The 67,520-nt window shown below is 63.7% G+C and overlaps 2 protein-coding genes across 7 annotated transcripts in view; one reads left to right on the plus strand and one right to left on the minus strand.

Moving 5' to 3' along the window:
- Positions 1-13,306: 13,306 nt before the first annotated feature.
- RTN4R (reticulon 4 receptor) lies at positions 13,307-32,179 on the minus strand. Of its 2 annotated transcripts, none has more exons than XM_024977892.2 (2): positions 31,937-32,179; positions 13,307-14,984 (listed from the first exon to the last, which is right to left on the minus strand). In XM_024977892.2, the coding sequence occupies exons 1-2, from the start codon at positions 31,956-31,958 to the stop codon at positions 13,585-13,587; spliced, it is 1,422 nt and encodes a 473-aa protein (XP_024833660.1). In that variant the 5' UTR covers positions 31,959-32,179; the 3' UTR covers positions 13,307-13,584. The 2 variants fall into 2 exon arrangements, with proteins under 2 accessions (XP_024833660.1, XP_059732453.1); XM_059876470.1 differs by lacking the exon at positions 31,937-32,179 and adding an exon at positions 16,979-17,216.
- Positions 32,180-52,627: 20,448 nt separating this feature from the next.
- The window catches only part of PRODH (proline dehydrogenase 1), a 17,655-nt gene continuing 2,762 nt past the window's right edge, over positions 52,628-67,520 (plus strand). For 2 of the 5 annotated variants that reach the window (XM_024977055.2, XM_024977057.2), the window contains exons 1-12: positions 52,628-52,908; positions 56,515-56,723; positions 61,017-61,051; positions 61,337-61,486; positions 62,774-62,838; positions 63,086-63,202; positions 63,574-63,653; positions 64,085-64,166; positions 64,540-64,632; positions 65,059-65,205; positions 65,667-65,842; positions 66,049-66,147. In XM_024977055.2, the coding sequence (XP_024832823.1) occupies positions 52,636-52,908; positions 56,515-56,723; positions 61,017-61,051; positions 61,337-61,486; positions 62,774-62,838; positions 63,086-63,202; positions 63,574-63,653; positions 64,085-64,166; positions 64,540-64,632; positions 65,059-65,205; positions 65,667-65,842; positions 66,049-66,147 (1,526 nt within the window). In that variant the 5' untranslated portion in view covers positions 52,628-52,635. 5 annotated transcript variants of the gene reach the window in all.

Here is a 67,520-nt window from a genome sequence, read left to right on the forward strand (position 1 = left end):
TGGCCCCAGGACTGAGTGCCCGGGCCCCTGGTGCCATGCCCCTTCTTGGTGAACCTTCCTGACCGGCGGGTCCCCATGCCAGACCCCAGGCCACAGTACTGTAGGGCTTGTACCCCCTGACTTGGTGGATCCAACTGTGCTTCAGGGTGAGAAACCCCACGGAAGCGTCCGATGCGGGGGTGTGTTCTGCTCCTCGGCCCAGTCTGTATCCCCACTCCAGCCCGGTGGGGGTCAGGTGGCCCCCTGCACCCTGACACTGTGGAGTGACCAGGCACGCCCCCTCCCCCGCCGCTGACCGCCGTGGGCTCTCTGGGGCCCATGTCTCCTCGGGGCCACAGGCGTTAGTCCTGCTTCTTCGTCTGCCGCCTGCTCACGTGTGCAGGGCCTGCAGGGGTGGCCCCGCCTCCCGTTTGCCCGTCAGGGACCGGACCGGGTGCCTGGACTCTCACTGAGCCCTTGGCCGGCAGCGCGGGGCTGGCCTGCACCTCCTACAGCCAGCTCGGCAAGTGTTCTGTAGATGGCGAGCTTTTGCGAGTGTTTGGGGAGCCCTGGTGTGACTTTAGCGTGTGCTGGTGATGACCGTGGGGCGTGGGAAACGACAGGCTTTACAAATGGGAATCTGCTGAAATGCCCCATTATGGAGATTTATGCCGGTCCTTAAATATTGGAGATTAATTTTTTGAAAACATGTATAAAGTTAAGAGATTTATACCTAAAACAATACTATACACTGTGACAGGGAGGGATTAGAGTCAATTTATTTGTGTATTAGTCAAAAACTCAATTTCATATATTGTGCAGAAAAATTAAATCCTTTCTGCGTTTTATTACAAATTATGTATTCTCCATATATGGAGATAAATAATTGATAGGGTTACAGATACTTAATCTAGAAAATATTTATTAGGAGCAGACGACTCATTTTTCACGTGTTTTCTTGTGGACAATATCGCACGCTCTAAAAAATTAATGACCACGTTTTGCAAGAAGAAAAATGTCTACACCCCAATTCTTTTGTTCAGCATTGCGCTCTAGCCACAGGCGGCGGGATGGAGGTGTGGGGGTCGTGACGTCCACCCCTGACCCCTCTGTGGGCACACGGGGCATCGTGCCCTGGGCCAGTGGAGCCTCAGGTTGGGGGGGCACTTTCGGAGGCCGTTCTATTGATTGCACGCGCCCTGGCTTGTAGTTGAAGAAATCATTGTCTCATAACAGCGTTTGAAGACGGACTCCCAGAGCCCAGAAATCATCGCCCGCTGACTCTCCGCTCACTGAGCTGATGGTCCAGGCCGCCAGCTCTGTCGCGAGCTCAGCGTGTGAGGAGGGCAGCTTCACAGCGGCGGAGGGAGGGGGGGGCGCACATTCTCAAGGCTTGCTGGGCCCACCCTCCACGCACTATTCTGCCAGGGGCACCCTGCTTGCACCTGGAACTCTGCAAGGCCACCTGGCCCTGGGCTCCACCCGCCCATCGCCCCAGCCCAGGCCTGCGGGGGCGACAAGAGAGGACCCGGGGTGGGGGGCGCACTCCGGGAAGAGTGCACCCTTTCCCATGCCCTCTGCACGCCGCCCTACTGTGTGCTCAGGAGGCTGGGCAGCTGGTGGGGGCTGACCGGCTTCTGTCAGGCCACCCCAGGGAGCCTAGGGTGGAATAAGTAACTATTAAATAGTGCTTATGAAAGAATAAATTTGGTATCTAACGGAAGTGTTGTTTCTATACATAGAAGAAAAAAGATTTAAAATAAAAACTGAAACAGTTTCAAAGGCGCCGTGGTATTAATTATTCATTTCTTGCTAATGAAAACATGCGTTTGCAGGAGACATGCCCTCCATGGGGTCTTGGGGCTCCCTGATAAGCTTGGCCCGAGGGCTGGGGCAGGGAGCCTGAGCCTCGGTGTCCCCTTATGTAAAATGGGGGACCAGGTACCCCCTCAAGCCTGCTAGGGGAGCACCTGCTGTGTGCCAGGCAGGCTGCTCGAACGCTCAGGACCCTGCAGGGGATAAGAGGGACGGCCTGGCCTGGAGGAGTGACCAGCGGGTGCTGGTCACCAGGACCCCCACCCCTCCACAGCCTGCCCAGGGGAGTGGGGTGGGGCCTGACCTGGGGCGGGAGGGAAGGGGGATGGAGGCCGGATGACTCAGGCCCCAGGACAGCTGGGTGCACGGCCCACTGCGCCAGCCAGGCCGGACCACGGGGCCTTGGCTCTTGAGGGAGAGGCCGACCTCACTGACGGGCCCAAGGCCCGTCCCTGCCCGGCAAGGCCCAGAGGCTGCAGCTACACGCCCATGCTGCTGGCCGGCCCGTCAGATTCCGCCTTGTGGGCTTCAAGCCTGCAGACTTTCGCTCAGGAGGGGGCGTTATGTCTGCGCCTCCCAGGGCAGCCTCAGACCCTGCTCGTCTCCCATTTCTGTGTCCAGGGCTTGACCCTGTATCAGTCAGGTGGACACCAGCTGCTGGCGTAACAAACAGCCCCAACTGTAAAGCAGCAGCAGAGGGCTCCTGCTCACGTGAACCCGCTGCTACTTGGGGACCCAGGTCAGCATCATCTGCCCACCCAGGCCAATGGGAAGCCGCCAGCGGGACCTCGCTGGACCCTGGCCGAGGGTGAGAGGGAGTCCCTGGCCTGGCGCCCAGCCCCACGTGCCCAGCCACTCTGTCCGCAGGCCACTGGCCAGAACTGCCCACTGCCACTGTGTCAGAAGGGCTGGACTCTTGGGCAGGAAAGGTACTGATGGGAATGCTTGGCTAGCATGATTTTGCCCTGCAGAGGCCGCACCACACATCCTGCCCCCCAGGGCAGTGGGTGGACCCAGGAGGCCCCCGGACACCCTGCAGCGGGCAGCAGGCACCACGGGAGCCCCAAACAGAGCTGAACCCAGAGCCCTCCACGGGGCCCCCAGGCATGGGGCCTGGAGCGCAAGTTCTGGCCACCACCTGGGGCTGGAGGACCCCCAGGAATTTGTCCTTTTATCCTGTTCACTCATTCACTCACTCACTCATGCATTCATTCACTCATTCATTCATTCACTCACTCATGCATTCATTCACTCATGCATTCATTCACTCATGCATTCATTCACTCATGCATTCATTCACTCACTCATGCATTCATTCACTCATGCATTCATTCACTCACTCATTCATTCATTCATTCACTCACTCATTCGTTCGTTCATTCACTCACTCATGCATTCATTCACTCATTCATTCGTTCGTTCATTCACTCAATCATGCATTCATTCACTCACTCATGCATTCATTCACTCACTCGCACATTCATTCATTCACTCGTTCATTCATTCACTCACTCATTCATTCATTCACTCATGCATTCATTCACTCACTCATTCGTTCATTCATTCATTCACTAATGCATTCATTCACTCATTCATTCGTTTGTTCATTCACTCACTCATGCCTTCATTCACTCACTCATTCGTTCATTCATTCATTCACTAATGCATTCATTCACTCATTCATTCGTTTGTTCATTCACTCACTCATGCATTCATTCACTCACTCACACATTCATTCATTCACTCATTCATTCATTCACTCACTCATTCATTCATTCACTCATTCACTCACTCATTCAATTTATTCACAAACACCACTGAGCCCCAACAGTATGCAGCCTGACCTCACACCTGGCAGGTGGGTCCCCTGGGGGGCACAGGATGCCAATCCTGCTGGCCACCCCTCCAGGCCAAAGGGTGCGGGGGCCAGAGAAGCACTTTGAGTGGCACTGACAGCCTCGGGTGGTACAGGTGGTATCCACAGTGACAGCTGGCTCTGGGGATGAGCTGTGCCCTCGGGCAGGCAGCAGTGGGGGACACCCAGCAGTGGCCTTTGAAGCTCTGCCATGCTGGAGTGGGCTGGGGCAGGGCGGGGGAAAGGAGGCTGCCAGACCCCATCCCAGTGCCCCTGTCCTGGAGCGGCATGGCATGGTGCCTGTGACCTGCTTCCACTTGCGAGAGCCTGACCTCAGGATTCCCCAAGGGCCAGTGAAGCCTGGTGGGGTCTGGCCCTGGGACGGCCCAGGTCAGCCTCAGGAGGCATGAAGGTGCGGGCCCAGCCTGTGAGCAGTGAGGGTGGGCAGCCTGGCCTGCCCTCCTTCCGCCTCCCTGTCCCCACAGCAGGTCTGACCTCGCTGGAAGCATCACTCAGCCCAGTATGGATTTCCTGTCTTCACTGAGGCCGCTGCGCTGCGAGCAGGCACTCAGTGCATGGCCGGCCCCACGATGTTTTTCGGTCGCAGAGGGCAGGCGGGTGGGCTGAGTTGCTGTTCTGTCCGTGGCTCTGAGATGGCCTCACCCTGCACAGACCCATCCCCAGCCAGCACCCTCTGCCCAGCCCAGGGCACCACCCCAGGGCCCTTTCCTGAGTGGGGTGACGAGGGCACAAGCCTCCCGTGGGGGACTGTGTGTTGGCGGCCGGCCTGGAGAGGGGTCACTGGCTGGCCGGCATTTCACAGCCGGGCCCTGGAGGAGCGCTCCGAGTGCCTGAAGGCCAGGGTGCTGCGCAGGGTCTGGGGGGAAGGGGAGCTCCGCTCAAGACCGAGGCCGGGTTCCCTCCTAGGCGGGCCAACCCCGTGACCTCACGGGCACACAGGCGTGCCTCTCATGCGGCGTGTTCACTGACACACACACTGAACTGGCTGTGAACCTTGATCGGGGACCGCAGGAGCCACGGGCGGGTGTCAAGGCTGTAGCAGTGATCACTAGCCCCCGGCAGCTGCTCGCCTGCCCAGAGCCCCGGGGCAGTCACGGCCCGGCGCGACCCCAGCCCACAGTGTTCTGGCGCGTGGGCCTCGTGGTGTGGTCCCCACGGCAGGGCCTGCTCAGAGGCCCCAGCACCGCGGTGGTGGGTGGGGTGCAGGTGTGGGGTGCAGGTGGAGGGGAGGAGGGGGCGCTCCCGGCAGTGACCGTGTCCCTACAGCAGGTGGGGAATCGGGCTCCAGGCCGGGCTCGGGCCCTGGAGGGTCTCAGGAAGCAGCCCAGGCCGGACGGGCTCACTCAGAATCCGGGCTGGCTGAGCTGCCTTGCTGTCAGGGGTGGGACCAGGGTGCGAGCTGGAGCAGGGTGTGGAATTCCCAGGGCCCTTAGCCCCAGGCTGCACAGAGAAGAATAACGGCTCTGCTGTTAAAACAATTTATTTTGCTCTCCAAGAAACTAACGGCTGTTTACAGTCAGCGTGTCTGAGCGACTCCCTGGGGTGGCCGTTTTGCGGATCCAGCGTCCCTGCGGCTCCTTGTGTGAGGACGGGCCCTGTGGGGCCCGAGGCTCAGGACAGACGGAGGCTGGGCCCGTGACCCTGAGGCGTCTCAGAGCCCCCGGGTCCACTTTCCCGTAGGCCGAGGCCTCTGGACCCTGTCCTCGGGAGGTGGGGAGGCCCCTGGAGGCCATGGGTTGTGAGCACAGGCCAGATGAGGGGGGAGCTTGTGCCCAGAGGACGTGCAGTGGGGATGCAAGGCCTGGAGCCCACGCGGGCCACACAAAAGCTCTCTCAGCTCCACAGACCTGTACCTGCCTCCCTCAGCTGCATGGACACAGGGCAGGCTCACTGGGTGAGTTTGGAGCGTGGCCGTGGCGGACCATGGGGCACTGAGAACAGGACCCTGCGCACACACTCGGGGTCTCCTGCTGCCCTGGGGCTGCTCCCCCCACACCTGCTCTGGGCCCATCTCCAGAGAAGCCCCAAGACCTCGGGAGGCTCCAGCTGTGGACGCTGGAGGCTGGTGGGCTTTCCAGCCCAGGCCCCACGGTCACTGCAGCACCTGCCCTTGGGGGCAGGGATCTCCCTGGGGTTCCACAGCAGCTTGTAGTGTGTTAACGCCAGGCAAACGGGGGTTAGACTACGAGGGGGCCCCCCGACTGTCACCACGGCCCAGGGCTGAGCACAAGTGAAGGTCCAGAGCCCATGGCATCCAGTGGATTGAGGGGCTGTGCCCAGGGTCGCATGGTCAGGCCCGGGCAGCCCATCTGCCAGGGGCGGCCAAGGGCGGCTGGGCGACAGATGGGGCCTTAGGATGGAAGAGAGGAGCCACCGTGCAAGAAGGTGGAGCGCTGGCGGGCGGGGGGCGGGCGGGTGACGTGCAGGTGCCGTGCACGCTGTGCATGCGGGAGAGTCCACGTGCGCGTCGAGGGGCTCCTCGCACACCGGGCCCGCGTCGTGAGGTCCCTGGAGAGCATCCACGGCTGAGCGGAGGAACCCAGGCCGGGGGCCCTTTGGGGACTCCCCGAGGAGGTCTCCCTATCACCCCGTTTCACAGAAGGGAAAAACGAGGCCTGGTCTGGCGGGGCGGCCCCTGGGTCCGCAGCCTGCCGGCCCCTCCCCACCCCAGCCACCTCCCTGCCGCTGTGCTCAGCACTGGACGGAGCACCGGGCTCTCGTGTCCTGCCGCCTTGCGATGATAACCGTCCACTCCAGCTCAGCCCACCGGCCTGAGCAGGGGAGGTCGGGGCAGCTCCCCCAGCCCCAGGCTGCCCCCCGCCCTGGGGCCCGTGCTCCTCCGGTGCCCAGGGACCAGGACCTATTCAGGCTGCACAGGCCTCTCTGCGGTGCCAGGCTCCAGCGAGCAAAGATCGTGCCGACGTCAACAAAGTGGGCACCGAGGCGCCTGTGTGGACGTGTCAGGGAGAAGGCCCAAATAGAGGGGAGAGTGGGGCAGGGTGGGGGTGCCCTCGGGGCTCCAGACAGCGGGTGGACAGCACACGCGTGGTGACTATGCTGGGGGCCGGGGTGTGGGAGCTTTCCCCCGGGAGCCCACATGCAGCCCTGCCTGCCCAGCCGGAGCGCCGTCTCGGGGCCCAGCCTCCAGCCGGGGTCACAGGGGGTGGGTGCTGGGCACAGTGCCCCCGACCGGGACACAGGAGCACCAGGGCCTTCTGGGCCCAGGGACCCCCGCTGCCCATGTAGTGTCACCGGGAAAGCACTGGTGGGCTCAAGGCTCTCCTGGGTGTGGTGTCCTTGCTCAGCTCCCTCTGGGTGGCGCACTTGACAGCCAGCCACAAACAGCCATCACTGGCGAGTCTCCTGGTTAATGAACAACTGGCCACAGCGTCCCGCCTGGCCCATGCCCTCCCTGGTGCCAGGGGCAGGACCGTGGAGGGCATGGCTGTGCTGTGATGGGGACACTCTGGGGAGGCAGTGGCCTCAGCAGGGTCCTGCCCCGGCCCTTCCTCCCGCCATTGCCATCTGGTGGGAGGGCTCCAGGAGGTTTGTGGGCACAGCTCTGGCAAGGCCTGTCCTCAGCCCGCCCCCAACCGCATGCCTGCAGCCTGTTCCGAGGAGACATCTGACTCCAAAGCCCCCCACGCTGCCCGCAGGCCACCCCATGTGTGCCTAGCTCAGGCTGTGACGAGGTGCCAGCTCTCTGACCACTTGGACCCACCCTGCCAGCTCCCCTCCCCACTCTGCGGGGACCTGAAAGGGGGGACGAGCTGCTGTTCTCAGGACTGAGGGCCCACACGCAGAGCACAGCTGCTGGGTCCTGGCTGGGGTTGGGAGGTCTTGGCTGGGGTGGGGGCTCCTGGATGGGGTCAGGGGGGTCCCGGCTGGGACAGGGGAGTCTGTGAGGCCCCCAGAGTAAGACCCTGACCCAGGCCCCCCACAGGGGCCCAGGGAAGGGCCGGGCCTTCTTTGGGCTCTGGGCCTGCAGCAGGGGGCACTGCCCCTCCCTCCCTGGCTGCCTCCCTGCTCAAGCATTCCGCGGCCTTGGCTCTGAGCGGCAGGGGCTGGGCCGACAGGGTGCCCCCACTTCCTGCGCTCTCAGCCACAGCTGAGGCAGATCTGGCGCCCTGTACTCAGGTCCCCGCACCCCCACTTGAGCCGTCCTCTCATCAGGGCCATTTGGCCGACTTCGCGAGTAGGGTGCTTCATCGCAGTGTCTTTAGCTTGTGGGCCTAGCTCGGGAAAGGGGATGGCTCGGGAAAGACAGCCGCCCGTCGTGGGGCCTGGAGACCCCAGAGGCTGTGGGATGGGCAGACCCTCCAGACGCATCCTTCCAGGGGCGCCCAGTCACCTCCCTCTGCCCAGCACCCCTCACCGGGCTCCCCAGGGAGACCCTGCCCCACCCTCACGGGCTACAGGTGACAGGTGAGCCCGGGCCCAAGCCAGGCTGCAGGAGACAGACCCTCCATGACCAGGAGGGCGGCAGGTCACGTGGCCGGCAGAAGCCGAGGCCCCCCATGTGGCACTGTCCATTCTGGGGGCTCTGTTCCACCTCAGGCTGCCCCGTGGTCCCAGGAAGGCGGTGCTGCTCAGGCATCATGGCTGCTCCCACGCCCCCTCTCCAGACCAAGAAAGGCCTTCTAGGGGAGGCTTGAGGCAGCCCAGGCCACATGCTGGCTCAACCCAGGCAGGAGGCTAGGTTCCCCTCCAGCCATGGAGGGTTGGGTTGAGTCCACACCTAACATGGCTAGGGCTCTGTTTGCAGGCAGATGAAGGCTCAGACTCTGGGGCTGGTGGGTACAGTCAGGGCCAGCTTCCAGGAGGAGGTGGCCTCTGATCCGGGACTTGGAGCATCCGTAGGACTCATGGGGTGGAGACCGCTGGGAGCCAGACGCTGCACTGACTGCCTGGGTGCCCAGCACAGGTGGTGAGGACACAGCAGCTCCCGGAGATGCCGCTGCGGGGACGGCAGGTGCCAGGCGCCCCCTCACTTCCCGTAGTTCTCACCCGGGCGCACGTCCTATTTCTGGAGTGCAGCACTGGGTGCTCTGTGTGGTGGTGTTAATTGGGGTTGGTTTTCAGCCTGCGCCTCATGGGCAGGAGACTTGCAAACATCACTGGACCCAGTTCACCTGCGTGGGGAGAGCGGGTGGGGGCCGTCTTGCCCCTTGGGGGTGTCTGTCCCCAGCAGATCAGGTGGGTCCCCAGCCGGGCCCCCCAAACAGCCTGGACCTAGCAGTGGGCATGCGGGTGGGCAAAGCCACACCCCCGTCCCGGCCTGGGTGGTCACTCTGAGTCAGGCTTGTCCCAGGACGTGGCCTCGGGGCTGGTTTGTGCCCCTGCCGGCCTGGGGGTCCAGGGCTGGAGGGTCCAGGGCTGGAAGGCCATGTGTGTCCTGGTGACAGGAGAACCTTGGGCCCCCTCCCTGGCCCTGGCGGCAGGGCCTGTTTAGGGAAGAGTGGAGGGTGTGTGTGGATGGCGAGCAGGTGGACGGGTGTGTGAAGGGGCCCTCGGCCCTGCCCAGGGTGCCGACAGAGGGGAGACAGGACAGAGGCCCTGGGGTGGGAGGGACAGGAGTCAGGAACGGGGGTGGGTGAGAGCCTGGAGATGGCCAGCTGTGGCTGAAGCTGCTCCTGGGGGGCAGAGGGGCCCCTCAGGGGGCTCAGCCATGAAGTCCCCCTTTGTTTTCAGAGGCCCCGACAGTCCCGAGGCAGACCCCCCCCTGCACCAAGCTCCCGAGGCCTGGAGACTCCCCTGACTCGGCACAGTAACTGCGTCCTGGGAGCCCCTGGCACCCCTGCATCCACCCCACTGTTCGTCTCTGTTCCACCATTTTTCACAAATAATTGTGTGCACCATGTGGCCGCTGGCTCTCATCCTCAGACCCTCCCGGGGGGCTGGCCTTGATTCCCCTGCTCAGCCTTCGTCACCCCATGTGGTTCACATCACTGCTCCTCTGTCCCCGGTGAGCGCCCTTGCAGCCTGGGCCACGTCAGAGGGGAGGGTCCGCCTCCCCGTCCTCTCTGCCCGAGATGGATGCTCCGTTATGGCCCACAAATCTCTGCACAGCCCTTCGTGACGACAGATCAGAGCCTCCTGCCCCCTGAGTTGTTAGTGGCGGCTTTAATTAGTGCTCCCCACAGAGCAGGGGCCAGGGCCCCAGGCCTCTCCTGGGGGTGCCACCAGGCTCACCCTGGGGGGCTTCCACAGGCCAGACCACACAGCTGGCCTCCCCTCACCCGTCCCAGGCAGCCGAGGGGGTGGACGCCTCAAGCCCAGTCGCACCCCTGCTGGCCCCCAGCTCTCAGCCTGGGAAACGCCAGCATGAAGGACCCCAGGCCTCCCACGGGGGCCGCAGGCTGGGCGTCTGTCTGCTTCCTGTTGCCCAGCCCCGGATGCCACTGGGACTCTCGGTGGGTGCTCCGGCTGTGGCCCCAGCAGCCCCACTGTGGCCTGCACAGCCCGGGAATCCAAACGCGAGCTCTGAAGGCACAGAAGACAGGCCTGTGGGGTTGGGGGTGTGTCCGCTGGGGGGACAGCTCACGGATGGTGTGGCCGGAATGGGCTGCCCACCCTGTTGGGGGCTGCAGCTGTCTCAGCGGCCCAGGAGTCCTTCTGGTGCTGGCTCGGCCTGGACCCCCCCTCATAGAGGTTCCATGAGTCTCTATAGAGACCCTACTGTGGGGGTTTACTCATTCCTCGTGACAGGAGGGAAACCGAGGGCCAGCAAGGTGTGCTGACCTGCCCTGGCCCAGGCCCCACGTCCGGACCTCCTGGACCCTTGGGCCTGGGCCCTGTGGGTGCCTTCCAGGACCTCCACGACCACCTGGGGAGGGATCAGCCTGGGGGGGATCCCAGAGGGCTTCTTGGAGGAGAGGTTAATGTCAGAATTGAGTGTTGACGTGAACAGAGGGTGCTGGGAGGAGGACCCCATGGCACTGTTGTCTGGGCACTGGGTGGACAGTAGTTGGGCAACTATACCCCCCAGGGTTCCAGCTTGGCCACGTGGGGAGGGCTGCATCTGGAATGCTGCTGTCCCCGACCCCCATGACAAGCACAGGCTGGACCAGGCATGCAGGGCTCCAGGGTAGCCTCAGGGCGGCGCATGGGGGCAGAGAGGCTCTGTGGGGGCCAAGGCAGGATCAGGTTACCATGCCTGTAGAGGGCAGCTGCCCTGAAGCCCCGGGGCCCAGCTTACCCGCCAATAAACGCTTCCTTCCCATAAACGTGCTCCTGACATGTTTTTGGTCTCTGTGGACGTTGGTCCACCATCAGCTGCTGAACGTTCTGCTGCTTCTATTATTTCAGAACTAATTCAAGGATTATCCTAATGTTTCTTCCAATTTCTGTGCGGAGCCCCGGGCACCAGACAGATGGGGGTGGGTGCTTCGCGTGTGGGGACCTGGGCCAGCCCTGCAGGTTGGTGGCAGCGCGGGGCGGTCGCGGGGCCCCTTGGCCCCCAGAGGCCCACAGGCAGGCCACCCTGTCCTTCCCAGGCTCCGGGCTCATGGCCGGCAGAGAAGTGATCCCCGGGAGCAGCCCAGCCTGAACCCAGCACCCGAGAGGGCTGCTCATCTCCCACCGACCCTGCCAGCCCAGGCCCCGGGAGTTGCCCTGCCCTGACCACTCTGGGTGGGGACGGGAAGTGCTGTGAGCCATGAGGAACCCGTGCGCCGTTGCCCTGTGGCTGGCCTGCCATCCTTGGACGAGGGCCAGGAGCGCCCTGGCAAACCAGCAGCCAGGCTGGGGCGGTGGACACTCGGTGCTCTTCTCGTGGCCTGAATCAGCTCCCTACCTGGCTCCCAGTGTCCAATGGGCCTGACCCCCAGGGACCCAGTGATGGGTGGGGGTCCGGGCTGGGTGGGACACGCAGGAGCTGAGCCTGCTGCCCTGGGCCCAGTGCCAGCTGGTGATGTCATTGCTTCCTGGGCTGTAAATATCACCCAAACTCACAACTCCCAAATTGTCCTCCAGCCCGGGCCCCTCTCCTGAGCTCAGCCTGCACAGCCCACGCGACACCCCCGCCCAGATGTCTCCTAGGCCTTGACAACGGGGGCTGCTCCTCCGGGCACCCCCACCTTGGGCATAGGCTGCTCAGCACCAGGACCGGGAGCCCTGCCCACTGCTGCCTTCTGCTGGGTCCGGCTCAAACATGCCCATCCTCTTGGGCCCCATCTGACCTGGGCCTGGCCAGGCCGGTGTGCCCACCCACGAGTCTCCACTGTGCTCGCAGCGGCCAGATGGGCTTTTTCGGGAAATCAGAACGGGAACAAAGTCCGTGAGACCACACCCCCGCCCCCAGTCCACCTGCTTCACCCTCAGAGGCCTGGCTAGCCCTGTCCCGTATCCCTGCTTGCTGTGGCCTGGGTTTCTCTGTCCTGGGGGCTGGGAGGAACCCCCACCTGAGGGCCAGCTGGTGGGAACAGACACAGTCAGCCTTAGGAATGCCCCAAGGGCAGACAGGTGCCTCTCACTGAGAAGCAGTGTCCACCCCATCCCAGGAGGTGTGCAAGGCGAGGAGCTCAGGTGTGCCTCCAGGCTCTGTGCAAATGGGCGTCTGCAGTTTCCTGGCCACCAGGAAGGTGGTGGGAAGACCCAGCCGTGGAGGGGAAGGGGCCGGACCTGAGAGACAGAGAGACCCCCTCCCCACAGCAGTCCGATTCTGCTCTGGGCCGGGGCAGGGGTGGGGGTCTGAGCCCCCACCAGGGGCGCGGAGGGGCTAGGTTGGGGAGCGGGGGCTGAGCACACCAGGTCCGCTGCCCCTCCCCTGCGCTCTGGAGCCCCAGCCGCGCCCACGGCCAGCCAGCTGGCTCCACGGCAACGCTCGCACCCCCCACCCCCCTACCCCAGCGGAATGTGTGTTCCTCCCTCCTCAGCTCCCCAGGCCCTGCCCCCGGGGGAGGGTGGGGGGCCCACATGGCTTCTCTAGTTCGAGTCCTTACGCCCAGGTTTTGGGAAAACGTGTGTGTTGATATTTTTGCCCGTGCTGCATGTGAGCACACGTGCGCGTGCATATGTGTGCACACGTGTGGTCCCTGCCCGGCCTGTGCATGCACGTGTGTGCAGAATGGTGTGGGCGTGTGGAGCGCAGGCCCGGCTCCGGCTCTGCTGTCAGCCACCAGGCCCAGGGTTGAGGGTGGCACACAGTCCCTGCAGGGCCTCTCACTGCCCAGGGCTCCATCAGGGCCACCCGAGCCTACCTGCAGGATCCTCTGGGACCCCTCAACCCACACGGGAGCTAGTGGGGGCAGCCAAAGTGGTGCTGGGAGGCTGGGACCGCTAGGGACTCCATGCAACCGCAGAGCAGATGGCCCCACAAAGGCAGGCTTGTCTTGCTGGGCATGGTCTGCGCTGTAGACACTGCTGTCAGGGCAGTCAGGAGGGAGGGGGCCAAGGCACACGGGGGTCGGCCTTAAGGCCAGCAGGGCTGGGAGGGGCGGCGGCCAGAGTGTTCCAGGTCCCTGCTGGCACAAGTGCTGGGCTGAAAGGGGTCTTGCTGCCCACCCAGGCCGCAGCACCCGCAGCAGGCCCTCCACCTTCCTGGGCCTCCGGGTGCCATGAAGGGGGTGGGGCGGCACTTCCCAGCTCACCCCCCTCCCCTGGCTCACAGCAACCCCCAGCCTGAGAGCCCACAGCTTACGAAAAGAGCTCTTTATTCCACATCGTCCAATGTTTTTACACAAGTAAAATAAAATGCATATCTCTATATACTGCGTTCCGGGCGGGAGGCGGCGTTCTGGAACAAACGCCCCGCCGTGCCCTGTAAACATGACGGGTGGAGATGGGGAGGGCAGGCGGGTGGACGGTGGGCGACGCCGCCAGGGAGGGCGGCCGGCCGGCTGGCTGGTGGCGGGAGGGGACCCCGTATGTACACACACCCAGCTGCTGAGTGAGGCCTTGCGCTCGGGGGCCAGTCAACAGCGCCCGAGCACCGTCCACAGCACCGGCGCCAGAGCCAGGGGGACGAGGCTGCAGGCGAGGCCGGATGGGGTGCCTGAGCCCTCCACTGCGCCGCTCCCGCCGCCCCCACTGCCCGCCTGGCCCAGACGGCACTGGCTGCGTGTGCGGTTCTTGCGGGAACAACCCGGCCGCCTTCGTGGGCCCGTGGTGGGGGAGCCCGGGGGCTGGGAACCCTCAGGCTGCACCGCCGTCAGGGGGGGCTCGGCCGAGCCCGGCAGGGTCCCGAAGGGCGAGTCGTTGATGTGCCGGGGGCCAGAGCGGTTGCCTGGTGCGCTGTCTCCAGGCGGGACTCGTCCCTTGAGAGCGTTGCCGGCCGAGGCGGGCCTCCCGGCCTCCAGCACTGAGGCCTTGTCCACGGCGTCCGGCTGGCAGCACTTGGGCAGCCCCAGAGGCTCCTCGTGGACAGGCCCACCGGTCCAGATGGGAGGGGCCGGCAGTGTGGCCACGGCGCAACCCTCCAGGTCGGTGGCGGCCAAGCGCTTGAGGTCACGGCCGGCCAGGCGCGCGGGCAGGCTGCAGGGCAGCTCTGACGAGGAGCCACGGAACTGCTGCAGCCAGGCCCAGAGTGGGCGCGCCCGGCAGTCGCACACCCAGGGGTTGTCGTTGAGCCGCAGGTACTGCAGGGACCTCAGGGGCGCCAGGGCCTCCGCGGACAACGCGGAGAGGTTGTTGGCAAACAGGTAAAGCGTCATGAGGCGGCCGAGGTCCCGGAAGGCGTGCGGGTGCACGCGTGCCACGCGGTTCTGGTGGAGCAGAAGGCGGTCGAGGCTGTGCAGGCCGCGGAAGGCGCGCTCGGGCACGCTGGGGATGTGGTTGCCGTGCAGGAAGAGGTGCGTGAGGTTGCCCAGGTCGCTGAAGGCGTCGTCAGGAAGCGCCTGCAGCCCGTTGTCCTGCAGGTAGAGGTACTGCAGGGCGGCCAGGCCGCGGAACAGGCCGGGGCCCAGCTCCCGCAGGCCGCAGCGGTCCAGGTGCAGCGTGTGTAGGCGGCCCAGGCCTCGGAACGTGGCGGGGTCCACGGCCCGCAGCTGCGCGTTGTCGCTGAGGTCCAGCTGCTCCAGGAGCGCCAGGCCGGAGAAGGCGGCCGCGTCGATGTGGGCCAGCGCATTCGAGTGCAGCCACAGGATGGTGAGGTTGCGGCAGGCGCGGAAGCTGGCGGCGGGCACGTACGCAATGCGGTTGCCGTGCAGGAAGACTCGCTGGCTGGCGGCCGGGATGTCGGCGGGCACAGCCTGCAGACCCTGCTGCGGGCAGCTGGTGGTCACCTTGGGTTCGCTGTAGCACACGCAGGCGCCTGGGCAGGGCGCCGCCACCCTCCACGCCTGCAGCCACAGCACCCAGGCCAGCAGCTGGCTTCCTGCGGGCAGAGGGGAGGTGGGTGGGTCGGGGCCCGCGTTTGCAGGAGGGATTCCGCCCCTGTGAGTGGGCGGGGCCGGCGAGGGGGGGGCTGTGCGGAAGGGGCTGTTGTCCCTGTGAGTGGGCGGGGCCTTGTTGGGTCGGGGCTTGCAGGAGGGGCTCCGCCCCTGTGGAGGGTGGGGCCATCGGGGGCGGGGCTTGCAGGAGGGGCTCCGCCCCGAGACCTCTAGTGCGGGGATCCTTGCCCCACCCGCCATGAGGAAGCTGCTGCACCCCCAAACCCGCCAGGGGTCTTAAGCTCCGCAAGAAATCTTGACTGCCGCCTGGGACTCAAATACACGAGCTGCCACGCCGCAGCCACCACTCGGGGTCCAAGGGAAGGCCTCCTGGAATGGACACTCACACCTGCAGACGCCAGAGCGCCGGTTGGCCTGTGCGCAGTCCCAGCGCCAGCAGCTCACAGGCCAGGCGGGGAGAGAAGCCCCTGGCAAACACTGGCGCACCAGGTGGGCCCCACTCACCCCGCGAGCCCAGGGCTACTGCTCACGTCCTGGCCTGTCTTCTGACAGCTTCTGCAGCAGCACCACCCACCCCAAGAAGGTCCTCACGGGCTGCAGGAAGGGTGGGGCTGTGACCCAGAGCCCCTGGAGCCAAGGCCTGCCTGGATTCTGAGGGGGCCTCACCACCTAGGGAGCTGGGAGCTGCAGCCCCTCGGCCCTCAGCTGGGGTCTGGTCCCACAGCCGGACTCATCTGCTCCACCAGCCCCTGGATCAGGAGCCCCGAGGGCAGAGGCAGGGGGCAGGCAGGTCCAGGACTGGGGTGCTGCAGCCCCGGCTGAGAGCCCCTCCAGGCAGATGTGCTTCCTGGTGAACCTCCGGCCGCCTCCTCCCCTCCGCCTCATCTTCTGCTCCATCTCCTACCCAGGCGAGGAGCTTACTCCAGTCCAGCTGCCCCCAACCCTCCCGCCCAGACACTCTCCCAGGGGTTCCACCCCAGCCAGGGGGGTGCAGCTCCCCTTTTCCTTCCCCCATCGCGGGGCCTCACCCAAGACCTGGAGAGGGTGGGAGAGCGCTCCTGGGTGCTTTCCCCAGGCTGGGCTCACTGGCAGGGTCACATGCCCAGCACTGGGCTCCCTGCCTGTCACCCCACTGTTGGAGCCTCTTCTTTGAATGCAGAGGTTCTTTCTGCCTCGGGAGTGAGTCTATCAAAATGTGAATCCCCCTGGGAGGGTTACGGCTTATCAGCTAACACTTGAGTTATCAGCTAACACCTTCGTTGACAGCTAACACCTGCATTGACAGCTAACACCTTCCTTGGCAGCTAGCTAAGAGCAGGATTCTGCAGACCCGAGGCCAGCAAAGTGCTGGGGTTGGAGCCGGGAGGGAGAAAGGAGAGGACCACGGGCCAGCTTCCCCAACCCAGGACTGTGACCTTGGGCTTCCGCCCCCTCCTGGGTCCTCTCTGCCTGGGCAGGTGCCGACGCTTGCCCCAAGCCCAGAGGCCCAGCAGGCTGGGTGTATCCACTGGGGCTGGGCCGTTTGTTGGCTGCTGGGGACACGGAAGCCCCAGGCCCACCCCCTGCAAGCCCTGGATACCCCTCCCTGGGCTGGCAGCACACAGGAGGTGACCGGGTAGCATCTCAGCTGGCATCCCTTCCCTACTGTCTCCTTCCAGGCCTCCTTTGGAGGTAGGGCCCGGTGAAGCCAGCTCCGTGGCCTCCTACTGCTGTTAACCGCAGAATGTGCCTGTGCTATAAAAATGGTACTTCCTGTTCCTGAAACCTTGTGGCAGGGGACTCTCTGGGGTGGGGGCCGGGCGGGGGGCAGGTCCTCATCAGGCCAAACTCTGGACCTCACCACCACGGCTGGGCCACGCCATCGTGACCAACCCGCCGCATGCCTGCCGACTGAGCTTTGTTACCCTCGCCCCCTGACCCGGGGCTCCCATGCCAGCAGCCACGGTCTGTGAAGTTGTCTGGGTTGAGGTCGGCTCACCACCAGAACCAGCCGTCCCCGTGCGGGGCCTCCAGAGGACCATAGGCCATGGGCCACGTGTCTGGGCCCTGCCAGGAGGCAGGCATCAGGCACACAGACATGGTTCCCCTCTCGCCCAGCCGGTGGCTTTTTGGAAACCAACTTCTGAGGGTCAGTCCCTCTGCATGGGCCCTGCTGTCAGCACAGCGGCCGGCGGTGGGCCCGCTCCTTGCCTCAGCCTGCGGTAATTGGCTCCGGCCTGGCCCCCTTGGGGCCTGCCCGCTGGTCTCCATGGCAACCCCTCTGCTGAGCAAGCAGAGGGGGCATCTCTTTATGAGATAATCAAGCCCAACTTTGGGTTATGTGTTCATAATCACGGCGGGCGCCCTGGAACGCGGGAGCCCCCACCAGGTAGCGGGAGGCTGCCCCTGGCCACGCCCCAGGGCCTGGACCCCACCACTCACCTAATCCCTCCCACCTTAGAAGGTGTCCCCACCCCCCCGTCCCTCAGCCGTACCCAGACTGTCTCCCAGCCCATCCCCTTGTCCCGCAACCCCCTCCGCCGCCCGCTCCTTGCTGGCTTCCACGGTCCTGGCCTCTCAGGCCTCCGGGTCTGCCCCCATCAGATGCCCTCAGGCTGCGCCCTGCTCACCTGCCTCTCCTTTCTTCCCCCTCAATCCCCCCCAGGCTCCGGCTGGCCGCCCACTGCCCCGGCCCCACTGGGCCCCCATGGGAGCTGACCTCCCGCACACAAGGTGAGAAAACTGCCCAGCGCGTGGACCTCATTCACAGAGACCACAGCACGGCACGCCGGGCCCCCTCAGGGCTCTGTAAGCCTCACGACCCGGGTCCCTGCCAGGCCAGCAGGCCCCTGCAAGCCCCACGACCCGTGTCCCAGCCAGGCCAGCAGGCCCCCTCAGACCCTGCAAGCCTCACGACCCGGGTCCCTGCCAGGCCAAGGTCCCCTCAGGCCCTGCAAGCCTCATGACCTGGGTCCCAGCCACGCCCCCTCAGGGCCCCTGCAAGCCTCACAACCCAGGTCCCAGCCAGGCCAAGGTCCCCTCAGGCCCTGCACCTCACGACCCAGGTCCCAGCCAGGCCAGCAGGCCCCCTCAGGGCCTGCACCTCACGACCCGGGTCCCTGCCAGGCCAGCAGGGCCCCTCGGGGCCTGCACCTCACGACCTGGGTCCCAGCCAGGCCAGCAGGCCCCCTCAGGGCCTGCACCTCACGACCCGGGTCCCTGCCAGGCCAGCAGGGCCCCTCAGGGCCTGCACCTCATGACCCGCGTCCCAGCCAGGTGACCTCAGGTACCCTGCAAGCTTCACGACCCGGGTCTCTGCCAGGCCAAGGTCCCCTCAGGCCCTGCAAGCCTCACGACCCGGGTCCCTACCAGGCCAGCAGGCCCCCTCAGGCCCTGCACCTCACGACCTGGGTCCCATGCCAGGTCAGCAGGCCCCCTCAGCTTCCCCCAGAGCCAAGCCCTCCTGTCCCGGGGCCTCTGCACAGAATGGCCAGGGTCTCCTCCGGTACTCTCCCCGTAGAGGGGCACCTCCAGCTTAGGCCAGGTCTGCTCTGGAGCCGTGGTTCAGGGCTGCACTCGGGGGAGGACCAGCTCCTCGGGCCTTGAGGGCAGGGGCTTGGGGACCAGATACTGTTCAGGGTCTCTCTTCCTGACTGGCTGACAAGGCTGGGAGGTGTCAGGCCTGGCGTGGCCTCCAAGGCCATCTGCACCAAAGAGATGGAGGAGGGCTGCCAGCCTTGAGGCCCAGAGCCTCCCTGCGGCAAGGGGGTGGCTGTGACACCCACTCTGCGGGCTGTCACGAGGGCCCACCAGCTGGTACAAAAAGGCCTGAGACGGAGTCGCAGTCGCACGAGAACCCGTTTTCTTTTTGGTGTGTGAGCCCACCTTCAGATTAGTAAGCTGAGGCAGTGAGAGGCTAAGCTGTGACCTGCTGCCACTCAGAGCAGGTCCTGGGGGAACATGGGCAAAACAAGGAGCCACAGAACAGCCAGGAGGGGCAGGAGGCACCAGCAGTCCCAGCCCAAAGGGCAGCCAGTGTGGCCACGGCCAGAGCGGGGCCCAGGCTTGGAGGTGTGGGTAGCTGGCCTCGGGTCCCGGAGCCTGGGGTCGGTGGTCTGTGACGGGCTCGGGCAGCATCCGCCCAGGACCCTCTCGAGCACCAAGAACGTCCCATGGAGGGTCACATCGCCAACTGCGGTACAAGGCAGAACAGGAGGCCACAGCCAGCTTAACCAGGCCAGAAATAGCTCGGGTGGGGGTGGTGTCCACGCGCCGCAGAGGGTCACGGCTCCCCAGTGCGGCTGCGCCCGCGCCCCATCCCTGCCGGCCCCACCCGCGATGGGCTCACCGCCCGCCCCCGACGTCCATCTGTCCCCCTCGGTCATCGCTGTTTCTCATCCTCACCGCCCACCTTCCGTCCGGCCGGCAGGCACAGACACGCTGAGTGCGGCACACGTGGCTGGGCCGTTTTGGGCCCCTTGCCCGGCTTGGGGGTGGGTGGCGGGGGGTATGGGCTGGCCCGATCCCTAGCGGGCAAGGTGACCCCCTGTGGCAGGAGGGTGAGGGACATGGGGTTGAGCAGTAGGGGAGACAGGCCTGCTGTGGGCAGAGCCCGTGACAGGCAGACCAGGGCTGAGCGGGCCCAGCGGTCTCTGGGGGACTAGCGTGTCGCCCGTTTTACAGGCGAGGGGGTGCGGTTTTGGGGTGGTGGGTGGGGCACCCGCTCACAGCCCAGGAACTAGCAGGCATCCCAGTCTCGGGGGTCCGGGCACTGAAAGGCCTGCCTGAGCCGCGGAGAGCCAAAGCTCCTACCGCCGCCTCAGCCAGCAGCCCTGCCTCAAGCCCCTGGGAGGCAGTTACACAGAGGGTAACAGGGGAGGGGGGCCTGGCCGCACAGAAGTGGGAGGCCTGGGTGCAGAGCGCACCCACCCATGTGCTCTGAGGGTGGCACGGTCGTGGCCCTGCTGGGACTCTGTGGTCCAGGCGCACACTGGACCCCACCACACGGCGTCTGGGGGCCACGGAGCCCAGCTGGCCGCAGGCAGACATCGAGGGAGACGTGCTGGAGCCCGCTGCAAAGTGAGGACCCAAGAGTACCCTCTGACAGGTGGGACACAGGGTGTGTGGGCTGCAGGCCTCGGAGCCAAGGCTGGGCCGCCAGCACGCAGGGCTTGGGACCCCGCCCTGTCCAGGCACATGTTCTTCCACAGCGCCCACCTCCCCGGGGCCCCACTGGGTGGGCTGGGGGTGGGGGTGGCGCTGATGACACCACACCGGAAGCCTGGTCCAGCCCCAGGACCACTGGTACAGACCACGCCCGACTCCCAGCAGGGACTCAGCAGGCACTTCCTCCTCCGACCTTGCACACCATCAGGCCCGCAGCATACACCGGCTGCCTAATTACCTGGGGATCTCTGTCCGCACGGCCCGGCTCGTCAGGGTCCTGTGCTAATGCAATGCAGTGGCCACTGTCGGCTCGCGTCCCCAGAGGATGCTAATGAGAAAGTGGCTGCTGGCCGACATGCCCCTGCCCCGGGGGGGCTCAGAGATGGGGCGTGCCCCATGCCAGGGCCTGGGCCCTGCTGCCACACAGCTACCACCAGGCCCACCAGCCTGCCTCGATGCCATCCACTGCCCCCTCCTGTCCTGGACCAAATGCCGAGCCTGGCAGGGCCAACAGGGCTGGCTCCCGCCCTCCCCCGTCCTCCTGGGACCTTGCCTCTGCGGTCAGCTCGAAGCTGACTGTTCCCGCGAGGCCCTGTTGGCTGCCTCCGGCAAGGCCACTGCAGTGGGGGAGCCCACGCCCCGGGGCCCACACTTCGGGCGTGCACTGTGGGCACGCGCGCACACACACACACCGTCTCTGGACGTGTGCTGCTGGAGCCTGGGTGACCCGGGCTTAGAGGTGAGCTTGCTGGACGGCCCCAGGGCTGCTGTGACGAGGCGACACCGGCAGACGTGGGAGTCCCAGGGCTGGGCCGAGGGGTCGGCCGGCCTTTGTGGTGGAAGCTGATGGGCCATCACCTCAGTGGCTCCCGAGCCCTCGGCCCTTTTCGGCATCGGTGATGAGGCCAGCGGCAGCCTCTGCAGAGCGGGACTTACTTGGCTCTGAGAAGACAACGGCCGGGCTCTGGAGGCCCTGGACCGCTCACCCTGGGGATCAGCCTGTCCTGGCTCTTGACTGCTGCGGTCACCACTGACCGGAGGGGCAGTTGTACTGGGAGCCTGCTCCTGCTGTCTCAGGAGGGTCAAGTCCTCCCAAACGCTGCTGACTGGGGTGGTTTGCGCTCCGAGATGGGCTTACCCCGGGAGGGGTGCTTGGGGGCTTTGAAACTGAGCAGCAGAGCTTGGGTGGGGCAGCAACCAACAAGGGAGACGGTGGGGAGAAGCAGCAAGGCCCACGGAACACCCCGGCTAGAGGCAAACGGGGGGCCCGGACCCTCAGCCCGAGACGCTGCCACCGGCCGAGGCCACCGCCTCTGGGTGGCCGTGTGTCCATGGGAGGCTCCGGGGAGGCCTGCTGGCAAGGAGGCCCTGCACGCGACGGTGTCTCCCCTTTCCTGACCAAGGTGCCCCACTTTTATTATTCGTCCTTAAATGGGAAGAGCTGTCAGCCACGGCCTGGATCCTGACGTTGGGGGAAGTGCGTCAAACCCAGCTCTCTGTCCCCGCCTCCCACCAAGTGGATGGCGTGGTGCTGGTGGGCCAGTGAGCGCCCCGCTCCCGTGTGACCCGGCCCCAAGCCCCGGAGGAGGAGAGACCCTCCCACCCTCCGCCCCAGCGCAGGGCAGACGCGAGGCAGCCCCGAGCACTCCAGCATCAGGGCCTTAGGTCATGCAAGGCCTTCGTGGCCAAGCTCGGCTCCCAGGGAGGCACTGTCCACCCTGGCACCCCCGCTTCCCATGCGTCCAGCGCCAGGGGCCTCCTGGGAACACCCAAGGCACCGACACCCTCACTCCTGGGGGCTGAGCTACATGCCCCCAGTGCAGCGAGGAGATGACCATCAATCCCACGCCTCAGATGTGGGCACAGAGCCTGATGGAGGGGCAGCGACCACGGGGAGCCAGCAGGACGCTCACTGCAGGGGCTCACCAGGTGCCTGGGCACAGCGTACAAGACCGCCGCCTGCCACACCAGGTGACCAGGGCAGGCCCTGAGCCCCAAGGGACCCAGAGAGCTGGGCGGAGAAGCAGCCCCTGCAGCGGGTGAGCTGCTGAGCCCCCTGCCCAGTGCAGGCTCTGGGTTCCCTGACCCCCTGAGCGCTGCCACCTCAGCCCAGGAGTCCCACTCCATGGGCTGCCTGAGGTGGACCCCAAGGTCCGGCGGCCCTGGTCTCCGCTGTGGCCTCTGGGACATGCAGAGTGGCTCCTGCCTGATCACCCACACCCACCAGTCGATGGGCCCCTCTCTCAACAGAGCACCCCACCAGCCTCCATGCCTCCCCGGTAAACATTACCAGAAAACCAGGTGTCTGGAAGAGGTGCCAATGCTGACAAAAGTGGAAATGATTCTAGAGGAAGCAGAAACTGTGCGGTGAGTAGATAAAAACTAGGGAAATCCAACCAGTGTCCTCACAGGGACAGGAGAGGATATAAAACAAGAACAGGCTGCTATGAAAAAGGAGCCGTCAGGAAACAAGAAGAGCCCTGGGAGCTAAAGATAGACCTGCTAAAGTTACCAAAAATCAATGGAAAGTCTGGAAAACAAGGTCAAGGAAGTCTTCCAGAAAGAGCAACAACAACAAAGAAAAAAACAGAAGAGAAAAAGATGAGCACGGAGCCAACACCTGTCTTAGGAAGCTCCAGAAAGAAAAACAGAAGAGAAGAGGGGAAATTACCGAGAAATGATACTTGAGAACTTCCCGGAGCTGAAGACCCCCTTGGGCGAGTGCCTGGCACAACGCGGGACCTTCGTGGCACGGCCTCAGGCCTCAGGGTCAGGAGAGGAGCCGCGGCACGGCTGCAGACTCACTTAGGAGTGGGCACGCGGCTTAGACCTGCTGACGTTCGAGGGCTCAGAGACTGGTTCTTCACGGGGTCTTTTTTAGATAGTGGAACATGCTTCAGCTAAAATTGGACGTGAACCCAGAAAGAGAGAAACACGAACCCCAAGAAAGACTGGGTGGTGAAGGGCAGTCAGGGGCAGCTGTGAAGGGACGGCCGCGTGCCTGGCCCAGGAGGGGATGGCAGGTGAAGGCCTGGAGGGAGATACTCCCCCGACCCCGGGGAGAAACCAGACCGCCAGCAGAGTGCCTGCTGTGGAGCAGAGGAGGTCCCAGAGGGTGGCACCTGGGACGAGGGCAAAAGACAAAGTCAGCTGTAAACTCCAGGAAAAACCAAGGGCCATGCCAGAGCGAGGGGTTACCCTCTGTGGCCATGCGGTGATGAGCATCTGCGTGACCTGGGTTAGGAAACAGTGGTTATGAATTCAACTGGCAGCCTCGCTGGTGAGCGTGCTGTAGAAGGGGGCGGGGCGAGGTCGGAGCCATGGACACATGGGGGTAACCACCTGGAGGAATGGGGCACGCGGCGGCAGCAGGTGGGTTGGAGGAGGACCGCACACCAGAATCCCGGGACCAGCCTCCCAGGGCCCGGTGCAGGCTTTAACTTTGAGCAAGACGCGGCCGACCACGGTGTTATCTTTTTAAAAAGACTGCAGGCTTGGCAGTGAAACCTCAGAAACAGAGATAAATAAAAAGAAGAAAATAAAGTGTCTCTGCCAGAAGGTGAAGAGGAACGTGGGTTAGCAGCAGCATTTCCAAGGTGTGGGGCGGGGGAGAAACTGGGACTGATTCTCCCCAAGCCTCCGGCGCATGGCGGGCGGCTGGCTGCTCTTCAGCCGCTGCTCGGCCAAGGGTGGCCAAGGACGCCCCCGGTCTCCAGGGAGCACCGGGCGCTCGGCTCCGAGGCCTTGGAAATCCAGGCTCTCAGAGGGATCGCTTCCAGCATGAAGATCATCCGTGCGCAGGGCCCCTCAGAGTCCCCCGCCCCGGGTGCTCCCAGGTCACAGATCCGACTCCTGACACCAGACTGGGGACCTTCAGGAGCAGGGAAGCCAGGGGGAAAAACCCCCGGGGCATCGGGGTGGGGGTCCGCTGACTTTGGCAGAGCGCGGACAGGCCTCCCCTCTGCCTCTATGCGAGCCTCAGTCGTGTGCCTGCGTCCAAACACCCGGCGTGCGGAAGGGGTGGGTGACGTGAATAAGTAATTGCTCTTTTATTAACGAGTGATAAATTATTCCTATATGATTGTGTGATAACTTTGCCTTATTTGAAATCACTTTGGGATGGAGCTCGTTGGCGGCTTCTCACCAGCGAGGGTGGGGGCACAGGGCGCCGCTGCTCGTGGAAAGCAGGTCAGGGCACTTCGGCCGCTGTGCCAGGCACCCCGGGGCGGGGCGGGCAGGCTGGCCTGGTTTCCTGAGCACCCGCCCCTGGGCCCAGAAGTGCCTGAGGCTGAGGTCGGGCTGGGGAGCAGCCCCGGAAGGCCCCGAGCATTGCTGGGGACGCCCGCAGCTGGGCACCGGGGGCCACCCGCACGTCACACCGCTTGGCCCCGCTGAGGCCCTGCCTTTCGCCCACCTGGCTCCCGCCTGGGCCTCCGCGCTCTGCCCAGCCTGACACACACGTTTGCCTTTTCCCCCAGATTTTTCCTGATTTATTTCACGTCCTCTCTCCTTGCTCAGCCCGGGGACTCCGGCAACCTCGGCTTCTCAGACCTGGGTTTGTGGTCTGTGAACGGGGGTGTGGAGGCTGTGAACCTGACAGACCCCCACGGGTGGGGGCCCGTCACCCTCCCTCCACGGTCACCTCGACGGTCTCCTTGCTTGTTTTTGCCCCACCCCCCACCCTGGGCCACAGGCACGAACAGGGTGAGTCAGATGTGTTCTCCGTCGGTCCATCTGGGCTCACATGCTCACAATGGACGGGGTGGCTCCCTGGGAGGAGGAGCAGGGGAGGCTGTCCCGACAGCGGGAGCCCCTCAAGGGCCCTGCCCGGTGGTCTACTCTCTGCAGACTCGTCCCCTCAGCCGAAGAGCGCATGCAGCCAGACCTGGCAACGTGGGGACAGTGATCCCTGCTCCGTGTCCGAGCTGTCCTTCTGGCAGGAAATGGGCCGCAGGGGTCGGACGGGGAGCCTTCCTGATTCCCAGCGCCTGCCACGGCCTGGTGCTGAAGGGAGGGCTCCGGAGAGGCGCCGAACCCCCAGGCTGCTGCCCCCACCCCCGCCGCCCCGCTTGCCGCCCTGGGAGCAGGTGACGAGCGCGGTCCCGAGGGGCACCATCTGTCTTGGCTGTGACGGGCCCTCTCGGTGATGTCCGGGAGGGATGCAGCAGGAACGTCTCTATGGGGAGAGTTTTTCTTTTGCAGATTCTCGCACAGGAAGCCAGAAGCTTGTCACACCTGTCCCCGTGTCAGCCTCTGCCTGGCAGAAACTGGGGCTGAGGCTGGGAGATGATGTGCAGCCTAGACCTGGCCAGGGGCCCTGTGCCCACTGGCGGGAGCTTGGGGCTCGCCATCCCCACCCCCATGGCCCCGTCTGTCCAGCTCGAGCTCCCCTCACCCCTCCCTGCACCCTTCTTGGTTCCCATATTCATCTGACCCCCACCCCGACCCCGCCCTCCCGAGCCCCACATGGTGGACCGTCCCGGGGTCTCGGGGCTTCTGCTCGCACCAGGAGTCCCTGGTCCTGGGCCAGGACGGGGTCCCAGTATGGCTTCATTGGGGGCCTGATGGGGCCCAGGCCTCAGGCTCCTCACCAGCCTGCCAGCACCCACACCAGCTCCTCTGGGGACCCTCGTGGACTTTCAGGCGTCTCCCTGGGACCCGAGGGCCTGATTATGTCACAGGAATCTCAAGGTCCCCGTGGCCCTGCATGGGACACCTGCTGGGGATGCAGCTGGAAGCCAGCCTCTCTCAGGGACCTGTCAGGGGTCCCCCTGCCCCTTGTGTCGTGTTAAGCATGGGGCACAGCTCACCCCGCCAGCAGGGCTGAGAAGGGTGCTCCCCAAGTCTGGCCTCAGCTGCTAAGCCAAACCGACCGTCCCGAGGGGAGGCTGCCACGTGGCGGGCGGGCAGGTGGGTGGGGGCCCGGACGGGGCGCATGGGTAGGGGAACCCACACTCCAGTCTGAGCGCCACCCGATGTCCTCGGGGCAAGGCAGGACGTGGGGGTCTCAGGCAGCACCATCACAGCCTCTATTCCCATAGCATGGCCCAGCACAGGGCAGGGGGGGTCCCAGCTGAGCAGAAAGGGCCCCCAGGAGCTGGGACAGTCAAGCCCGCAGTGGGGCCCCGGGCAGCAGTCTCCACTGACTCCCTTCGAAACCTCCTGAGTGGCAGGGAGGCCCAGAGGGTGAGGGGCCTGCTGGGGCATGGTTGGCTTGGGGCCAAAGCCCAGGCTCTCCACGCAGGCCCCCCGCGCCCTTGTGGAGAGCACTGCTCACAGGTGGGCACCCTCTGCAGACCTGCACCCTGGGGACCACCTTGGGCACCCGGCCCGTGCTCAACAGCCACTGGCCCCAAAGACCACTGGCGCCCGGGGCCCTGGGCACTGACTCAGGGCAGTCCTGAGGCCACCCCACCGTTCCTGCACCCACCCCAGCCTGCGCCCCGGCGCCAGCCCCGGGCTGAACTTGGAGACGTGGACGGTGGGGAAGCAGGTGTGTGAGTGCCAGATGCTGGGATCTGGGAGCCGGAGCAGAAGAGACTTTTCCGAACAAGACCCCCAGTGCAGGCCTCGTTGAGGGGGGGCGGACACAGGAGAGTTCGGGACAGGAGGAGCCTGGCTGGCAGCATTTTAGGACAGCGTCTCAGAGCCTGAAAGGAAGATGAGATGGTGGCGAGCATATGTGGGCGTCTGTGGCCATGGGCCCAGGAGTGGGCCGGTCCACAGCAGACCCCTGGAGGAGGAGGGGCGGGGAGGGGTCCAGCTTGACATTGGACTTGCCCTTGGGGAAGGGTAGCGGGAGGTGGCCAGGACGCTAGGCCTCGGGCCCGGATGCAGGGGTGGAGGGATGTGTGGTACAGGGCAATGACCACCAGACAGACTGAAGCTGGGGAGCCTGAGACCCCCAGAGAGGCACGTGGAGGGAAATGGGTATAGAGCTGCCAGGGGTGGCAGCCCAGGGGCCTGAGACTCCCCTCATTTGCACACGCCTGGCACACAGCCCGCAGGCAGCAGACATTTGTTAACCAACCCCTGGGAGCTGAGGCCCAGATGGCACTCCGTGGCAGGCCAGGCTGAGGCCTCAGAGCTGGCCCTGCCCGGCCGGCCCAGAGGCCAGCAGGCCCAGGGGCTGTGGACTGCCCACTAGCCTCGACCCCGCCCCGCCGTGCAAGTCCTCTCTGTGTGTGCTGAGCACCTACTCTCTGCCTGGAGCAGCCACAGGACGCCATGAGCCAGCCCCCCACCCCCACGGGCCCCGCACACACACCCAGCAAGCACCCCACACACGTCCAACTCAGGGCATTTTCCCACCCATGAAGGCACCGGGCCGGGAGTTGGCCACTGTGGGTCATGGACGAGGCCTCTGGTGACCGGGAGAGGGTGGTGCTGCCCAAGGTCACACAGCAGGCCGGCCCTGCCCGGGCTGATCCAACGGCTGCCAGACTTCAGGCTGAGGAGAATTCTGGCAGGTCCCCGAGCCCGTCCCATCTGGGCTCTGGCAGGAGGTAAATAAAGGCACTGTCTCAGCAAGGTCGCAAAGGTTGGGACAGACCAGGGACACCATGCTGGGCCCAAGCAGTTGAGGGGCAATCTCAGAGGGCTCCCTGGAGGAGGTGAGGGGCCCAGGGCCCTGCCATGGCCTGAGCCCCTCAGTGCCCCACCCCCTTCCTCCATGGGCCCCTCACCCATCAGCTTCAGCCTCAGCCTGACATTTCCCGTGACATTTGCTGCAAAGAAATAGAGCCATAAACCCAAAGGTTAAATTTGCACATTGCCTTGCTGCCAGGAGAGCAAGGTCCCTCCGCCTACCAGGTGCATGGCTTCAGGGCTTGTGTGGGACAGCCCACCCTCCCCGGGGCCCTGGGTGGGGGCCCCAAGGTCCCCCTCCCAGCCCTTCCATTGGATCTCAGCCACCAGTTCCCAAAGCAGGTTCCTGGGCACCACAGGCCCTGAGCGTGCTACACAGGGTGCCCGTCAGAGGGGCTCTGCCCATCCAATGCCCTGCAATAAAGAAGCTCCATCGGCACCTCCTATCCAGCCAATCCCAAACCAGCTCGACCACGAAACACTCGTCCAGTCCCCCCAACACTCCATGGAACCAAGGTCCCCTGGAGCCTACTCTGTGATGGTGTTGGGCCAAGGAGCACCCTCCTCTGTCGCGCCCCCCCCGCCCCGGGGTGCCAGGCGGCTGCCTGAACAAAGCTGAGTCAGCTTGGGACACCCCGCTTCCTGTCCTGGGCTCCCCGTGTCAGCATGGGCCCAGCTCCACGTGCCAGGGCCCTGCCGGGGCAGGCCACGTGCCGGGTGTAAGCGTGGCTGCCCGACTCCTTCAGCTCCACCTCTGGGTTAGCGTGGGCAGGGGGCAAGGCCATGGCCAGGGCCCCCATGGCCCACTGTCCACCCCAGGCCTGCTAGGAGACGGCAGTCAGGACTGTGGAGGGCCGGGGTGGGGGCTGTCAGAAGGCGGCAGAGGAGAGGCCGGCCCAGGGCGCCGGAGGCACCAGGGCTGGACCTGGGTGCCGCCAGCAGGCCCAGGCGGGGTGTGAGAGGCCCTCGGAGCCGGGCTCTGGGCAGGTGGGCGGGGCTGGGCCAGGCCCCGCCTCCTATGGGGCACCCGGCCACGCCCCCGGCTCCTGTGTGGTGTTTGCACCCCGTCTCGTGTCCTGCTGCTCAAGCGGCCGTGTTGAGAGGCCAGGGCCGCTTAGGACACGACTGAAGGCAGGTCCTTGGAAAGGGCTTCCACCCTCACCCGCACACCCGGACACACAGGAGCGGGTCCCATCGTGCGCAGAGTTTAAGATACAGCGACCAAGGAAGAAACTGTGGCAGAGGACGCCCGGCCAGGCCCACAGGCTCTAGCGATGGCGGAGATGCAGGCTGTGGGTGCTGCCCGCCCTTGGGCCCGGGCGGATGCTTCCAGCTCCGTGGTCACCTGTCCTTCAAAAGCATTCGGTCCTAGCAGCTCAAGACAGGCAAGGTCCACAGCCCTCAGCTGCTGGGTTCAGAGGGGGTCTGACAGGCCAGGAGAGCCAGGGAGTCAGTGAGGGAGTGAGTGAAGGGCCACCCAGGAGCAAAGGTGGGATCTGGGGACTGGCCGCTGGGAAGGGAGGAGCGGGTGGACTTGGGGGTTGGAGTTCAGGGCACATTGACCGTGCAGAGCCAAGAGCAGTCAGGAAGGCCAGGACGGGGCCCAGGGGCGGGGGAGGCACTCACATCTACCCCCCACTCCCAGCGACACCCCTATTCTCCCCTCGGGCTCCTGACCCCCTGTGCACGCACAGACTGAGGCTCTGTGAGGACTTTCTGGCTACAGGCCCAGGACAGCAGGAAACACGGCCCCCCGGGGGGCTCCCCTCTGCCTCCTGGAGCCCCAGCATGTCTCCCACAGACCCCCCCGCAAGACCTCCTGCTGGTTGAGACTCCCAGCCCAGGCTCGCCTGCCCCACCTTTCCTCCACGAGCACAGGGAGAGCCGGCCCTGACCGCGGTCCCTGGCTGGCACTGCTTGTCACGTCAGGAAGCCAAGGCTCGGGGTTCAGCAGCCTGGCGTGGGGGACACACGTGGCCATGCTCCCTCCCGCAACGCCCTCTCTCCCTTCTGCCCCCACCTGCCCCTCCCTTCTCCAGCTCCCCAGGGGCTTCCATGGGCCTTTGTTCCCCATCTTAGTGGGGAGCGTCCTGCCGGCAGTGCAGGGTTCCAGGAGGACTTCCCTGTGTGGGACTGCAGACCAGCGCGGGGTGCTGGTGTTCTCAGTCGGCTGCAGGCAGAAGCACTGGAGCCAGCACTCTGTGGGGGCCTCACCCTGTACGTGTCCCTAGCTACTCCCAAGGGAGGCCTGATCACTGACCCATGTCCCCAGTGAGGTGAACTGCACACCCAAGGTCACACCACGGCCGGTGGCGGAGCTGGGACCACATCCGGGCCCTGATTCTCCTGCCATTCCACACCCAGGAATTGGGGTCTGTGAGGAGCCTCCTGCCTCACGTGGGCACTGGTTCCTCTCTCACCTCCTTTGGAGCAGGAGCGGGGAGGGTACCCACTTTACAGATGGGAAGACTGAGGCTGAGAAAGGGAGCAGCCAGCCCCCATTGCCTGCCCCATCATGGGACCCACCCCAAAGCCTATAGGGATGAGCTGCTTGTCCTCATTCTACAAAGACTGGCCCTGTTGGAGGGGGCCAGGTGGTGGGCCCCACCTCTCTGAGCCCTGCGCTGGGGTCCTGCTCAGCATGGTGAGAGCGGGTAACCTACACCCTTACCTCAGTCCTCCACCCTAGCAGCTGAGGCAGGCGACCCACCACAGAACCCCTCACCCAGAGGATTCTCGCCGTGGAGACCACCAGCCCACCGGGGACAGAGCCTTCGTGAGGTCACCCTGGGTCAGCTGTGGGGTGGGCACATGCCTACCCTGAACTGGACCAAGTGGCAGACTCCAGGGCGTGCCAGGGGCTGGCCTGTGTGTCACGGCACTGAAGCACTGACCTCGAGGTGTGAAGTGGGCCTTCCCCACCCAGGTAGGTCCCAGCCCCCATCAGCCAGCTCTGCCTCAGCCTGAGGGGAGCAGGGCAATCAGACACCTCTTTGGCCTCAAGCCCAGGTCTGGGCACTGAACTAGCTCCAAGCACCCGGTTCCCGGGGCTCTGCTACAGATCTGGGTGGGGGGAAGCCAGCTATGGCCTGCCTGGGCACACAGGGCACCTGCACTAGGAGTGGAAGAGACACACGCCGCTGTGCTCACAGGAGCACGCGGTCATGAGAACAGAGACACACGTGCAGACGCATATCGAGTTCAGGCCACACAGGCTCCGGGGCTGGGAACGGAGGATCCCTGGACACCGGGTGGCTCCTCCAGCCCGATTCCCCCACCCTGAGTTCCCGCTGCCTGGCCTCCCCGCCAGGACACGTGCTCCTGTGCGCCCAGCGTGAGCCCACTGAGGCGACCACAGCGCCCGTGCTATGTGCACGCATGGCCGTGGGCGTGCGGGCAGGGGTGGATGTGCACCACAGCGTGTGCGCGCGTGCACGCGGGGCAGCCTGGCACGCGTGTGCACATGCGTGTGCAAGTGTGCAGCCTTGTGGACATGAGCACGTGCAGAGAAACGTGTGCAGCCTGCGGCACCACGGACATGAAGGGGGGGAGACCAGGGGCGCACCCTCCAGGCAACGCATGCCCCACCCGCCCCCAGCCCTTCACACCAGGTAGAGGGGAAGGGTCCCGCGGGAGCCGCCAGGGAGGGGGCGCTCGAGCCCCTCCACGTCCCCTGCCCCTCCGCGCAGCCCGCAGGGGCCCTCAGGTTGCGGATGGGGGGTGCTTGCCTGCACCTCTGCTCTCCCGACCCCTCGGGGGGGACAGCTCTGGGTCAGCCCCGCCCTCCGCGCCCTCTACTGTCGCCGACGCCCCCATCATCCCGCTGCGGTCTGACCCCAGAAAAACCAGAGGTCCTGAGCCGAGTCCGCGGGGTGCGAGGAGGGAGGCGGCTGGACACCCCCACCCCTGCTGGGTGCCCGCGTTTCTGCAGACCTGCTCGTTAACCCCTTCGCGGCCGGGCGCTCAGAAGCCGGACCCCACCCTTCCCGACAGCGGACCCCCACCTTGGCCCCGCCGCCGGCCCCGCCACCGCCGCCAACTTTCCCGGAAAGCGGCAACTTTTCCTGCCGCCGCGGGCTCCGCCCTCCCGGGGCCGGGCGGCACTGCGGTGACCCTCCGCAGCCCCCGGCAGCCCGGGCGCGCCCCGCAGCTCGGGGAGGGGCGCCCGGATTCCGCGCGCGGCCGGCCCGGGAGCGGCACTCACCTCTGGCGGACGCCCTCTTCATCGTAGGGGTCGGGCGGGGCGCGTCGGGAACCGAAAGTCGCTCCGGGGCCGGCGCCCGTCCGCCCGCGGCCGGGTCCGCATCCAGGCGCCGCCGCTCCGGCCCGGCCCCGGCCCGGCCGCGGGACGAGGCTGCGCGCTCCGCCCGGTCGGCTGGGCTGCGGGCGGCGGCGCGGAGGCGAGGGCGGCGGGCCGGGAGCCGATGAATGTTTTATGGGATCATGTGGTTTGACGCGCGAGCGCTCCGCCGGGTCCCCGCCGGCCGGGCCGGGCGGGGCGGGCCGGGGGCGGGCCGGGGCGGGGCCTGGCGGCGGGCGGGGCGCCCACCTGCGCGCTCCGGGCCGGGCCGGGCCGGGCCGGCGGGAGGGGCGTCGGCCGAGGACGCGGGCTGGGCGGCGGGGAGGCGCTCGGCCCGCCCGGTGCAGCGGCTCCGCGCGGCCCGGACAAAGGCAGCGCGTTTCTAAAGAGGCAGCGGCCCCTGCAGGCGGCCGCGGGGATGACGGTCCGGCCGAGCCGGCTGAGGGTGTGGGTCGAGGGCGTGGCGGCCCGGGCGTTTGGGGTTCCCCGAGCGGCCAGCTACCCCTCAGGGCTTTGTCCGCAGGCCGGGGAACGCGGGGTGCGTCTCGGCGCGGCCGACGCCCTTCCTCGCTTCAATAAACACCGGAGGCCAACCCCCTCCGCCAGCAGCCCTTTGCTGGGGGAGCCTTGCTCCATTTTTCAGTTGGAAAACAGGCTCGAAGCTTCGCCGACTTCCTAGGGCCCCACCTGTCTTTGTGACCCAGGGAGGGGACTCAGGCTCAGGCCTGCCCCTACCTCCACAGGTGTCCGCCCCCACCCCGCCCCGTCCCCTCCCGTGGATGTCGTCTCCCGCCCAGGAGCTCCTCTTCAGAGCCCACTTGCTTGGTGCCCCCCACCCCTACACAGAGTCAGGCCCGACTCTAGGGCCAGAGAACCCAGTGATGCACCCTCACACTCTGGGGACACCTGCACAGCTGTCCCGCCTTCCTCTGCGTGGGGTGGGGAGGGGGGAGCTCTCCTGAGTCTTCAGCCAGCCCCTGGGTCAGCATCCCTGCAGGCTGCCTGGAGGCCACGTGGATGGGGATTGGCTGGCAGGGGGTCCCTGGGATCCTGTGCTCCGGGAGGCCTTGGGTCCTCCCTGTGGCTGCAGCATCCTGGCTGAGGGCTTGGGAATCCCCCTGGGAACCCAGCCAATGTCCCCCAGAGGCTGAGGGGTTGATGACTGGGAGGCCTGGCACGTTCTGCCTTCTCATCAGACCTGCCTCCCTCCTGACCGCAGAGGTGGCTTGGGCGAGGTTGGCAGAGCATGGGGGAGCAAGGCCGGCTGGCCTTCCAAGGGCAGGTGGGGCCTCTCTGAGTCCAGTGTTCCCGTCTGCACACAGAGTCACAGGCAGCCTCACAGGCTGGACACCACTGCTGGTGCCTGAAGCCCTCCAGCTGCTGCATGTGGCACCAACCTTTGCCCGCTGCGCCCCGGTCACCCTTGTCCCAGGCTTGGCATACTGGGTCATTGTGGAGCACACTCGATTCCCAGACACGTGGGAGGTAAGTGGGAGTCAGGACCCCTAGCCTTGGTATTCTTGGGCCCGCCCCCAGCCACCACGCACAGCCGCCTCCCCAGTGGATGCTGGGTGCCACCGGTGATTCCTGCCACCGAGCGGAGGCGTGTCCCCCACCGTGCAGGCAGGGAGCCTGAGGTCGGGCTCACAGCGCTGGCAGGAGGCAGAGGCTTGTCCCTGGTGTCAGCCCTCCCACCACGGCCCCTGCACGTGGCCGCAGCACCCAGCTTCCAGACCGGGAAGAAGTTCTCCCCTCAGGCCCACCTGAGACCAGAGGACTGGCCCCGTCACTCTCAGTGGTTGTCATTCTGAGGTCAGGGTGAGTGTGGACCTGGACCCAGTGCTCCTGGGTGGCTGTAACTATCTAGGCCCCCAGGTGCGGCCACCACTGCTAAAGCCTGTAGATTCAAAGCCCTTCCTGGCAGCAGTGGGGGGCACCCGTTCTGGGGCCACACGTTTCACCCTCCGAGCTCGGATGTTCTGGCTCTTCTGGCCTGGGGCTTGGGCCTACCACGCACCCAAAGGTCTGTGTGGTGGGAGTGAGCTGAGGCCTGCAAGCCACTGTGGACTGTGGGAGAGGACACTGGGAGACTGTTTCTCCCAAGTCAGCACCACGGCCAGCGGCCTCCTCGTTGGCTGCGGAGCCTGGGAGATGACCCCTATGTGGGGGGGCCATGGGTGTTGGCTGGGGAAGGGGGAGATGGGTGTGGACCCACAGGGAGAGGGGTGCTGAGCAGGGCTGGGTGGCAGATCAGCCTGCCTCCAGCAGGAGGCTGCAGGGGGTGGGCGTGTGGTAAGGGTGTGGGTACACCCAGGAAAGCCTGGGGGACGTGCTGCAGCCTCTGGGGGTCAGTAACCGGGGCCAGAGCTGGAGACACCGTGGGAAGGGCCTGGTTGCACTCTGAGGACCAGCTGCTGGGCTGCCCAGTGGGGATGGAGAGATGACAGGCTGTGGTCCAGGCCACACCTATATGAGCTGCCCAGGCTTTCTGGACATGTGTCTCTGGGGCCAGGAGGCTGTGGACACCTTGCTCTCAGGGCTGCACAGCCTGCTCCCCTGCCTGGGCTGAGCTTCTGCCTGAGCTGACCCCGCAGCTGCCACATGCAGGGAATGGCCTCTGTCAGCTCTCCCGTTCCGCCCCTCTGGTGAGGCCACATTCCTGGCTGCCTCACCCTCACCCCATCCTGGGGACCAGCCCCCGAGATCAGCCTGTTGGGCAGGAGAGGCCCTGTGGGCTGTGTGACCTCGGCCCAGGCCCTGGCCTTGCTGAGCTCGGGGCAGCATGTGGACGAGGTGGACACTGATGCCTCCTGGCCTTCATCCCTGAGGGGGCATGCGAGAGTCTCCCTCAAGCCTCCAGGTCCTCTGGCACAATCCAGCCTGGACCAGGGGACACTTCCATCGTGGCTGGTACCGGGTGATGGGTTTGAACCTGCTCGGAAGCTCCCAGGGGCTGTGTTCCATCCTGCAGAGACAGGCCTGCGGTGGCTTTGCTTGGTGGCTGGTGTGGGACTTGTGGGCATGTGGTCCCCTGACGGCTGTCTGGGGAGGGATGGGGGCACAGGGCATGGTTTCTGCTGCACGCACGTCAGGCCACCCTGGGTTACCCGAGGAAGGACCTGATTTTGCCCAAGTGCTGCTCCAATGTGACCCTTCCTGGTACTGAGTGGGTGGCTGGGAGTGTGATCCCAGTGCCAGGGAGCTGGGGGGTGTTGGCCTGCCATCTGGCCTCTCAGTGGAGGGCAGCTGCCTGCTCGAGGCCCAGAGGAACTCTGTGCCAGGCCTGCTAAGTGCATCACCCCCTTCTGTGCTGTGGTGCAGACACCACCGCCACCACCCACTTTACAGACAGGACAGTGGAGGCCAAGGGGACTTGGGTAGACCCACGTCCTGGCAGCCCCTCCCGCTGTTTCACCTAGATGCTCCCTGTCCCCCACCCCAGCCACAGGGCTGCAGAGGGTGTTCTGGCCCCTGTCACCATCAGCCCTGTGTCCCTGAGGAGTCCCTCTGCCCAGCTTTGCTGATATTAGGCCACCATTAATCCACTTCCTCATCTCTTATTCATCAAAGCCACATGCAGCAGCTGCTGGGGCCGTGCAGGGAAGGGGTGACAACCCGACCCCCGGCAGCCGCATCCCCCGCATCCTGCTGGGCCTGCCCAGCTCCGAACGACTCCAACCTCCACAGCAGTCAGAAGCCTCTTCCCACAGGGAGGCCTCAGGGGTTCACCCTGCAGGGAGTGCCCCTCCCACCCACGGGAGGTGTGTGCGTGACACCACGTTGGCCCTCACGCAGCCCCAATCCCCGGTCCCATGGCCAGTCTCTGGGATGGGAGCCTGGGCCTGGGAAGGGGCTGTGTGGAGCTGTGGCCCTGAGTCTCTGGGATGGGAGCCTGGGCCTGGGAAGGGGCTGTGTGGAGCTGTGGCCCTGGCCCCTGCCCTCCCGCCCCCGGCTGCATCCCTTCTCCTGACTCCTAGGCTGGGCTGAGTCCCCAAGGCTCCCTGCGGGCAGGCGCAGCGTCCCATCTCAGGGAGTGTAGGTGGCCGGCCCCTGCCTGGGAGCCAGCTGGGGCCTTGCTGGGGCCTGAGTAGGACACTCCTGGTCCCCGGGGAGCCCAGAGTCTGTGCAGGGGCCGCACTCCGGAAGGCAGGGTCCTCAGGCTTCGCCCCAGGCGGCAGGCTTGATTCGTGCCCCTCCCCCACGCCTGCAGGGAATGCAGATCCTTCCAGAGCCACCCACCCAGCAGTGACAGCTAAATTGGGAGCCGCTGTTCACACCAGGAGCCGGCGAGCGGTCAAAACCGGGTCGGGGGAGGGGGCACTGGGCCCACAAGCGCCCAGCAGGCTGGGGAAGGCGGCCGGGGCTGCCGGGTGGAGTGGGCATGAGTGGAGGGTAGGGTGGACTGTGCAGACCCGCCCGGAGCCACAGGGAGAGGTTCCTGTGGGGCCGACCCGGGCTGAGTGAGCACCCAGTGATGCTTTTCCTGGGGTTCCCTGGACCCCGAGACCTTCTCCAGGCTGCCTCAGTCCATGGGGCATGAAGACTGACTCCATTCTCCCAGTGGAGGGGCAAAGGGCAGGGTAGGGCCAGTCCAGCTGGAGCTCAGCACTCGCCCCCAGAGTGTACTGTGAAGCCCCCGGCCCTCCTCCCCTCAATGCCTTCATCCGCTCCATTTCTCAGTCATTTAGTCATTCAACAAACACACTGAAGGCCCACTCCAGATACCCTTAAGTGTCTCCAGACTCAGGTCCTCTCACTCTCACAGGATACAGATTGGGAGGCTGAGCTCCAGGGAGAAAGCCTTGTCCTGGGGTCACTTCTGTACGGAAGGGTCACCCAGAAGCCCACAGGGACTGACGTCCAATGGAGTGGGCAGCTGAAGCAGAGCCAGCTTGGGATTCACCCACTGCCCCGACACCCTGCTGGGGGGCTCAGCCTGAGGTCCTGAGGCTCTGCCCCTGGCAAACGGCTCTTCACCCTGGAGCCTCCAGACAGAGGGCCATGCCCCACACCCCGGCCTATTCTGGAGGGAGCCTCACCTTGCCCCCTGCCCCCTGCCCAGGGTCACAAGCAGGGAACAGGACAGGGGCCAGACGTTGCCTTCAAGTGATAGAGGCCTCAGTGGCCAGTCCTGGAGACTAGGGTCCTGCCTGGGACTCGCCAGGTGCAGTTCCGAGCTTCCTCATCTGTTCAGCAGGTCCTATTGCCCGCCTTCCCCCAGGGCTGAAGGGCATGTGTGCAATGTCTGGCTTGAGGAGGGGGCTCCAAGGCGGCTGCAGCAGCAGGCAGGCCTCTGAGACCGGGGTATTTTTAGCCAGGATTCCTGCTGACAGGCCAGGCTGGCCGAGGTTTGCTGCCAGCCGCAGAGGCGCTTCTCCCAGCCTGCATCAGGATGCACAGGGTCTTCCCTCCCCAGCCCAGCCCCTGCTCCGGGCCTCTGCCCCTCACCTATCCAGGTGCAGCCTTCCCGGTCAGGGGGCTGGTTCCTCCCAGGGGGGAGGCTGTCCCAGGTCAGACACTCCGGGAACTGAGCCTGGCCCTGGGGGACCGCTGAGCGCAGGTGAGGGGAGACCCTGCTACGGAGCCATCTGCTGCCCAGGTCCTGGGCCTGGGGCTCGGGCTGCCACTCCTGACTCGCCTAAGGGTGGGGTTTCTGGGAGGCTCTAGTCAGCGCACGGGCTCCAGGCTGCAGGGTCTGTCCGAGGGCCCCCTGGCTGCAGCCTCTCTGCCCCGCTGCCGGCCCCCTCCGGAATGACTAGTCAGCAGAGTGGCCAGAGCCACCAGCCCCGGGCCCGGCTCCTCGCCCCCCGGACACCACTGCCTAGTGCCGCCCACCTGCTCCGGCCACTGGGTCTCTCTAGCCTGTCCTACAGGGTGGGCGGCTCTGCATGTGAGCACGGGGCCACGCCTGGGCCCGCAGAGCTTCCTGGCTCAGCCAGAACCGTGTCCCTTCCCACAGACAGGAGAGGACACCCGGAAAGTTACTGCGCCCGGGCCGCGCCCTCCGCACGCTCCACTCCCCAGGGGCAGGGGCCGAATCACGGTCCAGCACGCTGGACAGCGCCGCGCCTGCGCACTCTGCGCGAGGGCGGGCCGGGGGCGGGGCCGCGGGCGCAAGTCAGGGGCGGTGGCCCGGCGCGGGGGTGCGTCGGGGGGGCCCCCGCTGGAGTGCCGACTGGTGGTTCTCTGGGTAAATCAGGAGGCCTTGCCAAAGTAATTCTGAGCAAGCAAAGAAACCCTGGAAAAAATTTTAAAATAAGCATACTGAGGGAGACGGGCCATGTGGGATCCCAAAATATACTCTAGAACCACAGTAATTAACACAACCCATGGACAGTCAGATGATGGGAGAGAAAGCCCAGAAAGAGGCTTCAGTGCGAATGTGAGACGGGAGCAGGTGAAATCCAGGAGGAGAAACGGATTATCCAATAAATAATTCAAAATATATAACAAATACATCATTTTAGGACAACTAAACAGACATTTGGGGGATATGTTTGGATTCCCTACCCCACTCCTGATACTAAAATAAGTTCCAAATGGACTACAGCTTTAAAAAGTATAAAACCCATAAAACTACTACAAGAAGAAGGAAAAAAACCTGTAAATTGAATCATTCTAGGAACTATACAAAAACCAGAGACGGATATATCCAACCTCATAAAAATAAAAGGCAGATGCTTGGCAGTGAGTGGGGGGCACAGGATAAAAAGATAAACAGCATACTGTGGGAATATCTGCGACTCACCTCACAAAAAGACACTTTCTGCTACATTCAAAGAATTCTCACCCATCAATGACGAAAAGACCAACAACTCAAGAGAAAAAAGACCAAGATATGAAATGAGTCCATCAAAACAGGCTCAAGCTGACTCAAAATAAGAAACATACAAATGTAAATTATGGCGGGATAAGCGACCCTGGTGATCCAATGCAGGGGCTGTGGGTTCAATCCCTGGTCAGGGAACTAAGATCCCATGTACTTTGTCCCAGATGCCACATGGTGTGGCCAAAAATTAAAAAAAAAAAAAAAATGACAGTGAGATGCCGTCTCCTGACCCTCTGACGGGGCAACAGAGCCCATTAAGGCTCAGGGACTCACGTTGTGAGAGGTGGTGGTGCTTTAGTTGCTAAGTCATGTTGGACTTTCTTGACCCCGTGGACTGCAGCCCACCAGGCCCCTCTGTCCATGGGATTCTCCAGGCAAGAATACTGGAGTGGGTTGCCATTCCCTTCTCCAGGGGATCTTCCTGACCCAGGGATCGAACCTGGGTCTCCTGCACTGCAGGCAGATTCTTTACCTACTGAGCTACAGGGGAAGTCCTGTGAGAGAGGGCACGCCTGCATAGAGGGCTGGGGGTGACGAGGTGAAGGAGTCAGCCTCAGGTGGGGCTGGGCCGTCAGATGCTTGGAGACGGAGAGGGACACACACTCCTGGGCCCCTTTTATCCACATCTCAGGTTGGAGATCCAGTGACAACAGAAAATAAATCGTTATTTGCAAATAGCCCAAATGCCCTCTGCCCCAGCTGTGGCGGGCAGCAGGCAGGGGCTCTCCTGGTGCCCAGCCATGTGGTGCCCGCACCAGGTGCCCCGCCATCTGCCCGTGTCCTCGCTGGCGTGGGGCTAGCAAGACCTGCCCTAGGCTGTCGCCCCGCGGTCCCACTTCTCAGCCACAGGGCCAGACTGACAGGGGCATGGAGGCCCTGCGCTCCCAGCACCCCCAGGAGGGCCACCACCCATCCCCGGGGGTCCTGTTGACTTTGCCCACACCGCTGCGTCACATCCAAGCCAGGCCCACTGGTCATGGGCCAGCAGACTCTGGGCTCCCATCCGCTGGCTGCGTGTCCCCAGTCAGGCCCTTGCCCTTCCAGCCTCAGGCCCCTGTTGCTGAAATGCAGTGACACCAACTTCTTAGGAGGTGCAATTAACAAGCGAGGGGCAGGCAGGAGGGATGTGGGGGGAGCGGCCTCCCTGGCGGGGTCCCTGACTTTGCAGGTGCCGCGTGGGGCTATCCGTGGGAGGTAAGGAGACAACAGTCTCATTTGGAGAAGAGGTGGGTAATTTAGGAGCGCTGCCTGGAAGAGGCAGGTGGCTGCTCCTGAGTGCTGGGCTGGGGCGGCTAAGGCTGACTGTCCTGTCCTCAGGGACCAACTTGGTGCCCATGAAGAGTGAGGGGGTGCTTGACCCACCGGACCGCTGGGCAGCCCCCGGGGCTGTGCTTCGGGGAGCAGAAGCTGGGCGGGACCTGCTCTCACTGCAGCCGAGCATGGTCTCCCTTGTCCATCTCTCACCAGCTTGTCTTGGCCTGGCAGAGCCTTTAGGGGGGAGAAGGTCATCCTTTCAGTGGAGGCTGATGGAGGCGGGATGGCAGCGGGAAGGGGCTGAGAACTGGGGGAGACGCCTGCAGAGGCTGCTCAGCTGCCCAGTCAGAAGCGCCTCCTGTGTACCCCTTGGGGAGCAGGCTGTGCCCCACCCAGGCCCCAGGATGCAGAGACCCCGTGTGGGGGACCGGGCTCCCGGGAAGGAGAGTCCAGCCCCAGGAGCGTGGATCACAGCCGCACACGCGTCGGGTGCTGATCATGGTGCAGACGTGGCCGCGGCCTGGCCCAGGTCTGCAGATGGGGGACTGAGGCCCAGGAGGGCGCCCACGTGCACAGGAAGTGAGGAGGGGGAGCCCACAGCCCGGTGAGCGGGCGGGGGTCACCGTCTCTGCCCCACCAGGCCTGACTCCCTCAAGCCCCCGATGCCCGGTGGGTTGGGGGCCCAGCTGATGAACCACACCTCTGTATCCCTTTGTTCTTGAGGAGTTTCAGGGACTCAGAGGCAGTTCCTTCAGTGGGTAAAGGACATCAGGTAAAAAACCGAGGAAAGAAGGAGTACAGGCTGCAGTTGGTAACAGTGACGTGTCGATGTTGGTTCACTGATCACACGCCCTAAGTAGACTGCTAACGGCAGGGGAAGCCGGGGGGCTCCGCGTGGGAGCGCCCTGTGTTCTGCTCTCGGTTCTTCTGTAAATGTAAAGACTGTTCTAGAATTTTAAAGTTTATTTGAAAAAAGAAGAAGAAGAGATGGGGGGCTCCCCTGGTGGCTCAGTGGTGGAGAGCCCACTTGCCAGTGCCGGGGACATGGGTTTGATCCCTGGTCCAGGAAGACCCCACGTGCCTTGGCGCAGCTAAGCCTGGGAGTCAGAGCTACTGAGCATGCGCTGTAGCACCCAGGAGTCACAGCCGCTGAAGCCTGCGTGCCTCACGGCCCGTGTTTGCAGCCAGAGAAGCACCGCACTGAGAAACCTGTGCTCTGCAAGTAGAGAGGAGAGAAAGCCCATGCAGCAACGAAGACCCAGCACAACCAAAAATAAACGAATAATGTTTTTAGAAAAAGATGTGTGGGGGTCTATACGAGGGAGCGGGTGGGCCCTCCCTCCTGGACTACCTGTTTCCTCCCTGCTGGGCCCAGCACCGTGCTGCCCTCTCCTAACCAATGCCACCCCTCCTCACGCCCCCCCAGCACCCTCTGGACTGCTCTTCCGGGCGGGGGGAGGCCCGGTGGGCGTGACCCCCCATGCCACACCATTGGGCCTGGCGATGGGTCTCACTCTGCACTCAGCACCCAGCCCGGCTTTGCCTCTTTTGAGCTCCCAGAGGGTTGGGCCGTGGGCTGGGTCCGCCCCCACCTCCTGTCGGGGTGTGGGCTCCTTCAGTCTCTTCTGCAGAAAACAGGGAGCGCTGGGTGACCCCTGCCCGCCCCACGGCCCCGGAGCTCTGTCCTTCCCTCGCTGAGCGGCGGCCTCGTTGCCAGGCTGGGGCTCCTGCGACAGAACAGGGGCTGGGTGGCTCCTGCGAATCTCCGGGGGGTCGAGGAGGTCGCCTGTGCTCACTGGGGCTTGCCCGGCCATGTCCACCTGCTGGAGGAGGGCCAGCAGGGCTCTGCTGCAGTAAGCTTTGCCTCCGCTGGGCCTGGGGCCCAAAAGCTCAAACCAGGAGATGTCTGTGTGCTTATCTCCAGGAGTGATGAGAGGCTGAGGGCCCAGCTCTGTTACTGACCACTGTGAGCCAGCCCCTAGGACCCAACATACCGGAGGCTCTGTCAGTCCCAGCCTCCGCCCCCATCTCCTTCCACAGCGGGAGGCCTCACACGGGGCTCTCCTGGAGCCTGGAGCCCTGACCCGGCCCCATGGTGCCCACAACCACCAGAAGCCCCCGTCTGGGGACCTGGGGCACAGTGGGCAGCCCCTGGAGGTGGCTAGGCCCCTTCTCTGCTGGGACTGGGTCTGCACGTGCACCAGACCCCATGCGGGCATCTCCTGGGTTCTGTGACGGCATCGCCTGGTCATGACAAGGGAAACCAGAGCCCCCCAGGCTCTTTGCAGAAGGCAGTGCCTGCTCACAGGAGTTTCCCATTAAACATGGAGGGAGGGCTGCCTGGGAACTGGGCCCTGTCACGGGGTCCCAGCCTACATGCCCTCCGTGCTTTGTGTTCACACCCGTCGCCTGCTCTAGGGGCTGGGACCGTGGCCCCCTCAGCGCTCCCTGTGGGGGTGAGGGCTACCATGGGCCCGGGTCGTCCGGGCCAGGGACGGCGGATACAGAGCATAGCCCCATGGGGCCTGGGGAGCAGCCTGGCTCCCGTCCCCCAACCGTAAACTCCAGCGAAGGCCCTCACCAGCCAGCCTGCCGTGGGATGTGGGGCGGCCAGTGAGGTCCCTGCTGGGTCGACCTCTCCAGACTGCCTGGATTGGGACACAGGGGCAGGGTCTTCTCCTAAGTCATGAGGCCCCCAAAGAGCCCAGTCCCCCATCCTGACGTCTGGGGACAGGTGTCTGAGGGCCGATGGCTGCTTCCATCAGGCGGAGGGGACCATTGAACCTCGAGGTTGTCCCAGATGCCCCCGAGGGCCACAGAGAGTGGGTGACACCCCAAAGGGTCAGCCCTCCGCACCGTGCCAGGGGTCGGGAAGGCAGTGGCTGCAACCGGGAAGTTCTGTTGTGGACGTCTGCAGTTGCATGAGTCTGAGGAGATGATTAGAGGGTAGACTCTGGGGAGATGAAGTGTGAGTGGTATTCAGTGCGTGGAGGAAGACCCTGAGACACCGTGAGTGGGGAGACTTGGACTCAGGCCTGCACAGTGGACCTGCAGACCGGGGCGGAGGCAGTTGGTCTGGGATCAGGGGCCCCGTGTCGTGCCTGCTGTGGGCGTGCAGGGGCCTGAGCCTCATGGGCCCTGTAGGCTCCACAGCTGTGCCCTGTGCACACGCAGTTTTCCCGGGAGTGAGGAGGGCGTGTCCACTCCACTGCGCACAGCCCTGCGGTGCCCACGTGCCCAGCACCTCCTGGGCTGCAGAGAGGCTGCAGGAGCCGATGCCGCCAGGCCTCAGTGTCCCCGGCTCTGAATAAGATCCTGAGAGAAGCAGCAGGAGCCAGTTGTGGCTGAGCCCGGCGTTTCACGGGACGGAGAGGAGGCGGCACGAGCTGCCAGCATCCCGGCTTCCCCCAGCGGCCCGCCGGGACAGGAGGGAAAGCCTTGAAGTGCCAGGGCTTTGAATCCCATCTCCATGGCAACGTGTGGGCACAAAGGGCTGGGTGAGCTGGCTGCGGGGCTGTGGTGGCGCGAGGCTGGGAGGAGAAGGGGCCTTTCATTTATGAGGACAGAGTGCGGGGAGCGGGGCTGCTCCCAGCCGGGCCCGGCCAAGCTCTGAAGGCTGTGCCCCGTGCCCCGCGGCCAGCACCAGCCCGCACAGCCCCAGGCCCCCTGGCCCATCCCAGAGAGCAGAGCAATCAGTCACGGGGGGTAAATCAGTCACGGGCAGGGCCGCAGCGAGCGTCCAGCGCACACCCAGCCTGAGAAGCCGCCCAGAGGCCCAGGGGCGGAGGGAGCCCCGCCGTCCCTGGCACCCCAGTCTGCAGGGCGTGCTCACTAGAACAGGCGCAGGGAATGTGGCAATGTGGCCGAACTCAGTTGCCACCTAAGGTCCTCTCAGAGAAGGAGACTGGGATGGGCCTGCCCAGGAGCGAAGGCCCCGAGGCAGGGCAGAGCTGGGAGAATCTAGGGTGGGTGGGACGCCGGGACCCCCCCAGAGACCCCCTCAACCCCGCCCCCGGCCACTGGCGCTCGCCCCCTCCAACATCAGGTACGTCCTGCCTGCTTTCGCTGCACCCATGTCCGCGCCCTGCTTCCAGCTGCCGGCCCCACCTGCCCCGAGTGTCCCTCAGTGCTCACACCCGTCCCTGAGCGGCCACATGCAAGGGACATGGGCCAGGGAGATACTGACCCAGAGACTTGGGGGCCGCCCAGAAACCACCCCCAGGAAGCAGCGGTTTCTCTGCACTTTTAAAAACATCCGGGCCCCCTCCACCCAGGTCTGGGCGGGCTGCCCTGTGCCCAGGTGTCCCTGCCGAGCCCCTCATGCCAGACGTGAGGTTTCACCAGCTCCACACCCCACACTTCTGTGAGCGCTGCTCCAGCCTCAGGGAACTCACACCCCTCATACCCCTCACACCCCTCACACACCCATCACACCTCTCACACCTCTTCACACCCTTCACACACCCATCACACCTCTCACACCTCTTCACACCCTTCACACACTCATCACACCTCCTCACACCCCCTCACACCCCTCACACCCCCTCACACCCCTCAAACACCCATCACACCCCTCACAAACCCCACTCACCCCCTCACACCCCTCACACCTCCTCACACCCCCCACACCGCTCACACCCCTCAAACCCCCCTCACACCCCTCACACCCCTTACACCCCTCACACCATCTCACACCAAAAACACCCCCCACACCCCCTCATATCCCTCACACCCTCTCACACCCCTCACATGCCCCTCACACCCCTCTCACCCCTCACATCACTCCCCTTAAGCTGGGCTGCCGCTTTCCCTGTGGCACTGGTTTGGGTCTCCCCATGATCTCTGCTGTCTATGGGGTCGCACAGAGTTGGACACGACTGAAGTGACTTAGCAGCAGCAGCAGCAGCAGCATGACCTCTGGGTCGGTTTGGGGAAGATCCAAGTGTCAAGTCTGGGGTCTGAGCCCAGGGACAGGGAAGTGAGGGCCCCTGGGAGCCAGGCAGGACCGCGCAGAAAGGGAGGGGGCGCGGGTGGGCCTGGGTGGGCTGTGCAGTCTGGTGGCCAGCTCATGGCTCCTTCTCCCCAGGGGACCCTGCCTATTCTGAAGGGGGACCCTCCAGCTCAGGGGGCCTGGAGGACTGTGCTCCTCAAACTTCGACCCCCTCCCAGACCACCTTGGGCTGTGCCCACTGCCCTCCCCTGCAGGGCTCCCGCCCAGACGGGCCCCAACTGCTCCCAGCGCTCAGAGAAAGAGCTGGGAGCTTCCACCTGCCCGTCGGTTCCCACAGACCCCCGCCAGCCCCACCGAGGACGTCCTCCCACTACATCGGTCTGACACTCCAATCCCACATCAGCTCCCCTGCAGAGACGAGGGGCAGCAAGGTGAGGTCTGGGAGCCAGGGAGCCCAAGCTCAGGCCAGGAGCCCTCAATGCTGCCCAGGCCTCAATGCCACCTCCCCGCCAGACTCCGTGTGGCCGGACTCTCCCCAGGCACAGCCTCTGCCCCTCCCTCCGAGGCTGGGAGCTGTGTCCCCCTGTCCTGTGCCCACTGGAGACCTCAGGCCTCTGAACCTGGATGAGTGGGCATTGTGAAACGGGGCACAGACAGGCACAGAGCTGGTGAATGCAGCAAGGAAACTCAGTGATGGGATGGGAGGTCTGGGGGTGACCCTGCCAGCCAGCTGGCTGGACCAGGCAGATGGCCTCTGCTCTGTGCGGGGAAGGGGTCGTGCGTGGGCTGGCCAGGGGCTCTGTTCGTTTGTAAGTGGGGTGGGCTGTCTGTAAGGCAGCTCCACGGCCTCTGCTGCCCTCTGCTGGCCAGCTCTGGCCCTCGGCTCCCCTGCAGGCTCAAAGGGCCTGGACCCCAAGAAAACAAACCAGGAGGTGCAAGGGCCAGGCTTCAGGCTTCCCTGGTGGCTCAGACGGTAAAGAACCTGCCTGAAGTGCAGAGGAGACCGTGGTTCGATCCCTGGGTTGGGCAGGTCCCCTGGAGAAGGGAACGGCAACCACTCCAAGGTTCCTGCCTGCCACAGCTACTGAAGGCTGTGTGCCCTACAGCCTGTGCTCCACAATCAGGAAAGCTTCTGCAATGAGAAGCCCGGACTCTGCAAAGAAGGGCAGCCCCGCTCACCCCAACTAGAGCAAAGCCTGCACAGCAATGGAGACCCGGCACTGCCAAAACTAAATAAATGAAACATGTTAAAAGGAAAGGAAACCAGCTTGTTCGAAACCTGTGAAGTACTCTGAGGGGCTGAGAGTAAGGCCTGGGTGGTCCAGACAGAGGCTCCTGGACTGTGGGAAGGGGACTAAGGCAGAGGTGGGGGCGCCTCAGGACTCTGTTTTAGTATTGTGTGTGTGTGCTTGTGTGTATGTGTATGTATATGTGTGCATGTGTGTGTAAATGTGTGTATGTGTATCAGCATGTGTGTATGTGTATGTATATGCATGTGTATGTGTGTATGAGTGCGTGTGTATATATGCATATGTATGTGTTTGTAAATGTGTGTGTATGAGTATGTGTGTGTATATGCATGTGTACGCGTGTTGGTAAATATGTGCATGTGTGTATATGCATGTGTATGAATATGTGTGTATGTGTGTATGTGTATGAGTGTGTGTATTTGTGTATATGCATGTGTGTATGTGTTTGTAAATGTGTGTATATATTGTGTATAAGTATGTATGTGTATGTGCGTGTATGCATATGTATGTGTTTGTAAATGTGTGTGTGTATGAGTATGTGTGTATATGCATGTGTATGTGTGTATAAATGTGTGTGTGTATGAGTGTATGTGTATGCATGCGTGTGTGTGTGTGTGTAAATGTGTGTATGTGTCTGTGTTGCATTTCTCATCAGCCATCCTGGACCTCTGGGCCCCTGTCCTCACCAGGACCCCCCAGCTGACGTCCTTATGGCCTGGAGGTGGAGCCTGCCCACTGAGCCCTGCAGCCTGCTCTGTCCTAGGCCCTGGGAAGCTTGCTGGGCTCACCTGGGGTGGGCACCTTGTTCCCCACTCTGTGCCCTGGAGGAGGAAGGCAGCCAGCCCCCAGAGCCTCCTGTGTCCCTGCAGCCTCCCTAGAGCAGACAGAGCACACAGCTCTCTGCTCCTGTGGCCCCCCATCTCCCTCATGCGTGTTTACACAGTAATTGAGGAGGGGACGCCCGTGTGCCACTCTCTGCAACACAGTGTCTGCGTGGACGGTCAAGGGCTGGGTTGTCTGTGCCCTGGGTTGCGCGCTGGCCTCTCCAGGAGGTGGCACATTTCACAGGAGGACTGTGCGCTCTGCCAGGGGCAGGGAGGCCAAGGTCAGCATGCGGACCATGTGGAGGTATGCACAGCTGGGACCAACTTCAAAGTGTGGCCAGAGCAGGAAGGGAAAATCAATGCTGGGCTAAGGCACCGGCAGCCGCAGCTGGGGCGTGCAGGGACCCGCTGGGGGCCCAAGTCCCTGCACCTCCCCCGTGGGAACCTGGGGCAGCGGTGCCAGCGGGCTGGAACCTGGGGCGCTGTTCACCTGGGCCTGCATGCCCTGTGGTGGTTGGGCTCCTGGCCCAGCTGTAGTAGAACTGCTGACTGTGCACGGGGATGGATCCAGACAAGAGCTGGGGACCTTGAACAGTGACCCGGAGACAGCCCAGGCCCGTGCCTGCACCCTGACCGAACCAACCTCCACAGAGCCCTGGTGAGCCTGGGGTGCAGGGAGCTGGTGAGGGGCCGGCCAGGGGCCCACATGTCCATCTTTGACCCGCCCTGATTATTACACAGCACAGTATAAGCTACACAGCTATTTTATGACATGCTTACTTTTGCAAAAAATGATGGCGACTCATTATGAAAAAGGGCAATTGATACGAAGACATTACCATAAAAGACAAGTGTCACCCAGCCTTGGCCTCCTTGATTCACCCGTTCGTGCCCCACTTTCACCCCTTTCCGTGGCCTCTGTGGGCACCAGGGAAGTCCCTCAAAATAGTTTTTTAATCATGGAAGTCACCCTGCTTGTTGGGATAAAAAGCTCCAAGCGGGAAGGCATATAAAGGAGCAAGCCTGTGTTTGTCCCGCTGCACCCCTCCCGGGAGACCCCACTGGGCCCAGGCACTCGCAGATACCACCAGAGCAGCTGTCACCCCCATCCCTGGAGAGGCCAAGCGAGCCCCCTGGAGAAGCCGGATGGGGCTGGGGGTTACCATCACTGGGCTGGACACAAACGGCGTGGCCGGCCCAGTGTCACCAAGAGTCCCGGCTTCTGGTCAACCTCAGGGGACCAGGTGGCGTGTCACATCCTGCTCAGACTCACGGGGTGTGGGGGGCACCCAGGGAGGGCTGCAGTGGGGGGGACCGAAGTCACAGCTTCGCTGGATGGCCTTGCCTCTGAGACTTGGCCCAGGACCTGCTGGCCGCCCACAAGGTCCAGGCCCTGGTGCCCAGCCGTCACCCCTGGGGAACGACCATCACACAGGATGCTCTGGGTGAGGGGCACTTCTAGGTCCACGGCCCCGGGACGGATGGGGGCAGGGTATCCCCTTGCACACAGGAGCCCCGCCTGCCACCTGCTCATCACCAAGCCCTGGGATCCCTGTGGTCCCCCTGGCCTGTGGGAGACCTGGTTTCTGCAGCTTCTCCAGCCCTCCCAGGGGCCACCCGCAGCTAGGAGAGCAGAGCTCCGGGTTGTCCGGTGGGCCCGGGGCTTGTGCTAAACACCCTCAGAACCCACTGAATCTTAACAGTGATCCCCACAGCAGGGGCGGAGTACGGGTACTCTCACTCTCATTTCTGGCGGAAGAGGCCCCAGACCCTCTCTGGCCCAGAGCCATGGCCTGCGGCCTCATCATGCAGTCCCTGAGCTCCTGGCACAGGTGTGCCCGGGATGCAACCTGACCTGGGTCACCACTGGCTGCTGTTCCCCTGTCAGGTCATTCTGGTCTTTCTTTACATGACATGCCTGCCCTGTCCTATTAGAGGTGTCTGCAGTTGAGCCTACGGCCCTCTCCCCGGGCAGGCCCTTCACTGACCTCAGATGCATAGGCTTAGTAGGCTGGCTCCATTCTCACACCCTTCCTGCTGATACCAGGGGCTGCAGGTCCCCTTCAAGGCCTGAGCCAGGGCAGGCGCCCTACATGCCTGCCTTCCTGGCCTGCAGACCCCCAGTCTGGTGTGGTGACCCTTCCTTTCAATCCTGCAGTGGTCCCTAGGCAGGTTGTTCCTCCCTGCTGGGTCTCAGTTTCTCCTGCATAAACCCGGTCAACAGTCACAGCTCCCTGGGTGGAAGATTGTGATTGCCATGCTTGCCAGCACGTAGAAGACAGTTTTTACAGAGAAAGAATCAGGGTTGGGGAATCTGAATGCCTTTCCTCACACATATTGAAGGGCTTCTCTGGTGGCTCAGTGGTAAAGAAATCTATCTGCCAATGCAGGAGACATGGGTTTGATCCTGGGTCAGGAAGATCCCCTGGAGGTGGAAGTGGCAACCCACTCCAGTATTGCTGCCTGGAGAATCCAGGACTGAGGCGGGCTGCAGTTCATGGGGTCACAAAGAGTTGGACAGGACTGAGCGAGTGATGGAGCACGTGTGCATGAGTGATTAAAAGTCACCAGACAGAACGGCCATGGGGTGAAGAGTGACGCCCATGCAACACAGCAGTGTGTTCTGGGATGGAGCAGACAGTCTCAACATCAGGGGACGCAGTCGCGTTTTAGTAGCTGAGAAAAATGACAAATTCCAGAGTGAAAGGGAGCTCGGGAAGAATCTGGGAGTGCCAGCAGGGAGTGGATAAGGGGATGACATACCCAGGATAGAAGTTACACTCCGGGGGAGCAAATACTGGCACTGTTTGGTACAGGCTGATAAGAGGAAGACAAACCCCAAATTAAACAAATGTGAACGAACTCCTCTGTGTGTAGACAGAGCAAATATATCAGTAGAAATGGGTGCAGAGCAAAGCAGCAAACAGCCATAAATCAGAGTGAGTTCCGACGTGGAGCTGTGATTTGGGCAGACCAATATTTCAGGAAACATGGGTAAGAAGCAGCTGGCAAAATAGTAACTTTGACAGAGTGTCAACGTCCTGCTCACTGAACAAGTGGAAACAGAGCGCTCCCCAGGCATCAGTAGGAGACAACAGGGAGCAGGAGACTCCCAGAGGATGTGCGCTCTGGGAAGAGCCGGGCGCACGACGTGGCAGAGAGGGGTGGGCGAGTATCCTGAGCCGCTGGGCTGGCTGCCCACTGAAGTCATCACCCAGTTGCTCCCTCCCGGACCCCTTGGCCCTTCCGATGGGCCCTTCCCTGGGGCTGACCATACAGCCACACTGCTGAGATCCCAGGGGTCTGACCCTTTCAGATCCGCCTCAGCTAAGCTGGGCGATGGGAACCAGAGCTGGAAGGTGGGAACCCAGAGGTGACGTCAGACAGTGAACCCAGCGCGATCCCCGTGCGGGAGGCAGGCCCTGGGGGACTGGCCCGGGTGGCTGGGGTGGTGCCAGGCCCAGCACTGATGACCACACGTCTGTGCTGCCTTGTCTGTGATTTGGCTGGACTTCTCCTTTGTCAGCTGTGTTTCGCCCTGGACTCTACCCTCTATTTCCTGAGTCAGAGCAAGGGTGGAGCTGTCAGTGGACAGGGGCACAGGAAGGTCAGCCCTTGAGCGAACCTGGCATTTCACACGTGCTGTCATTTTGCCCAAATGTGTGTGTGATCAGTCTTCTCCACTCTCAGCGCGGTGAGCTGTGGGACCCCAGGATGCCAACGAACCCCCGACCCTGGCCCCTAACACAAGCTGCACTTTGTCCTGGTCACACGCAGAGGGCTGGGAGTCTGGTCCTTTGCTGGTAACTGGGTGCAGGTGTTCCTAGGGGAACACAGCCTGGACCAGCTGGGCGCATCCAGCCGAGGAGAGACTGGCACCAGCGGGGTGTCTGCATGGAAAGCCAGAGCCAGGGTGCCAGGTGAGGGCTGGATGCACTCCAGGGAAACCCAGGGTTCAGGGCGGGGCCCAGAGGACGAGTCCCCAACCCTGTCACCAGCCTGGAGCCCGGTGTCAGACTTCCCACGTCAGACACGCTCCTTCCTTCAATAAAGACACATCAAGAGGCAGCTGCAGGGGGAACACAGGTGCCTGGGCTTCAAGGGCAAGAGGAAGGAGCTGGGGTCTAGCCAGTGCCCAGCTTGGGATGTATGTGCCTGCTAATGGGCCCTAAGGAGGAGGGGGACAGAGGGAGGGGGCTGGGTGCAGGGGCGGGCAGCGGGCACAGGTGGCCGAGAGCAGCGGGCAGCCCTCACATAACCCGGAGCTCAGAGGAGGGCCTGGCAGACTGACCAGCATGGCGAGAGGGAAGGTGGGAGTAGGGGGTCTGGCCTCTGGGGGCCGGTGACCCTGGCTGAGCCAGCAGCCTTGTCCGGATAGCAGCAGGGAGTCCCTGAAGGGTTTCGGGGAGGAGGGAAGCTTATCCATGAAAGGAAAATGGGGCAGTCTGTTGGCCACAGCCAGCTCACAAGGCTGGCCTACTCTTGGGGAGCTTAGTTTCTTTCTTTCTTTTTTTTTTTAATATTGCTTTCTTTGGTTGCACTGGGTCTCAGATGCAGCTTGAGGGATCTAGCTCCCTTACCAGGGATCAGACTTGGGCCCCCTGCTCTGGGAGTGTGGTGTCTCCGCTCCTGGACCCCCAGGGGACGCCCAGGGGAGCTAAGTTTCTGAGCTGATGGAAGGACCCTCAAGTCCCTGACCCTTGGGCCTTGACTTGCCCGTCCCCCGTGTCTCTCCTTTTTTGTCTTCAGCTCCAACAGGGGAAAGGGGGGAAGAGGCCCGTGACAAAGTCGAGAAGCCTCCATCAATGTGGACGTGATGATGGGGTCCCCAGGGGACATTAGCAAGCTCTGGGGGAGGGGTGCTGCTGGCGTCTGGCACAGAGAAGCCTGGAAGGTGCTGCTGAAGATTCTGTGACACACAGGACCGCCGCACAGTCACGCAGTCCCCAAGTCAGGGCGTCCAAGGTGAGCCTGGTGGTCCATGCCTGCCCCTTGGGTGGGCGGTGGGACCGGCAGGGCGGGAGAGAATGGAGTTGGCAAGATTCCTTCAGCGCTTGGGCCTTAGGCCAGGGAGAGGACGGTCGGAGGGAGGGTTTCCCAAAGCGCCTTTACACTGGAGGAGAAGCAGCATCACCCTCGCCTTCCCGGATTCTCCGCAGACCCGGAGTCTCAAAGCCCAGATGTGCACGTGTGCATGTGTGCAGGGTGGGCTCCAGCGGAGCAGGAGAAGAAGCCAGGGAGGTCAGCCAAGCAGGCGGGGGTCTTCTCTGAGGCGCAGCCTCCCGCTGAGAAGGCGGGGCTCGGGTGCACGTGGAGTGGCTCCATGGGCGGGGCCTGTCAAAGACTCGCTCGGGGCCGGGCGCGGGGGCGGAGCCTCGGGGAGGGGCGTGGCGCGGAGCTCGGGGCGGAGCCTGGCGGGGGCGGGGGCGGGGGCGGGGGCGGGGGCGGGGCCGGGGCGCCTATTTAAGGAACCCCGGCGCTGGCGGACAGCAGCCATGGGTCTCAGGCGAACGTCGTGGATGCACTTTTCCGCCCTCTGTCGCCGCGCCCCGCTGTCTACCGCGCCGGCGGCCCGAGAGCAGCCCGCCGCGGGCCCGGGAGCCGAGCCCGTGTGCGGGCCGGCCGAAACCGCGCGGCCGCCGGTGCCCGCTGTGGACTTCGGCAACACGCAGGAGGCGTACCGGAGCCGGCGCAGCTGGGAGCTGGCGCGCAGCCTGTTGGTGCTGAGCCTCTGCGCCTCGCCCGCGCTGCTGGCGCGTCACGAGCAGGTGTGCGGGGCCGCGGGGCGGGGATGCGGCCGGGCCCCGCGGACCTTCACCCGTCTGGGAGCCGTTACGAGGTTTCAGGGTGGAGAGCGGGCACTCTGGAGCCCGTGGCCGGGAAGTTAGGAAGGGAGGTGTTTCCTGCACGCGGTTTTCGGGCAGTGAATTTTATCACATGTCAGCTGTGGGTGGTTGTTCAGTCGCTCAGTCGTGTCCGATTCTTTGCGACCCCACGGACTGTAGCCCGCCAAGATCCTCTGTCCATGGAATTTCCCAGCCAAGAATATGGGAGTGGGGTGCCATTTTCTACTCTAGGGGATCTTCTCGACCCAGGGATCCAACCCAGGTGTCAGGTATTGCAGGCGAATTCTTCACCATAGCAATTAAAAACAAAAACCAGTCTAAAGTTTAAGCTGTATAGTGCCTGCAGTAATACACAGTGTTCACTTGAGATTAAAATCAAATGTCATCTGCTTTGCTGAATAGGTAGCCTGGCTGTGTGTGGCTCATAGCCTGGAACCCCAGAGTTCTTGGAAGCTGGGGTCCCCACACATGACCATCGTGAATAGGCAATGTTGAGAGAGAATATCTGACTTTCGAAACTTGAGCACAATGACTTTGAAAAGTGTGAGGGATTTGGGAAGTTAAAAAGCAGAAGTGTCTTAGCCGCTGTTGTCAGGGTGACCCTGGGAACAGTTTAAAAGCAAGGGTCCAGCTGGTGCTGAGGGTCCTGAAGGCTCTGTGTGCAGGTGGTGTTGACGTCTCAGTGAGGCCGTGTGGAGGGCACCTTGGCTCCAGGGAGAGGCCAGGGAGATTGCACCCAGGAGGAGCACCTAGCCACACCTTGGGCAGAGGTGAAAGTGAGGCCACGATGGGTGGGTGGTGAGGGCAGAGTTAGAGCTGGGTGGCTTTGGAAGGGCTAGGTTCAGAATCAGCAGAGAAGCCCACACAGCTGGAGTCCTCGAGCATTGCGGGGGATGACAGGAGGGACAGGCCAGCTCCACTGTCCCTCGGGCGTCTGCCTGGGGCCAGTGCCCCTAGACCGTGCTGTGGATGCTTGGAGAGCAAGGTGGCTTCTCCCCTGGTGCTCTGCCTGTGCCCTGGGGACATGCTTAAGGAGCCCAGTCACTGTGGGCGGTGCCCTGCCCACCCTCCGGGGGATCTGCCCACTGTCGTCCTTGCTGGTGGTCCTGCTGGTGACAGTGACCTTGGCGCCTGGTGCTGGAGGAAACCGGGCGGAGACTAGACTGCGGAGCTTGTGGGCTGCTCCCCAGACCTGGTCCTTCGTATAGTCTGGCCTGCAGCAGAAATTCCTCCTGCCCAGCCAGTGCAGGTCTGTGCAGCTCCTGCCCCAGGGAGTGTCAGCTTGCAGGAACCTGGTTTGAGCTGTGGCATTGGCTCTGGACCCAGTGGGGGCCCGCACTTGCCCACAGGGAGGCCTTTTTGTGAATGGTTTAGAACATCCAGGTGTTCTGTGATGAAAGCCTCTGTGCTTGGGTGTGAGCCAGCGCCGGAGAGCCTGGGGGAAGGGTGTGGGCAGGGAGGCGAGAGAACTGGCCTTACCCGTCCTCACGTGTAGGCATCTCTGAGTCTTTTACAGTGTCTGCGTTCCTGGTGCAAGTTTCTAAATCCATGAAGGATGCTGCTACCTGGGGAAGAGGTGGGGCTACCTGGTCTCGGGCGGAGCCACCTCAGGGCACACTGGGCACCAGGATGAGCCTACAGGCTGCTTTGCTCTGGGCTTTAAACCGCCAGCCCTGCCCCAGTGCTTCCATCGCCCTCTGTGACAGGCTGGCCTCTCCCGTGCCAGGGTGGGACCTGGTGGGGCCTTCAGAGTTGTTGCCCCTGACAACACAGGGGCACAAGGGGACCAGGAGGTCCCTGGACCACACTTCAGCATCAGCCCTGCTCCTGCTCCTTCAGTGAGTGTTGGCTGGGGCTCCTCCACAGTAGCTGGGTGGCTAGGATGGACTGTGTGGCCTGTACAGCCTAGATTATTTACCCACGTCCATGCCGTGTTTCTGACAGTCCTCGAAATCGGCATGTATGATGTCAGGGATTTCCCACAGCTGAGTGCTGGCTCTCAGGTCCCTGATTCTGCCTCGTCTGCCTCTGGGTTGAACTGGGATTTGTTGGAGACCTGACTTGCCCTTCAGTGAGGCTGCCCAGGCCCACAGCCTCCCTGACTTCTGGCCCAGGCTCCTGGGAGGCGGGAGAAGGCTGCCCTCCCCCAGCTTGGGGCTTTCACTTTCCATTTCCAATCTTCCTTATAAAAACAACGAGATGCAATAAAGTCAGACACTGGGCAAGGCTGCCAATGGGAAGAGGTGATGGCCTAGAAACCTTTGCCCTCGGCATGCCATGTGGCCCCCTGAGTGTCTGTTGCAGTGCCAGGCGCAGGGCAGCTGTGTCAGCCTTGGGGTGGCGTGGGCCGTTTGATGCTGGTTTGGGGATAAAGGCCTGTGACTCACCCATGCTTTTGCTCGGACTAGAGATGGTTCCCTGAGGCCTGATCCCCATAAGAAAGTGGGGTTCTGTTATTCACTGGGGTTGAGAAACCATAGACTGTCCCGGTCTTGGAGTTGGAGGTGGGACAGGGATTCCCGGACAGGTGATGGGTGTGTCCTCCAGCAGTCACCCCTGCCCCCTATCCTGATTCCTTCCCGCCTTGTCACCTCCTTGCCTGGCAGAGCCCTCCTCTTGCCCTGTCCGGCACCCCCTCGCCCCCATTCTGAATCCTGTGAAGGACCTTGCCCCTCCCGCCTTCTGGGTCTCCCCACAACTAGGAGGGGAGTCCCTCCTCTGTTTCGCTCAGCCTGGAACTGCGCTGGGCAGGAGGCACCTGCTCAGCCCATTTGAAGGAAGATGGCAGGAATTTGGGGTGTGGTGCTGGCGGGTAGAGGAGAAGGCTGAGTGGTTTGGGTGGCTGTCTTCCCCTGGGGCTCGCACGCCTGGGCTGCTGGTCTGCGGTGGACGCATGACTGTGCCGAGCCCCCACTGGCCCCCCGTCGGCGGTCGTCTCTCAGACCCTTGGGGGCAGTTACCCGGCTCACTTCTGGCCCATGCTGCCTCCAGCGGGACTCGTGCTTACTCGGAGTTCTGTGTGTTCATCTGTTCAGCACCCACTGCAGGGCCAGCCCCTTGCCAGGCAGTGTTTTAGGGACTTGGAATAAGCAGTGAGCAAAACATTGAAAACTCTGGGTGCTTGCCTCCGAGAAAGTCACACCAGTCCCCGTCATCCCCAGCCAAGGCGTGGATACAGACAACGCTGTGAACTCACCGCTGCTGTTCCTGGAGAGGCCCGCCAGTCCCTGTATCCACCCAGCCGTGGTCAGGTGGCTGCCATGTGCCTCCGGGTTCACCTGTGAGTCTGCAGGGCAGGAGAGGGGTCAGAGCAGCGCTGGGGACCAGCCAACTCTGACGAGGAGTTGGGGACAGCCAGCTCCTACGAGTGGGAAGCAAGCCATTCTGGGTGGTGTGGCCGTAAAACCAGGGCCCTGCGCCGAGTGTGGCCCTGGGGAGCGTGTCAGGGCTTTGCGTGACCTGGGAGTAAGTCCTTCCGGGGGCCAGGAGCCCAGGTGGCCCTGGACAGCAGCTCCCCTTGTCTTCCAGCTGCTGCATCTTGCCAGGAAACTTCTGGGGCAAAGGTTGTTCAACACGCTGATGAAGATGACCTTCTACGGGCAGTTTGTGGCTGGCGAGGACCAGGAGTCCATCCGGCCCCTGATCCAGCACAACAGGGCCTTCGGCGTGGGCTCCATCCTGGACTACGGTGTGGAGGAGGACTTGACGCCTGAGGAGGCTGAGCGCACGGAGATGGAGTAAGGGCCACGCGACGCGGGCAGGACTGGCCGGGACCGCTGGGGGAGCTCCGGCCGCCTGACCTCCACAGCCCTCCTGGGCCTGCCTGGGGTTGGGCCTTTGTCCCGTGAGGATGACGGCCTGAGCCTTCACCAAGGCCTTGTGTGCCCGAGGCTGGGGCTGGCCAACCCTGGCCCCTAGTCTGATCCACCTGGTTTGGGACAGTCTGCAGGCTAAGGATCATGGCTGCAGTTGTAAATGGTTGAAGCAAAGCAAGAGTAGTACGTTGTGATACGTGAAAACTATAGGCTGCTCTCACCCTATGGGGGCGGCTGGCAAAGCTGAGTGGCCGTGGCACAGACGGCCACACTGGCATCGGTCGTCCTCTGCTTCCTGGTGAAGCATCTCTTCAGAGGATTCTGGCCCCGAGGGCGGTCCCTCTGCCTGGCCCGAGACCCTTCCTGATTAGCAGCTGGGATCCTCCTGGCAGCTGTGGAGCCTGCCCGGGGCATCCGAGGAAAATGGAATGTGCTGGCTCTGTGTGGCAGGCCAGCCCAGCGGCTTCGCCAAGGTCACTGACTGGCTGCAGGGGTCTGTTCTCTGGGCAGGGGGTGTGGGGGCAGGAGGGCACCCCCCACCCTGCTCCTGGGCCACAGGACGGGTCCCCCATTGGAGACTCAGGCAGATCCAGCCCTTGCTTTGCAGAATGCCTGCCTGGTTGCTGGGCTGGTTTCTGCTCCCCTCCAGGCCAAGCCGCGCTGAGTCAGCTGCGCCTGAGCCAGTGAGGGTGGGGAACAGGCTTTCTGAGTCGCCTGCCCCATCTCAGGTTTGATGTTTTCTCTGGCCAGGGGCAGGGAGGGGATGGGTCATAGGAGACTCCAGCCCTGGGAACGGAATGTCCCAGTGGAGCCGCTGCTCGATTGGCTTGGGGAGCCAAGCCCCTGTCTCTCAATTTGCTGTCGTGAAGGCAGGGTTCTCCAGCTCCGCACCCCCTGTTCCCGGAGACTGGTGGCTGCCTGGGGCTGCCTTTTGAATAACTAATGGGCTGTGTCCCATTGGGTCTGGGTGGGGGTTGGTGGTTTCACAATGGAAGTTCTTTCTCTGGTATGAAAAGCCTCCTTTCCCCCGGGCAATTCGCCCTGCAGGGGAGCGTTGGGAGGCGGGGCTGGCCGCAGGCACGGAGCTTGTGACCCTGGGCTGCTGGTCCTGCCGGAGCCCTGCTGGCTGGCCTCTGGGCCTGAGCTGCGATCCCTTCCTGTCCTCACGTGGCGGCCTGTCTGCAGTTGTCTGGCCGCCCCTTGTGCTCGGTGGGGCCGGGCTGAGGGTGCAGAACCGGGCTCGTGGGCGCTGATCCAACATCCGGCCATCGAGCTCCCGTGGGGGGAACAAGCGATCACAGGCCCCTAGACCTTGCCCTGGGAATGATGCTGACGCCTCTGCCACTGGGACGAGGGGCCTGGGGGGCTTCCCAGGGTGGGAAGCGGGAGGCAGAGGGGCCATCCAGGCAGGGTGGACGGTGGTTCCCAGAACAATTGTTAGAAGGCGGAGGCCAGGGTCCTCACTCCAGGAGAGGAGCCCCCCAGGGCACCCCCAGCCGGCTAAGCACCACGGGGCGGGGGAGCAGGGTGAGGTTTCCTCCCGATGATGGGCTATGACGGCGGCTGGGACAGTGCAGATAGCAGATATGTCTGTCCTGGCTGTTCCAGGCCTGGCCTGGGTCCCCAGGGTGAAGATCGCGGTTGGGGTTGTGTGTGGGGTCTTGGGTGCTGCCTGGAAGCAGGGCCTGGGGCCGCCAGGCTTTTCCGTGCTTCTCTCCTGCCTCCCACATTTAATCAGGGCAGAGCTGGTATTGTAGCCATGCGTTCTGGGAAACAAACTCAGAAGGACAAGGCAGATAGTGGAGTGCAGTTTATTACACCGGTGGGCCCAAGGCAGAATCTCCTCTTAGCCAAGGACCCCGACCAGTCTTTGTGAAAAGCTTATATACCCTAAGCGTATAAGGTTCCCTGAAACTAGTCTGAACAAAGGAAAAAGAAAGATACAACCCGTGATTCATATGCCTTAAGCCTAGGTAGTTAACAGTGGACAATTATCAGTAGGCTTGTGGTCATACCCCAATAAGCATAATAGAATGTATGATTCTATTTGGTTACACAGATAATTAGGGTATTCTTTTAGGCATGGAGAGCCCTGGGGCTCCTCCTTCCAGGGGCCTCCAGTTGGTATGTCGTTTCCATAGATACTGGGCATATAGTTCAAAGTCTACAGTCCGGCCCAAATTGGAGTCCTGCTTTCAAGATGGAGCCTGTTCTGTTTTCTCCTTCAGTGTGGGGGTGGCCAGCGGGGTCTCTCCTCACCTCTTATGTGTGTGCATGGTCAGTCGTGCAGTCGTGTTTGACTCTTTGCAACCCTGAGGACTGTAGCCCACCAGGCTCCTCTGTCCATGAGATTCTCCAGGCAAGAATACTGGAGTGGGTTGCTATTTCCTTCTCCAGGGGATCTTCCCCACCCAGGGATTGAACCTGTGTCTCTGGAGTGTTCTGCACTGGCAGGCGGGTTCTTTACCACTGCGGCACCCCCACCCCCTCACTGTTTATTTTTTCCTAAAAGGCATCCAGCCAGCAAATCTGATGTAGAGCTGAGCTTAGAGATGGCTGAGGGCGTGGCCCGGGACTTCCTGTCATTCCTGCCATTCTGTCCTGTGCCCGCCCTTCCTGGTGCACTTTTGTTCCCTTCTCCACATCTTGGGCCGTGCACATATGTGTGCACGTCTGCATGTGTGCTCACATGTCTGCATGTTTGTGCGCACATGTCTGCATGTGTGTCTCTGCACATGTCTGTGTGCTCACGTGTCTGCATGTTTGTGTGTACACAGGTCTGCACGTGTGTCTCTGCACGTGTGTGTGCACATATGTGTGCACGTCTGCATGTGTGCTCACATGTCTGCATGTGTGTGCGCACATGTCTGCACGTGTGTCTCTGCATGTGTATGTGTACACGTGTGTCTGCATGTGTGTCTGTGTGCTCACGTGTCTGCATGTTTGTGTGTACACAGGTCTGCACGTGTGTCTCTGCACGTGTGTGTGTGCACGTGTGTCTGCATGTGTGTCTGTGTGCTCACTTGTCTGTGTGTTTGTGTGTACACAGGTCTGCATGTGTGTCTCTGCACGTGTGTGTGTGCATGTGTGTGTGCATGTGTGTCTGTGTGCTCACGTGTCTGCATGTTTGTGTGTACACAGGTCTGCACGTGTGTCTCTGCACGTGTATGTGTGCACGTGTGTCTGCATGTTTTTGTGTGCATGTGTGTCTGAAAGTGTGTGCACGTGTGTGCACACATGGCTGCATGTGTGTGCATGTGTATGTGTGTGCATGCACAGAGTGTGCTCCCCCTTCTCCCCATGCTGAGATGACACCCCCTCCCCCTAGCCTGTCAGCTGCCCCTTTTGTCTCCCAGAGGCCCCACCCACTTGCAGGCCCGCTCCAGAACCACAGCCCTGTCCCCCCAGTGCTCTCTGCTCAGGCTGGGCCCTGGCCCCACACTGCAGCTGTGTGGCTGGTTGCTTCCCATGGTTTTGGAGCCTGGCTGGGGCTTGGAGGGCAGGTGGCTGGCCGCTACCTGGGACTGTCACTGGCCCCAGCGCTGGGGGCCTCTGAGCGACGGTGTTCCCTCTGTGGCAGGTAGTCGCCTGAGAGGTGGACTCTGGGCTGCGTGCTGACGGAGCAGGCCCGAGCCCCCACAGCCTCGGTGTGGATGGGAGCCGTGGCATCCCTCCACCCTGCCAGGCTGCATCTGCGGTGCCTCCTCCAGGGTGGCCTAGGGTCCTGCCCTCGGGAGGACCTGGGTATTCAGGTGTGATGGCCGGGCCGGCCAAGGGAGGGTGGATGCTGGAAACACACCTTCGGGCTATGGATTCAAAAGTAACCCTGTGGCACTTGGGTGAGGCGGGTGGCGTGAGGGGAGGGCAGGGGGGCGGAAGCTGGCGGCCACCCTGTCTCGGGTCGGCCCGCCTTTTCCTCTCAGGAAGGACCCTCCCAGGCCTTGGGCTGTGTGTTGCTTTGCTTGCCTCTCACCCACTGTAAGGAGGGGCTCCCTGGGGGGAGACTGGGGTGCAGGGCTTGTTGGCGGCCGGGCCCTGTCTGCCAGGCTCAGAGGAGATGACCCTGGAGGGTGGGGTGGGTGGGGCCGGGTGCTCCCACCTGGCAGGTGAGCTGCCCCCCTCTCGTCGGTGTCTGGCTCAGCGTCCCCCTGCCTGCCCCTCCTGCCTGCCCTCTGCAGTGGGGGCCTGACCCTTCCCATCTCCTTTCTCCTTCAGGTCCTGTTCCTCAGCCTTGGAGCGTGATGGCTGCGGTGAGTCAAGGGGAGCCAGTCAGGAGTGAGCCCTCTCCCCTCGCACACACCTCTTGCCTTGGGACCCAGGGCTGCTACTGCAGCTCCAGCCCGTGTCCCCAGGTGCCCTGGCAGGTGACACGCCCTCCTGGCCTTCCTGGGCGCCTGGGCTCTGCCTTCCCCACCTGGGTGTGACCCAGGCTGAGTCAGGGAGCGGGCACGGGCCGCTTTGGAGGCAGAGCGGGTGCAGCTCCGGCAGGGGCCATGTGCAGGGCCGTGGACTCAGGCTGGCACACCCGCCCCCAGGTGTCAGTAAGAGGGAAAAGCAGTTCCAGGCGCACCGGGCCTTCGGGGACCGCAGGGACGGGGTCACCAGCGCCCGCACCTACTTCTATGCCAGCGAGGCCAAGTGTGACAGCCACATGGAGACCTTCCTGCATTGCATCGAGGCCTCAGGTGAGGCCTGGGCGGCCCCCGCTTCAGGGACACTGGGGGGCGAGCTCGAGGCAGGGGCTGGAGCGTTCACCCAGGCTTTGGTCCGCGTCTTGGTGGCTGAGGTCAGGAGGTGGCCTGGGCTCACACACCCAGTCTAGCCCGTTGCTTCCTGAGGAGCCTGGCTGGCCCCAGGTGCCCAGATGCGGACCTGCCAGGGGGCTTGGATCTCGTCACACGGCGCTTGGCTTTGCCAAGGGCAGCACCGTCCCAGGGGCTGCGGCTGTGCCCTCCCGGATGGAGATGCTGCCCCACGTGGCCCTTGGGCAGGACCACCCCCTCGCGAGGCAGCTCAGCCGGAAGACATGCAGGCCTCAGTGTGCTTCAGTCTCAGAACCCCAGCGGGTCCCCAACGGCTCCCCAACAGCTCTCCTGTTAGGGCCCCGACACTGTGAACACTTCAGGGACAGGATGAGGACCACCCAGAGGCAGCCTGCTGGGGTCAGCATCGGGCACCTGACTGGTCGCATAGACAGTGGCTGCCTGGTGTCTGGGGCTCAGGGCGTCTCCTTGGTTCTGGCCTGGGGACAGACGAGCAGAGGTGTGATCATGGGCTTCCAGCAGCCAGACAGGAGGGACGGAGGCTGCGGAGCGTGGTCTGCCTCCCGGCGGTGCTCTGCGGGCGAGTCTGTGTCCGTGTGCCCTCGGGGTGGCCCTGGGTGCCGAGACCACTGGAGAGGAATCAAGTGGGCGAGCGTGGGCAGGCCTCCCCTGCTCCCTGGCCCCCCTGCCTTCCTGACCGCACATGGCCAGCTCCAAGCCCTCTGAGTGGCCTGCCTGCCTGCGGGGGCGTCAGGGGCAGCTGTGCGCAGGGCGTTCACGGGCCACTCAGGGTTGGTGTTTCTGCCCTGGCTGGTCACCCGGCCCAGGTGTCTGGGTCCTCGAAGGGCCCTCCCCTCCCGCTGCTGCCCCCGCAGCCTGAAATTGCCAGGTAGCCACCAGAGCCAATTCCGAGGGCCAAGTGGCCCGCCCGGGCCTGGGGGCGAGGGCGGACAGGTGTTCTCCCGGGAGGACAGGTGTGCTGGTACCACCGACTGTCTCACTGGGTGGATCATTCGAGTGAGATCATTCTCTTTCTGGGGGTCTCGGGGCTGGGTGTCGTGGGTAACCCATGGAAGGTGTGGCCCCGCCCACTGCCTGCAGCCTCCTGCATGTTGCTGAGACATGTCCTGACTGGAGTGGCACAGATTCTGGGCTCAGAGTCCCCCTAACCCCCAAGGCCCTGATGGCTCTTCCTGTGGCTTCTCACAGGCGGAGCCAGCGAGGACGGCTTCTCAGCCATTAAGCTCACAGCTTTGGGGAGACCACAGTTTCTGGTGAATGTCAGAACCCCCCCACCCCCCCACACCCGCAGAGGATTGGTATGAACGCGGGGCACTATGAGTGTTAAGCGAAGGTGCCTTCACTCACATGCTGGTGCCTGGGCTCTGGGTGCACCCGGGTAGGCTCGGTGGGCTCAGGCTAGGAGCCGGGCGCACAGGTGGGCTTGGGGGCTTGGGCTGCAGGGGGTCCCGGGAGGGGCTCACGGGCGCCTGGGTGGAAGCTCAGGGCTGGCGTCTGCAGCTGCAGTTCTCGGACATGCTGACCAAGTGGAGACGCTTCTTCCACCACGTGGCTGCTGAGCAGGGCAAGGCTGGGCTGGCCGCTGTGGACACGAAGCTTGAGGTGGCCGCACTGCAGGTGGGCGCCCCTCCCTGGTGGCTGTGGGCAGGTGGGCCACCAGGAACCCTGCCCAGGAGGCCCAGCCATGTCTGAGTCCTGCCACTTCTCCAGGGCCTGTGTGCAGGCAGGGAGAGACTCGGCAGGCGGGCGCTGGGTGGGAGCGGGGGCCCCCGCAGGGGGTGGGCAGGCATGTGGGGAACCTTGGGGGGTGGCGGGCAGCAGGGAGAGGCCGTCTATGGAGTAGAGACCCAAGGCAGAAGGTAGCCAGGTCTCGTGCTGGTGTGAGGAGGTCAGCCTGGCATTGAAGGCCAGCAGGCAGGGCAGGAGGTGCTTGTGAGAAGGGCCGGAAGTGGGGCAGGGAGGGACCGACGCCCCCCCTGCTTCTGCAGGAAAGCGTGGTCAAGATGGGCATCGCGTCCCGGGCGGAGATTGAGGACTGGTTCACTGCAGAGACGCTGGGAGTGTCTGGGTAGGCAGAGCCCTGCTGAGGTCCCCGGGGGTGGCCGCCTGCATCCAGGTGGGGTTCTGGCTGAGCCTCAACGGCCTCTCCCGATCCTGCTAACTCTCTGCTGGGTTGTGGGACCCCCGAACCCCAGAGCTTCCCACGGAATTGTCTGAGTTCTTGAGTGGGGTGCTACACCCCGCTGTCCTGGACCCACCTGGCAGGTGGGTGGAGGGTGAGGGCAGCTGAGATCCTCTGAAGAGTCTTGTGTCTCACTTCTGTTTCATAAACAGGGGATGTACTGTTTCCATTTGTATCTGTGTTTCAAGGCAGGCCTCGTGGGGGTTGGTCTGGGGGCGCTCCCGCAGGGAGGGGCCTGGTGTGGGGCCTGGGCGTGTGGCGGGCGCGGGCAGCCGTGGTCAGGCTGCCGCCTGCTGCTGGCGCGCCTCTTCCCACAGCACGCTGGACCTGCTGGACTGGTGCAGCCTCATTGACAGCAGGACTGAGCTCTCCAGGCACCTGGTGGTCCCCAACATGCAGGTGACGTGCCCCGGGCAGCTGGTCCCCGCCTCATGGTTCCTACAGGGTCATTGTAGGGGGCCCCACGCACAGAGCCGGGGTTTCCTTGGGGAGGCACGGGGGTCACCTCGTGTGGGGTCAGACTCCTCGGGTGCAGGCCAGGCCTGCACGGGAGCCGGCGTCCTGGGGGCAGTGTGGTCCTGGGTCCTGGTGGCTGGGGGTCCCTGGGCGGGCCACTGGCCTTCACGCGTGGACACGGCAGTGGGGGGAGTGGGGCCTGGGTACCAGGCCTGGGAGGTCGGGAGGCCCTGTAGAGGGCGCCCACGGGAGTGGGCCGTGCTGGCCTAGGGGCCCAGGCACAGAGCCCGCTGTGACCGGATGGCCCTGCCCCCAGACGGGACGGCTGGAGCCCCTGCTGTCGCAGTTCACAGAGGAGGAGGAGCGGCAGATGACACGCATGCTGCAGAGGATGGACGTGCTAGCCAAGGTGGGGTGCCCGGGACGTGCTGGGGTCGGGGGGGCACCCTGGACATGCTGGGGTTGAGGGCGTGCCCCGGACATGCTGGGGTTGGGGGGTGCCCTAAGATGTGCTGGGGTTGGGGGGGGCACCCTGGATGCGCAGGGGTCAGGTGGGTGCCCTAGAATGCGCTGATGTCAGGGGGTGCCCCGGGACGTGCTGGGGTTGGGATGGGGGTGCCCCAGACATGCTGGGGTCAAGGGGTTGCCCTGGGATGCGCTGGGATTGGGGGTGCTGGGGATGCGCTGGCGTCGGCGGGCCGCTGCCTCGGATGGGCTGGGGTCTGGGGGGGTGCCCCATATGTGCTGGGTAGGGGGGGATGCCCAGGACGTGGTGGGGTCGGGGGGGCGCCTGTTCATCCGCGCCCACACAGACCCCCTCCTGTGCGTCCCTCAGAAAGCCAACCAGGTGGGCGTGCGGCTGATGGTGGATGCGGAGCAGACCTACTTCCAGCCAGCCATCAGCCGCCTGACGCTGGAGATGCAGCGCAGGTTCAACGTGGAGAGGCCGCTCATCTTCAACACGTTCCAGTGCTACCTCAGGGTGTGTGCCCGCCCGCCCCACGCTGGGGGGTGAGGGGCCGCAGCAACACGGACGGAGCAGCTTTCTGAGTCCACTTAAAGTGCCTCAACCCCCCAGGTTTTGAGTGGCTGTCTTCTCCGGCCCTTTACGGCTTGGTTCTCTCCAAGTATCTGACGCAGGCTCTGGGCCCCTGCCCAGACTTGTGCGTGTGCTTCAGGGACCCTGAGTGCAAACCCTGGCTGGCCATTTGGGGCCCAGCTGGGTGTTTGGAGGGGCCAGGGATTGGCGCTGGGGCTTTGGGGACAGGGCAAGTGGGTGGGTGGGGTCCCGGCAGGTGCTGATGGCTTGCAGAGTCCCTGCCAAGGGGCCACAGCTGCTGGCTACACGCTGGGGGCACCCAGGCCCCAGGGAGGCTCCGCTGGGGGATACAGGCTGGAGGGGGGCCCATCCCGGTCATCCTTGACCTCTGGCGCGGCCCGCAGGATGCCTATGACAACGTCATCCTGGATGTGGAGCTGGCTCGCCGGGAGGGCTGGTGTTTCGGGGCAAAGCTGGTGCGCGGTGCGTACATGGCCCAGGAGCGTGCCCGCGCACTGGAGGTGGGCTACGAGGACCCCATCAACCCCACGTACGAGGCCACCAGTGCTGTGTACCACAGGTGGGCGGCGCCGGGCTCCCAGGGGGCAGGGCTCTGGGCGTGAGGGGCTGGCCGGGCGTTGCAGGGGGCCGGCCTCCATGCTGTTGGACGCATGACCCCAGCTGAGTGGGACACTTGCTCCTTCCCGTGGTCCCGGAACCCCGGGCGGGCCGGCGGCCTCTGCCCCCAGGGGGCTGTGCGGGCCTGGCTCACGTTCCCCCCCACAGGTGCCTGGACTATGTCCTGGAGGAGCTGAAGCACAACGCCAGGGCCGCGGTGATGGTGGCCTCGCACAACGAGGACACCGTGCGCTTCACGCTGCGCAGGTGGGTCCTACTATCCCCCCCGCCCCGCCCCGTGCCCGGGGCTGCGCTGGAAGCATGAGGCAGGCGGGGGTTTTGGGGGGCATCTGTGGCTCCTGGACCCCCCGGGCCCAGCTGGGCATCTCGCTGCAGTAGCAGAAAGGCTGCCTGCAGTTCCTTTGGCTTTTAGCATTAATACCCGACTTCCTCAGGTTTCTGATTAAAAATAAGTATCATCAGGTGATTCACACAGCGTGAAACGTTGGCAACCTGAGACGCGTCGCCTCGTTTATAGACAGCTCCGCAGCACTTTAAACTACGCTTGGGATTTAACGTGGGCTGTGTCCCCATGGGGCAGCCTTGTAAGTCACAGATAGGAATGAGGTGAAATACATGCCTTTTTATTTTTTTTGGCATTGATTTGTGACTTGTGGGATCTTAGTTCCCCAGCGCAGTGCTCAGTTGCCAAGACGTGTCCGACTCTTTGTGACCCACATGGACTGTGGGCTGCCAGGCTCCACTGTCCATGGGATCCTCCAGGCAAGGATACCAGGGGTCTTCCCGACCCAGGGATTGAACCCTGGTCTCCTGTGTCTCCTGTGTTGCAGGTGGGTTCTTTACCTGCTGAGCCATCGGGGAAGCTCCTTAGTTCCCTAACGGGGATTTCAGCTGTCCACCCAGCAGTAAAGGTGCCGAGTCCTAACCACAGGATGGGAGATTCCCCATCCTGTGTTCTTTCATCTCGTATCTCAACTGAGCGTGGACCCCACCAGGGGTTCTGGCTCCTCCGCCCACCCCACAGGAAGCTGGGTGCGTGGTGGCCTGGCTGGCCTGCACCTTCCCCAGGAGCAAGGCAGGCCCCTCTCCCACAGCGGGTACCCCTAGCCAGGGCCTGGGTATTGGAGGTGCCGGGGTGTGCCTGGGGCACTTGCTGGTGCTGCCTGGGGTGACTGGTTGTCCTGAGTGGTTCAGCAATGTCCGGCTTGGTCTTCTCCTGCCAAAGGCTGCTTTTACACAGCCTGAATCTGCAGCTCAGAGCCACGGTTTCTGATGCCTGCCCTTGCAGCCGCCTGGCTGGGAACAGGAGTGTGGAGGCCGTGGGGTGGCCAGGGCAGCCTCTGGAGTCCTGTGTGTGTGGGGGGTCAGGTGTTTCTTTGGGGTGGGGTGAGGGGCTCTGACCGGCGTCCCAGCCGGGTGGGCTCTTCCACCTCTTCCCTTACTCCCTGGGGCCTCCTTGGACACCCTGCCCCATCCTTGGATGTGGGGTGGCCAGGGGCACCCTTCTGTGCTCAGGGGAGATGAGTTCTGGCTTCCTTGACTTTGGAAGGAACACAGGATTGAGTTGCAAATTTTAAAAGCTGGTTTTTGCTTAGGCTTAAAACATAGTTTTGTGCTGG

The sequence above is a fragment of the Bos taurus genome, chromosome 17, assembly GCF_002263795.3.
Source record: "Bos taurus isolate L1 Dominette 01449 registration number 42190680 breed Hereford chromosome 17, ARS-UCD2.0, whole genome shotgun sequence".
Taxonomy (NCBI): domain Eukaryota; kingdom Metazoa; phylum Chordata; class Mammalia; order Artiodactyla; family Bovidae; genus Bos; species Bos taurus.

Bases quoted from the DNA above. Each gene is read 5' to 3' on its own strand.
- RTN4R (XM_059876470.1), bottom strand. From the start codon at position 17,021: ATGGTCCTCTGGAGGCCCCGCACGGGGACGGCTGGTTCTGGTG. The intron at 14,985-16,978 runs GTGAGCCGACCT...CTCTGCCCGCAG, and splicing joins GGGGACGGCTGGTTCTGGTG to GAAGCCAGCTGCTGGCCTGG.